General features: G+C 38.1%; 1 long non-coding RNA gene across 1 annotated transcript; it reads right to left on the reverse strand.

Moving 5' to 3' along the window:
* Nucleotides 1-14,183: 14,183 nt before the first annotated feature.
* On the reverse strand, nt 14,184-50,370 carry LOC128854078 (uncharacterized). Its single transcript, XR_008452979.1, has 3 exons — nt 50,110-50,370; nt 17,025-17,124; nt 14,184-14,311 (listed from the first exon to the last, which is right to left on the reverse strand). It is a non-coding gene; the product is annotated as an uncharacterized LOC128854078 (long non-coding RNA).
* Nucleotides 50,371-72,089: the final 21,719 nt, after the last annotated feature.

The following is a 72,089-nucleotide window of genomic DNA, read 5'->3' on the forward strand; positions in this document are numbered from 1 at the left end:
GCCTGGCTCCACTGAATACATCTGAAAGTGTTTAATGCAGATTTAAGGCAGGATATTTTAGAAATCCATCCATCAATTTGAAGAGAAACTGATCCAATTAATTCTCAGCTGTTTTTCCACAAGCGAAAATACAGGGAATAATCTTAGTTCAACTTCATTTATAATTTAAATGATTATTTAACCGCTTAAATAAAGCTTTATTTTATTTTTTAAAGACCTTTATTTTCAAGCTGATTGACGCTTTAGAATCTGCTGCAAATCCCGGGAAAAATCTGTAGAATAAATGCTTTATTAAAATTTAAATAAACCCTAGTTTATAGGAAATTAAACCGGAGTTTTATATACATATATATATATCAGGGGAAAGATTCAAATCCGAATGGTTTCAAGTGTGAAATAAGGGTGGAGCTTTTTAGCCCAACCACAAGGGCTGGCAGGTCTAGAAAAGCTGTTTTCAGAAATCTAGGAAACTACTGAACTTTTGCTGAAACATAGCTGTCTGCATCCATTCAGGCACCTGGAAAACTTGTGAGGTTTATGGCCAGACCTTAGTATCGGCGTTTTTTCTATACAGGAACACAGACATATTGATTGTAGAAAATAGCTGAAGTGAATAGACAGCAGGTGATGGCAAACTTTGTAGTTTGCCTCTGTTCTAGTTTGAACAGGTCATCCCAACATCCTGTTTTCAGTCCTTGTCTCTTGTTTCTTTTACAGGTATGTAGCAGTATATAATGTTCTCTCGGAATGAGAGAGGAGATACTCAAGTTAATGCAGGAGCAACAAGCTTTGCTGTCTGCATTTTTTTCTGGCTTTTCTCACCCTTTAGCCTGGAACAAGATTAGGAATGTATGGACTAGGGAGAAAGGGCAGAAATAGAAGTAGGAGAGTGTGTAGCACCTAGGCTGAAGACTTCAAGGAGGTTCCAAGAAAGAAGTTTGAGGGAGTGGCAGGAAAGTGATAATAGGCAAGTAGATTAGGGGAAAAAAAAAGAGAAAAGGGTGCAGCTGCAGCAAATGTAAGTCATAAACTACATCGTGAGATGCCTATTACTTTACCATCAGCCTAGTTCCCCACTCAATATCCACTTGAAGCTCTCACAAATATTACATATTCATCATTCAGCAGAAAGGCATGGTGCCTGTTTTGTTCATGCAGTAGGTGAAGCACACCAAGATACCGAGATGTTCACGCTAACTCTGCTGATCATGCTTACAGTGTTGTGATATCTCACATTTATGTAGGGGAAGCTGCAAAATACAAGACACACAGTCTTATAGCTGAAAGGCATATAGATTTGCTGTTTACATGCCCCAAAACTGAGAAGGACAATTCCTGCCAGGCCAGGGAATTTCTCCTTCACCAAGTCTTGTGAGAGTTCTTAAATAATTCCAAGGGAGCCTCTGCTTTTATAAATTTAACCTCATGCCTCACCTTACTCTGTTTCAGTATTGAAAAATACCACTGCTTTACTTCTCGTCTGCCCCCTACCCCTTTTGATTAGTGGGTTAATTAGACAGCAATATCTCTCCTACATAATTACTAGAAGTAACCTTATCTGGTTCAAAGCTTCTTCTCTAAGGCACCTATATAAGGAAACATACACTCTCGTACACTGTAGATATCAAAAGGAGGATTGCTAATGATTGTGTACTTCTTGCACATAACTCCTGAAGGAGTAACTGGGAACCGGGTACAGAGACTGCAGCATATTGGTTTTAGTTCCGTTAGTTTCTCCTCACAGATGATATCTTCATTTTAGCTACCCTTCTTTAAAATTGCCTGTCTTTTCAGTACCTAAATGTAGTGTGAAGTGCAGGCACCGGGGAACTGTTTGTTCTGATTAAGTGAGTGATAGGTCTGAGGAAAAGGAAAGACACAAAGAAAGATTATCTACAGCCTTCATTTCCCCATGACTCTTGCTTAGACAGTGTTCAGAAACATCTGTTTTCCTAGATGCTGAAAGCTGTGTTCTGTGTTGCTCTAGGTTAAAGGATGACCCTGCTATCCTACAGAGGAAGTAAAGACTTCTGGCTAAGTCACTAGAAAGCACTTCAGTTGGTATTTTCTTAAAAATCTCAAGATACACAATTGTTCGGATCAAGTGGCTAAATGATTTGTGAATATTACTACACTGAAATTAATAACTTCTGATTTATATGTGTTAGCACGATCTGATATTAGGAAGATTTTTTTTCCTATGAGGGTGACAAAGCACTGGCACAGGTTGCCCAGAGAAGTAATGGATGCCACATCCCTGCAGGTGTTCAAGACTGGGCTGGATGAGGCTGCTAGCAACAAGATCCTGTGGAAGGTGTCTCTACCCATGGGTTTGAACTGGATGATCTTTAAGGTCCCTTCCAACCATTCTACGATTCTATGGATTTAAGGGCAATAAGGAAGTAAGATTGCAGTGCCTCGTCATTTTTTATTGCTTAAGATTGCTTTGAGCTGTGTGCCAGTATGAGGAATATGTACTTAGTCAGAAAAGTTGACAATTTAGGCATCAGTTTATCTAAGTAGCATACTGTAAAGCCCAACGTTGCTTCTTTCTTTGCCTCAAACATTTTGTCTGAGGTCTGGCCATTGATGTGTTTGTTGAACAGCAGGGGTGGTGCAGCAGCAGGTGCACCCCAAGGACAGCGCTTGGGATATGCCTGAGGGCCTGGTCTGTGACATGGGTTCAATGGAGAGGAGATGCAGGACAAGCATTGCTCCACTCGCCAGGCTGGGTTCACAGTCCCAAGTGATTGCTCCAGGGGCAGGTGATGCAGCAGCAGGCGCTGCCCCCTGCCTCCACCCACTGGACCACCCAGAGGATACACGGCAAGACCCTCGCACATGCCAATGGACATGGACTGCCCTTAGCAAAGACCTTGCAAGGAGCCATGCGGGGCTTTCTGACCCATCAGTTCGTTTGGAGCAGCCTGGACCATGTGGCCTGGAAGAAGCTGCTGCGGTGACCACGTGTACCTGAGGAACTGCTGCTGCCCATCAATGTGGTGATTTCTTTTTACCTTCTCTCTCTCTTCCTTTTTCTCTGTCCCTCTCTCTCTCATTACCTTATGGTGTGCATGTCGGATCAGATCCAAGTGACCTTGGCTGGGTTCAGGGATCAGATTGAGATGTAAACAGGTTGGGATCTGTTTCCTGTAACTTTGGGAAGTTGCACCCCCATATCTCAGCTGTGCATCCCAATATTTTGGTCTATTTATGTTTGCTGGAGCCAGAATAAATATTGCTTTTGATTTTTGCCTTGAGAGTGACCTTGTTGGGCTCCGGATCACCGCACACATAAACAAAACCCTCCTCCCTGTAAAGCCTGAACGTGAGCATGTAGCTCGTGGATCCAGGGTGTGACACACATTTATCAAAGTAGAATACAGAGAATCATATAATCATAGAATAGTTAGGGTTGGAAGGGACCTTAAAGATCTTCCAGTTCCAAACCCCCTGCCATGGGCAGGGACATCCCACTAGATCAGGCTGCCCAAGGCCCCATACAACCTGGCCTTGAACACCTCCAGAGATGGGGCATCCACAACTTCCCTGGGCAACCTGTTCCAGTGCCTCACCACTCTCCTAGTGAAGAAATTTCTCCTTATATCTAGTCTAATTCTGCCCCTCTCCAGTTTATACCCATTGCCCCTTGTCCTATCACTACAAACCTTTGTAAACAGTCCCTCCCCAGCTTTCTTGTAAGCTCCCTTCACGAATTAGTTTCTTTCCTTTACAGTAAGATAAAAGCCCCCCTCCTTTAGTTCATTCAAGCTAAGACTCTTCCACTTACTCCCCAGTTCTTTAAATCCACTGTTCGAGAAACTAAGCCACATCCTTGATTTCTATCTGTTTAACACATCTGTCTCACTTTGTCTGGCTGAATTCCTTCAGACAGTCTTGTGGTGCTCCACAAAGAGAAGAAATAAGTTTTTTATTTGAGATAATGACCCACAAATAAGTGAAATTGAAGGAAAAAAATGTGAAAGAAACCTTACAAGACATGAAATCATTGGAATTTTAATATTAAAATAAAAGGACTTTTTTTGTGTGTAGGTTTTCTTTCTTTTTCTCAAGGCAAGCACTAGTAATAACGAAAAATTTTGTAACCTTTCTGGTTTTTAAATTAGATGGCCATTTTCAGAGCTATGGAATTAAGACTGCCATTTCTCTGCAACATACTGAGTTGTTCTCTGCTACATATTCCCATTTTTTTCATTTCTAAGTCATTCAGATAATGGTGTTTCTAATATTTTTCCCAAGGATTCTTTCTTGGAGTATTTCAGGTCTGCATATTATTATTCATATATAACTTTGCTTTGTTTGTTTTTCAATACTTATGTCTAATTGTAACAATCTGAATTGTTTCTCTGAATTGTTTAACTTTACATTTTCCATTTACACCAATAATATACCAAGAGTAAATATTCCAAAGGGCAATACCACAATCAAGGTGAGACCTCAGCTGTTGTATATTTAAACTATATGCACTTACAATCGGATGAGCTCTAACATGAACAAGCAGGATGGGATTAAGAACAAGCACCTAGTTCCCCAGCAGTGGCTAAACAACTTACTCACAGCAGCTGGGATAAAAGGTTACAGACCAGGCAAACTGGGGTGGTTGCCAGAGGGGTTAAGGCTTACCTCAAGGAGATTCTTTAGCTACAGTTTAGTGTACAACTGCTTTAAGAATATAATGTATGAAAAGCCTTAAGTATGCTGGCCGGGAGGAGCCTGAAGAGTATCAGTCATTTTAAGGCTTCTGTTGTGAGTCCCTGAAGGACTTCTGATGTGGGCAGCAGGCTGGGAAGCTAGGATCTTTGCAGGCTAAATATCCTTCCTTACTTCTGGAGTAGGCTTGGGGATATTGAAACATATAGTTGCTGCCTATGTTCCTCTGGGGCTTCTCATGAAAGAAAATGGTGCTTAAAAAGGAAAGTACCAGATAGGTACAATGAAGTTACAAGGGTAGGAGACAAAAATAACGTGAAAGAGGAGCAAAGTATTGTACAAGACTTAGATTGGTGTATCAGGAATGGGTTGTTTTTCTGTATGTTCCAAATGCAATGCTATAGCTGAGGGAACTGGAAAATAAACTAGTGGGACTTCATCACCAGGAGACCAGGGAAGGCAGAAGATTGCTTATATATATGTATAATGTCTCAGTGTTGTGATGAGGTAGCTGAGATACAAAGGTGAAAAAGATATAGAATGCTGGTGAGATCTTTCCAGTAAATGGCATGGAAATGTTCCTGTTGTATAAAAGATGTTAATTAGACCTCACCTTGAATATTGTCTACAGTCCCAATTGCCTAACTTTAAGAGAAGGTAACCCCGTAAAGATATTACTTTACTGATGTTAACCTAATGAAGTTAACCCAGTAAAGGTATTACTTTACTGATTACATTTCCACTGATGGTGGAAATGGAAAGCAATCTTATGAGAGGATGCTAAAAAAAGGTATGTTTAGTTTAGCAAAGCAAGACCGGATTGAGAAGGGAGATGATTGCTCTCTATAAATACACCATGAAGGTTAAAGAACTATTTAAAATGAAGTACAGTTCTGGCACAAGAGCAAACAGATATGAAGTAGCCTTGAATAAATTCAGGTTGAAATTGAACAGTAGTTTAAGCCATCAGAGCAAAGAACTTCTGAAACTGAATTTCTGTAGAGTATTGTGAGTTAAATTTAATTCGTTTTAAAAAGAAACTAGTTCATTTCAAACAGAGATCATACCACATAATGCTTATAATTGCTCAGAACTTCATTCCTTTGATACTCAAGAAAATGTGTTGCCGTATAAAAAGCTCCTCGAGAATCTCTGGCATTTGACTGCATCTGTACACTGTGGTTCTGTCATACCAATAATTCTGGAGGGGAAAGAAAGAAGTAGGGGGAATTACTAATCATCCTAACAGGCCTTTAGTATCTCCAGCCTTAAAACCTGAGTGTCAATAAGTGGTAGCAGATACTGGGTTTTGGGAGGAATCTTGAAATAATTGGTGGTTATCCGGGCTTTGCTGGCACGTGCTAGAACTCTAATTTTAATGATTGATATACCCATCACAATGGCAGTTCCTGATGCTGAGCAGTTCGTTGTCTTGAATCATACTCAGTTCAGGCTGAGTTAAAGTAAACACTTTTAAAAATAACCATAGGATCATATGGTTTGGGTTGGAAGGAGCCTTAAAGATCATCCAGTTCCAACCCCTCTGCCATGGGCAGAGAAAACCTTCCGCTCAATCACATTGCTTAAAACCTCGTCCAGGTTGGCCTTAAACCCCTCCAGGGATGTGGATTCCATAACTTCTCTGGACATCCTGTTCCAGTGCCTGATCAGCCTCACAGTAAAAAATTTCTTCCCAATATCTAATCTAAATTTTCCCTTCTTCAGCTTAAAACCATTACTCCTCATCCTATCACTATGCTAATGTAAAATGCTACTTAAAAACTTAATTTCAGTGATATAAAAGTCTTGAAAAATCTCAAGTAGGCGACACTGTCACCAAAGTTTCTGTACATCTGCCTTACAGTAGAAGTATCAAATACTTGGCTCCAAATTTTCCCTGCTCTCTACAGTGAGAACTATCCACCTGACACAGCTTTAAAAGTTCTGAGTTCAAGTTCCACCTCTCTGGGAAACTGTATTTTCAGTTTTCACTTGTGGAACATAAAGTTTCTTGCTTGCAGCTGACCCATGTTTAGGGCATTTGTGATGAGTTCAGGTTCAGAAGTTTTTCTATTTCACACCCTTTTCAGTAATTTTTCTTAGGGACTTCAGTCAAAGCAGGTTTTTACTTTCATGTCTCTGAAAATGTCATGTTCGTGGTTTGTACTCCTTTTGTTCTGAAAATACTGAATGTCCTGTTGAATAGATAAGTGCAGATATACGCCTACATGGTAAACACTCACTGCTTGGGAATCTCGCAAGTTGAAAGTTATTAAGCTACAGCATGATACAGTGCTGATTACTACCACAGGAGATTACATTCACGCTTCAGCCACATCATGCACAGAACCCCGCTTTTCACATAAAGATGTTTATTGACAAACATTGTTTATATGAGCAATGGAATGAGATTAATACATGCAGAGCACTGCTGTTTTTTATCAAGATGGTACAGTGTTGACCATCCACTTTAAGCTAATAGTGAATTGGGGTGAGTTGACCCCAAACCCTGCCTCTAAGAGTTTTCATTAATATCACTTAATGTGTTTACATACTTCTTTAATATTTTTTAAAATTATGAATAGATGTTAAGATGTATTTGAATATGATAGTATTGTCATATAGGTATGAATATTTCAGATATCATTTGTCTAAAGAAAACTTAATTCTCAGACTCTACAGACATAGAGCAAACACTTTTTATTTCACTGAAGAGGAGGTAAACCACTTTTCGACTGTGTCCTGGTTTAGTGCTACTTTTTCTAATTCTAAAAATATAAGTCAAATATATTCAAAACTGAAAAGAACCATAGCTCTAACAATCAGCTACAACTGCTACTATGGATACGCTTAGGCAAAGCAATATTTTCAGGGCACAGCAAAGTAGAAAATTAAGGAAGGAGGTTGATTTTGTGCTATTTGTAGTCTAACTTAAAATCTGAATAGTCCATCCATCCATCCATCCATCCATCCATCCACCCATCAGCAACTTTCAAACTTCTTTACTCCTGAGAAGCCTGGTTCCATTTTGTATTTGTTTTGCTTTTAAATTTAACTTCTTTGACTCTTGATAAATCACCAAAATGCACTGATTTACAGTTCTTATAATCCTTTTTTAATAAGTATTGCTACAGATTTTGTAAATCAAGAAAGCATAAAGTCATCTTGCCCATCACGGTACATGTGAATTTCTTGTACTCTGTTTGACAAATGTCTGGAATTCATAATACACTTTATTGCTAACAGAAGAGTGTAATTTCTGTTGTTTCTTATGCCATTTGCAGCACCTACTCATGGCCAGGACCGTGTGTACTACAGTGTAGCTACGGACAAAGGAGAAAATCGTGCTGCAACCACCTGCTCCCACATATTTTGTGGAAAATAAAAGTTCATATTGCAGAGTAGCAAAGTCCTATCCTACCAGCAAAAGGTGTTTCTTTTATTGGAAGTAGGGTACCTGGGGCAAACCCTTCCTGAAGGGCTGTCCTTCTGCTTCCCTATTCAAGGACTTGGAGCAAGGTCTTGTAAAACTACACTTTATATATGTTATCCTGAAGATTTCAGCATGGTATATACTAAGATAAGTTGCGTTAAATTACTGTGCAAGCAGTCTACCTATAGTGTCTAGGGTTAACATGATTACTGTACAATTCACATTCACTTTTGTGGTTTAGCTCCCCGGTAAATCACAGACTTAGATTTTTTCTTGGCTATTTCTTCCTCCTCATAACACACTTCTTTCTGAACTCTTTGGGATCATTAACAATGTAGATTGATGCAGACAGCCTACATTGCAAATGGAAAAGGCTGATTAAGTTATCATGATATGTTTCTGTTAAGTAAGGATTATCCTCTTGAGCTACTCTAGAGCAATTTGTAATAACATATTTTTAAAGAGATATGGGCTCAAGTGATAGAATTCAGACAGGGATCCAAATGTATTCTTCCTGAAGTTTGTAGCATTCAGATTCAAGTTTTCTTCAGGGTTACATTAAGGTAACCAAGGACACTCCTCACACATGGGTAGGAGAGTGTCACTGATTCTTTTTATACAACTGTATCCTTGTCCCTGGTTGAAAATGAGGGCTGGTAGGGAGAGAAATGTAGGAGAATGGTGACGGGAGGAAGAAAAGACCTCAGGAAGAAATGTTGTTGAGTCCACTTCTGAGTGGAAGTGCCCAAAAAGATTTTCACCATTTAATTTGAAAAGATGTTGGTTTTAAACCATATATGAATTTTTATGGTTTACATAGTCTAGGTGAGTTTTTCTGTATTTACACTGTTTTATTTGGCACACTATAAGAGCTGTTCTTGTTCATTAACCATTCCCAGCCTGAACTTCTCAAATTCGTCTGAAAACCTGTAAAAGGACTTAAAAATAAAAACATGTTTTCATAACAAAAATTCATAGTATAAGAAAATGTATTCCTTCCATAAATAATTCTGCTATAGGAGGAACAAATTGTAGAGTGTTAACAGAATAAAGAGACATGCTAAACAGCATTGTTAATTAGTTTGCTTAGTCATACTTGTGTATCTTTGGTAATAGTTAATCACATCACATTACTGTAAAGCCATAGCAGTTTTTATAATGTGATTATAGATTTTTATTCCAGAAGGGAGCTTCATGTTTTCCAATTGCCTAATGCAAAATTATTTCTAATTAATAATTCCTTTGGCATAATTATAATTAGCAATATGAATGTGGGGAAACTAATGAATTAAGAAGAAAACTCACATTTTGTGTTCAGATCTCTATGCTAAAATGATTTACAGTTTTTTCTGCTTACTCTGGTAATGGCTATAATTTAATTATGACAACTTCAAGAAACGTTCCCTTTCCACCTCACTGATGCTATTTTTCCTGCAGCTGTCATTGCACTTACTCTTAGAGACTGAGTTAAAAAAAAATAAATAGCTGCAAGAGGTTATAAGAGAAACAGATTTTGTTGTCCCATCTTCTGCAATAAAGCCTGCACTGAAGAGCTGACTTCAGTGGTCTGATCTCTGCAAGATACACTGTGAGTTGCTTGCAATGAGCATTTCCTCCTCTGCCTCTCCTTCCTACTATTTTTTCGTGTAATTCATTCATTGGACTATTGTTTCTCGAAAAGACCTGAAGGACAGACGGTAGAGAGCACCTCCATTTCAAGGATCTGCTTCTCATCACTGGGGTGCAGAGGACAAGTTCTTTTTCAAAGCCAGTGTTCTGGGACACTTTTTCATCCTTCTGCCATTATTTTCCATGCCCTCAGGTGTGCATTAAAAATTCTTTCACTGGAATAGGATAACATGATCCTGAAGACTTTGCACCTTTCTTTTAAGACATGTAGACTTTTGCTTTGAATCTTATTGAAACTGCTGTTGTACAATGATGGTCATACCTATACAATGGCTTGACTTGAAACTGGATTCTTGATTCGGGTAAATTCACACATAAATAATTAACTAGTCAGTACTTGAGATCTATTTCAGGAAACACACAGGCACTGTTCAAAACAGAAACAGAAAGAATAGCCAGGTTCTGAATCCTGGGCAGATCACCCAATCATGCTTTGTTTCTGCGAAAGGCAGACAGGCTAGCTGCCACTGTGCTGCTTTTGGAGCCAGTTTTTTGAAGACAGTAAAACTTCACTTTACCTCAATGCATGTACTGCTAAATGCTGAAATTTTTATTTTTTCAAAGGGTCTATTTTTTAATAGTGTGTGTGTGTGCATGTAGTCTCATCTACTTTGAAAGTCTTCCAGTTTACTTCAGAGACAGAAAAGGTACTGAAAGTGGATGTTTGCGCTATAATACCACCTGTCATCTGGACAGACCAAATACTGAGTAAGATGTAAGGTGCCCATTTTTCTGTGCTTCGTCCTACAGTTGGTATGCATTTGTTGAAAGTACCTGTACAGCAATAGTTAATGTTGTCATCCAGGTGACGTGACCTGCATTAGGAGTACAAAGCTGGTCTTAACTGACTTTAATAATCTTAGCTAAAATGCTCTCTGAGTGATGTTCAGCCCAGGATGGCAGAAGATGTAGGACAGGGTAAAGGGAAACCAAAGGTACTCAGCATGATTATGTTTGTCATCTTGTTCCTGGGTCTACAAGCTGAATTCAGCCCTTTAGGCTGCCTCAGAGTTGCTCTGTATGGCACTTAGATGACCCTGTCTTCAAAGAATCTTACAGCAAACTGCAAGATCATCTTAAAAGGGACAGAGTAGTTGCCATGATCCCTGAATTTAACATGAGTTTAAAGATCACTAGCATTTTTTAGAGCATATTTTAAGGTGGCTAATGCGTTTTACTTTCTGAGTGCTCAAATATCCTATGTTGTCATCGATGGACTTAAAAAAAATGTCTTGTGGTTTGTTTCACTGTTTTTAAAGCATTGTTTCCTTCCAGTAGGGCTATTCTCATCTTTAAATGTACTGGTTTTGCTGAGACATCAGTTTTAATTAGAGTTTGCTTCCTAGCCAAAGGCTCTGAAAAATCAGTCTGAACTTCCATTGAGGCTGCGATCAGATGTTGTTCTGTCCTACTAGCTACCTTACAGTGTGTCTTTCTGTATTTATCAGAAGCTTCTAAATCCCAAAGAAGATGGTTTTCATATATATCTCCTCAGTAAAAGTAGAAATAATATAAGCCTAAAATGTATTCACTTTGGTAATCCTACTATGTTTTCAAACCAGTATTAGAATAGAAAACAGTAGTCATACTGAATTGACAGCAAATTAGCCATTTGTCTTGCTCTCCCCCGCAACCTCCATTTATCTACCCTGAAGCTGACACCAAACAGATCATTAAATCATTTTTAATCCCTAGGAATTCCACGTGTCCCCTCCTTTTTAATATCAGAGTACTGTCTGCTACTTTTTTAGAATACAATAGACTATTTCAATTGGAAGGGGCCTACAATGGTCATCCTGTCCAACTGCCCTACCAGTTCAGGGCTGACCAAAAAATTAAAGCGTATTGTTAAGGGCATTATTCAAATGCTCTTTGAACTCTGACAAGCATGGGATATCAACCATCTTTCTAGGAAGCGTGTTTCCAGAGTTTTACTACACTCTCAGTAAATAAGTTTTTCCTAATACCTAGACTGAACATCCCTTGATGCAGCTATGGTTTGGACCATGCCCACATATCCTAACACTGGATATCAGGGAGAAGAGATCAGCACCTCCTCTCCACTTCCTCTCCTTAAGAAGTAGTAGAGCACAATGAAGTGGTCTCTCAGCCTCCTTTTTTTTCTGAACTAGACAAGCCTGAAGTCCTCAGCCACTCCTAATAGGACATCCCTTCCATCCCTTTCACCAGTTGTTTTTATTCCCTCCTCTAGATACATTCAAGGACCTTCACATCCTTCCTGAATTGTGGGGCCCAGAGCTCCACGCAGTGTTCCAATTGAGGCCGTACCAATGCTAAATACAGTGGGACAATCACCTCTTTTGACCAGCTGGCGATGCTGAGTTTGATACGCCCCAGGATGCCATTTACCCTCTCAGCTGCTAGGGCACTGCTGACTCCTGTTGAGCCTGCTGTTGACAGGCATCCCCAGATCTTTTTCTGCAGGGCTGCTTTCCCAATTTATACATGTGTCTGGCATTACTCTACCTTAGATGCAGAATCCAGCATCTGAACCTATTAAAGTTCATCCTGTTAATCAGAGCCCAGTGCTTCAATCTCTCTAGATCCTTCTGCAAGGTCTTCTGTTCTTCAAGAGAGTCAACAGCACCTCCTAGTTTGATATCATCAGCAAACATGCTAGTAGTGCATTCAACTCCTGCATACGGATTGTTGAGGAGTCTTGTCTTGTCAGCGAGGGAGGTTTCTTCTCCAGTTGTTACAGTAGCACTGGTGGATGCTGGGAACATCTGTGAGGCAGTACTGGGCCTAACTGGCAGGTCTGTTGAGGCAGAAGCTACAGGTTGCCCTGTTTGGAGGAGGCTATATGTTGTCCTGTGATGGTTACAGTGGGTCCACCCAGCTCCAACACTGACCAGCATGAGCACCTCATCATGATTCAAAGCTGCAGCCAAGCAGGGAGGAACCCTGGTTCTCTGGCTCACATGCATTTAAGAGAGTAGAATGTGTGGGAAAGGGACATCTGGAGATGCACTCATGGGAGGATGACACTCACTCAAAGGGAGGGTTGTCCCTCAGCATGTGAAGCTATGGGCTATCTATGACGTCCCTCAGGGACTGCAGCCCATAGAGGAAGCCCAGAGCAAATGAAACCAAATAAACAAGAAGTAGCAGTTGGAAAACTTTGCTCACACAACTCCTTGCATCTACCTTTACCTCACCAAAGGAATTGGGAGGCATAAGTGTATTACACAGCAAAAATAAGGGAAATCGAGGCTAGGAAGTGGAGAGAAGAGGTATTTGACTGTAATGAAGACTATTTTGCTTATAACAGAAGTGAAACCTTTCACAGTCTTATTGGGAAAGAAGAAAATGTTCCCTTCTCTTAGCACTACTTTTATTTTCATTCATTCCCAAGGCCTTTGTGCACCGATAAGGATCTTGCAAGAGCAAACACTAAATTCCATTCTCACCAAGGAAACCCATCAGAGATATTGGCACATCTATGATGAAGATTAACACACCGTTTTCAGGGAATCTAGCTCATGGTACAGAAGAGGGCCACAAGGCACAAAAATCTTGTGGATTTGAGGAAAAGTCTTTTTTAATTAGAAAAACCTGTTGCATTTTTTTTCTGTTCTGTGAAAAATGGATAAGTAATTTCAATGGAAAATTAGATTTTCATCATCTATTAATTTCCAGGTGGAGAATATTGTATCAGTGTTACTTGGAAGTCTCACTCCAGGCCATATAGGTAGAATATTAAATAGAGATTTTCCCCAAAGAATCTCCGTGAGAAACCAGACACGGTCCTCCTAGAAATAAAGATGTGGTAATGAGGAAGGAGAATTAAGTAGTCTATGACAGATTTCCTCCACCCCCTCCAGATGGAAGGATGGAAAGTGTAGAGGGCTTTCATAGAGAGGTTCATTCTGCATTTACACTCAGACCAAGATGAGAGTTTGGATGAGAACCCAAGATATTACTATATCTTAGTACATACAGTATTTGCTACCAGTTTGGACTGAGTAAAACAAGGTTTTCATAAGCAAGTGGAGTCACTCCAGATACTGTTCAGTCTTTATACTGGTCTGCATGGTTTAGGTGGGACAGCCTGAAGATAATATTCTGAAAACAGAGGAGGTAAAAAAGACAAATTAATATGTCACGTATTAGACATGCAAAAATAGTTTCTCGCTACAGTGGTATAAATTCTACCATTTGCTCAAAATTCTGAGTTTATAAGCATATTAGCCACAGAAAAAGCATTTAATTTCTAGTCTGGTTTCTCATGAGGACTCATGGAAAGAGTAACCTTTCAGGAAAGTGTCCACATCTTAAAAATTGCTTGAAACCCAGTAGAACATGTGAAGCCGCTCAAGAGCATCTCAGAGCTTAATGTTTTCCATTTCAAAATATACCTGTGTGGAAGCTTTTGAATATGTAGTTATTATTTAAGGCAACAAATAGGGCAATCCAGTTGTCACATTTCTGAGAACTTGGCTTTCCTGCTATAACTTCTCCAGCTCTCAAACTTGAGTGTTTTTGTAGTGGTATAGTCTGAAAGAGAAACAAAATGTCTGAGCAGACATTTCTTCAGTTTTTTTACAATATTTTGCACCTCTGATATGCTACAATGCAGTGTAAAATATTCCATAATGTTTCATCATAATTCAGTAACTGAAAAATTAACTTAATAACTGGAGTACTTAAAGCCCTTCTGGTCTCATCGTGTTTTCAGAGCCTAAAAATACTGTCACAAGTGAAGTTTACATTGTAATTTGAGAGCTTCTTGTTGAAATCTGACTGTTATATCTAAATCCCTAATTGGAACTGGTTGTGCTTCTCCCAGGAGGGTTGGGAATAGTTCCAGTTATTTTTAGAAGCAAAGAGTATTTAAATATATTTTAGGCTTCTGTTACAAAGCACAAGTACTCCTCACATGATTATGCACCTTCTGCAATGTCAACTTTCTTTTTCTTGGGAGTTTCAACATACTGCCATGAAATAGAAATTCATAAATAGCTGCCAAAAAATCTCCTCCACTGATTTCTTCCAGGTTTTTCTCTCTCATTTCTTCTTGGAAAGGTCAGTCTTTCAAGAGGCCTGTGGGAGCTGATTTTTGCTGGCCAGACAGAAATTTAGGTACTTACATAAGAAAGGGAGCTTTATAAAGACATAGAATAATAATTAAAGGAAGTAGCTGGTATCCAGTTCTGTGTTTTCTTAATGATCTCATGAGATGACATAAAATATTAGTGAAGTAGAATGCATTTTAAATGATGCTTAACTAACCAAAGGAGCTTATCACAGTTGGATGTTATTAAGGTAAAATACTTAGTAGGAATTCTAAAAGACATTAGTTACTTATTTGACTAAACAAGCTATTCAGTTCCACTCTGAGAACTGCAGAGCTGCTATAATAGTGTCAAGCGGGCACATTTGGTTAGTTGGGGTTTTGGAGGTGTCTCTTTTTGCATAGAAGCACCATTAACAGTTCATATAAAAGTTAGGACTGAAAATTGTATTTGTTTCTCTGAGTAAACAAATAAGACAGTTTAAATTAAATAATGTTAGCAATAGAGGTGGAAGAGTATGAGATTAACTTCCACTTACCAAAAAGAAGGGTACTTTTTTTTTTATGGGTAAATATGAGCATATGTCCTCTCTCCACTGTCACAAAGGGTTTTAATGGGACTATAGATTTTTTGAACAGACACAACTGTATCAGGTGCTACTGCCCAGGCACTCACAGCAGGGGCTGCGAGGACTTCTGTGAGAAGAAGCCAGGGCTGCGCTGTGCCAGACACAGCCATCTCCAACTGACCCACCACAGTGCACAGCTGAGCCCTGCAGCCAACGTGGTGGTGTCTCGGGGAAAGTGTGTTTGAGAAGGAGCAAAAAGGAACCCCACATGGGCAGTGGGGAGTGAGGCATAAAAAGTGAGGAACAACCTGCAGACAGCGAGGTGAGGGAAGAAGGAGTGGAGGGGGTGCTTCAGATGCTGGAGCAGAGATTCTCCTACAGCCTATGGAGACCACAGTGGAGCATGTATTTCCCTGCAGCACCCTCTCACTGGAGCAGGAGGATGTGCCCTGAAGGAACTGCAGAATATGGAGAACCTGTGCTGGAGCAGGTTTAGATGGGGACTGCAGCCCATGGAAAGGACCCATGTTGGAGTAGGGGATAAGTGTGTGGAAGAAGAGGTGGCAAAGAGGAGATGTTATGGACCACTGTCCTCACTCCCCATCACCCTGCACCGCTCAGAGAGAAGCAGAGAAGTCAGGGGTAAAGACTGAGGTTGAGCCTGTGAAAGCAAGGAGGAAAGGTGGTATATGGATTCATCTTTGTTTCTCACTACCCAAACCTTCTTTATTTTTCAATAAATTAAACTAATTTTCCCCCAGTCAAGTCTGTTTTGCCCACAATAGTAATTGCTAAGTTATCTCCCTGTCTTTACTTTAACCCATGAGCTTTCTCATCCTATTTTCTCCCTCTCTCCTGGTGAGGAGGGGCATTCCCCTGTCCCCCTGTCCTGCTGAGGAGAAGCTGGGTGGGCATCTGACAACCAGCCAAGGGCAACCCACTCATTCATGTAATAAGTTCCTTAGTGGATCAATTACTGTGGTGGAATTAAAAAAAAATTTACATTCCATGGTCCAGGCTTGCAAGATGCCAATATTTGTGATTTTCTATCTCATCTTCTTAAAAGAAATGCTCAAATTTTTGCTGAGAAGGGATAAACTCTAGCTTGCACTGGCTTTCCCACTACTTAAAAAGTTTAAAAAGCTTATTATTTTAGAATATGAGGCCAAATTCAGTCAGTGTAGGGAAACGGTAATGCCAACTTGGCCTACTAAAATTCTCTTTTAAAAGTTTTGGCATATCTTTAAAATGGTAGTAGTACGCCCCATAATTTAACACAACAGCATCCAGTAAAAGTGCTGGAAAACTGTCTTAGGGAAATAAGAAAATTGTTACTTCAGCATTTGCAATATTTTCTGTTCTATAACGTGTATCTCCTATGAAATGCTGAGTAATACTACTTAATTTAAATCAATTAGCCAAATGGTCTGTATTTCATATTTTTTTAATTTACTTCCCATCACAGAAAAATTTTCTTATTCTTATTATGTTCCTTCCTGTATATTTGATTTCTACAGGATTTTAATTTTCTATTACCCCTATTATCTCAGGCAGAGAACTGAGATCTGCCTTGAGGGAAAAATATATAGGAGCACTTTTGCTTTATACAAGACATAAAAAAAATTACCTTCCACTCAAAAAAATAGGGGAAACATGAGTTCAGCATTCACGGTCTTCATGAAAGACAATCATTGAACGGATCCTCCAGTCACATCCTATAAATGAACCTATAGAGAGAAAGAAAGCATATTAGAGAACATGATGAGATCTGTGTTGGTCTTGGCTAGGATAGGGTTAATTTTCTTCACAGTAGCTAGTATGGGGCTAGGTTTTGGATTTGTGCTGGAAATAGCATTGATGGAACGGGAATGTTATCCTTATGGCTGAACGGGGCTTACATAGAGTCAAGGTCTTTTCTGCTTCTCCCTCCACCCCACACCTGCAAGCAGATTGGGGGTGCACAAGAAGTTCAAAGGGGACACAGCTGGGACAGCTGACCCCAAATGACCAAAGGGATGTTGCCTACCATATGATGTCGTGCTCAGTTTATAAAGGAAGGGGAAAAGGGGACGTTTGGAATGATGGCTTTTGTCTTCCGAAATAACCATTACACGGGATGGAGCCCTGCTTTGTTGGTCATGGCTATATACCTGCCTGACAATGGGAAGCAGTAAACGCATGCCTTGTTTTGCTTTGTTTGTGTGCACAGCTTTTGCTTTATCTATTAAACTGTCTTTACCTCAACTCCTGAGTTTTCCTTACATTTACCCTCAATTCTCTCCTCTGCCCTACTGAGGGATAAGTGAGCGAGTAGCTGTATGGGGTTTTGTTACATTTAATCTAGTTCAAGGTCCGTAATCATGTTCTCTCGTGCTTTTGATTTGTGTTGCACTTACGCCTAAAGTAAGAACATTTTAAATTTTTTACATTAACATTTTCTTTAGTCGGGGCCTAAGGAATAAGGCAGAAAAATGAAACGGTGTCAAGGTGAGCTACTGCCTTTCTAGCTTATGTGTTTGCCATAGGAAGGGCGTACTATCAATCCTAAAGCTAAATGGGAAAGTGAAGGGCTGAAATAAGTGGAGAAAGAGGGGCAGATGAAGCTGTAAGAGGAGACCTTTTATACGAAGCAAGGTAGATGACAACAAAAAATGAGGGTGGCTAAGGGAAATGGCTTCTGTTCACAGACCAGTTAGTCTTGCTGGAAGACCTCTTGATAACTCGCAAAGACCTATCATTCGCTTGGTGCTCCTTGAATTAATCCAGTGGTAAACTAGTGCCGGACAATGAATTACATGCAATCAAGCATTTTGCTTTCAGCATATTAATTTACCAGACGCTGCCTATGAAACTCTGGTATTAAAGGGAAAGCAAGACTAATTGGTGGAGCTGTGTATTTACAGTTTGATAACTAATTTTAAAATGTCTTTTCACTTCAGCAGGTATATTATTTAGAAATGTTGCATGTTAATACAATTTATTAAATAACAAGTATTTATTAACAATTAGTGAATGTGGGATGTTCTTTTTTACAACATCAAAAACTTGTTTAAATGAGTACTTTGTGTCGTGTATCTTGAAGCTTGCCAAATGGAGAAGGGCAGAACAAGAAACAGATTTATAAAAAAAAAAGAAAAGAAGAGTCCTTTAGCCCAATATTTGCTCCCAACTGCACAAGCTACAAAAAATGCATGGAGCATGCTTCCACTAGGTCTCAGTTATGGGTATGCAGAATACAGACCTCCTTGGTAGAGGAGGGAACTAAAACTAGGGTTGGATTCAGCTCACTCTAACTTCTGTGTCTCTGTTTGGACTAGATATCCACACAGCCTTAATAGCGAGTGGATATCAAGGGCTTAAAGCAATAGCCTACCACTGGGCATTTAGGTTTTAAGTAGAAACCCAAGGTTGTATATGAGAGTGTTCAGTCAGAGGAGCAAGGAAAGCATTCCCCTGGTTCATACCAGAGACAATCACATGGCCAGGAAATTCTTCTTAAATAACAACACAAGTAATTGTTATATTTTTTGGCCTATAAATAAATAAATGGCAATGTGAAATTTCCCTTAGCTTCTACTAATCTTCATGCAATCAGCTGAACATATCTAGCCAAAAATAGCTTTCCCATTTTGTCTGTGGCAAAGACTTAACTGACAAAGCACACAGTTTTGAAAACTTGTATAATACATACTTAGAGCAACTACAATTTAAATTGACTCATTTCCCAGTGTTGTTTTATTCAGTGCCTCACATCTCACCTGGTTTCTATACACAGATTTTGTTGTAATATTCTACAGAATGGTGGCATTACAGTTGAATATTGACCTAAATTTAAGCTTCGCACTCACAAAGAGTAGTTCAGGGAACTATGTGTGAGAACCTCCTGATGTTAGACTTCATTTTTCTGTGGATAACTCCATTCTGGTGTTCAACCAGAATTTGAGGATTATGATTCTATTATCTACAAAATTCTACTATCAAAGTGTTGTAGCATAGGACAGGAATTTAATTTACAAAGAGGTCATGTACTGTCATAACAAAAGTGACCAAGGAGGTATTCACATTCCCACAGACACAATGAGAATTCAGAAAACTGGGCCCTAAATGTCATGTCTTCCAAAACAGGAGAAGGTGTTAAAATTATTTTCTATCTTCCCTTTGCTTTCTTAAAGGTACTTGGAGACAAAAGCCATAGAATAGACCATTTTGTTTTGCTGTCTTTTTATTTGACCTAAAAGGACAGGTCATTCCTTTGTTGTCCGCAAAATATAGCTACAATATGTACAGCCCTGCAGGGAAGCATAGCTAAAACCCTCTCCTGCTGTTAATTAGCTTGCCATCAGTTTTCATGTATAGTAGTGACTTATCTTTGGCTTTCCTATAGTGAGATATTTCTCTTAAGTAATACTATCTATATCATTATGTCTAAATAAAGTTGTTCTGTATACTTAAAGTTACCTAGCATAAGCATGTTAAGATTTATACAATCAGCATTTAATTAAATTTAGAGAGACTGAGAATAATGACCGTTTGTTCGTTGTTCAGTCATGTAGACACGAGTTAATTCTTTAACAAAATTTCACAATGGAGATCTATGAACACGGATGATATTGAAGTTTGCCAACAAATCTTCTAATGATTATTTCAGCTGTGCAGTTGCTGACACTATCTTTTCATTCAAGAAAAAAATAAATCCTTTCTTATTTTCACAACCTCTTCGGCTTTTCTTACCTATTCTCCATTTTAAAGCTTGTCTTCTCTCTACCTAAAGTACTTTGATCGCAGTAGAATTGAAGGGCAAAAAATCTGTCTTAAGTACCTCACCTGGGAATCATACTTTCTTTAGCACCTTCCTCATTCCTATTTTCCTTTATCATCCTTTACCCTTTTCCAAATTCAGACTGTGGGATTCACCTCACCTGACTTTGGAGGACTGCAGCCTGATAATCCATATCTGAGATGGTTCTCTTTCTTTCCTTTATAATCTGTGGTGGCTACAGTCAGTGGAGATTCAGCACAGTCCATCTAACCCTAACGTGAACCTCTGACACAGAGAAGAAAGGCTATGATCTAGAAGTGCTTGCTTATCTGTTTTGGCTAGGACAGGAGTTTACATCAATAGTGCAAGTGAAGATTTTTGTACTGCAAATGTCTAAAACAAAGACTTCTTGTGGGGACAAATGTTTGGAGGCTACAGGGCCTAACGTTTCCACACAAAATGATCACTGAGGTTTCTGAAAAAACAATTCCTTTCTGCCTGTGATACGGTAGGTTTCTAGACAGAAATAAATAATTAGGTAATAGTTGGAACTGTGTGACTTCCACACTGGACTGTCTTGGTTTCTTTGATAGCTATTCTCATAGCAATCCTCATCTTCTTTCAGTACCTTCAAGTCCTTACTTTCTTGCTTCACTGGATTTCCTCAATGACATATAATTAGCTGAGTTCTGTTCTCTAATTTTCTAGCATTTAGCAATCTATGAGGAATATTTCAGCTTTTCTGCCGTAGGAAAAATGTCTGATTCATTCAGTGATTCCATATTTACTGCTGACTCTCTCCAAATTCAAGCCAATGTCACATGAAAAACTGCAGTTAAAAAAAAAGAAGACTATAAACATGCAGTGCTGATCCCTGCAATTATCTGTTTGCAAGAAGGTAGTCATTCTGACACTAATTGAGAAAGTTGAGAGAGGGATAGGCTGTCTTGGGTGCTGTTCTCATTAAGAAAACAGCTCTTGTGCAATCCCATTATATTCTTACCTGTCACTCCCACTCATTCATTCATTCATCTATTCATTTCAGATTCCCTTCGTATTTTATTTTGGACTTATATCACCATATCTGGAATGGGATCATCTGATTTCCTTTGCAAATGTCTGTTTTGTGTCCTAGGTAAGAAACTGTAGTGCAAGGTCTATTAGAAGCAGAATTTAAAACTGTTCATGCTTACAATATAGACAGCTTAGGTTGTATTCCCTAGTCTTGGCTCCACTCATGGTAGTGTTGAGAATAGATGGATAAACACTCTAATCAAATTATTTTGGTTTTTTTTCCTTTAATGAAATGATCTTCTGGCACTCACAAGGTATGTAGAGTAGGGCAAGAGGACATAATCTTGTGTGCAATGTTTTAATCATCTGTAATTAAAACAACTCTTGGCATGGTTCACGTCAGTTGTGAGGCCATCACATCATCAAAATCAAGGAAGTCTAAACATGACAGAGCTTTACAATTTTAAGCACAGATTGCAGTAATATAATTGGTTTTGAACTGCTACAACTCAATCACACATAAACATGTAGCAGAGAAATAAGTACTTTTCAATAATCTTCATGACATTATAAAGATCCTGATAGCTAGTGTTAATCTGTTGGTGTCATCACTATAAATCTGATTACATTCATGAACATGTTTCAGTAAAAGAAATGCAAATATTTATTTACCTAACAAGACTATACAACGACACAGCTTGTATCTATGCATAGTATTAAAAATAGGGAATTTTTAAACATTTTAAGAGTACTCTTCTCAGCAGAAATGTTTGCAAACAAATCTGCAAGCTGACATAACAGTTTAGAACCTTAGTAAGTCAGCAGAGACATGCTGTACATCCACTAACATCAAGTTTCCATCTCACTGCCACCATCTAATAAATATCTTATTACGTCTTGTACTTCTGAATCTTAACAGATGACAGGGTTTGGGAGAACGCATGATAGAAGGAGAAAAATGCTGCCCTTTCTATTATCCCCAACTTGATTCTTCATAGTTCTAAATGAGCATCCTGTTGATCTTAGGACATTCAATTTGGGTAGATGTTCAGCCTAATTCAGTACAACAAAATGAAGACATTGAGAAATAAAAAGAAACAGCCTTCAAGGTAAGGACAGACAAGAGACATCCTAACAAATGCTCCACTAGATCAGCCAAAATGCCTCTATTAGCCCTGATAGCAGCCAGCTGAAGTCTTTGTTGTGCTCACATATCATGCAATGACAGGCACTGGCTTTGGGCTGTATAGTCTCAGCATTTTGCAGCTGGACTTTTTGTAAATCCAGCATAAGACCTTTTCAATAAAAATTTTCGAAAGGATTATTTTCTCCATATACTTCACAACAAAAGATACATTACTTTCATGGGCAATTTGAAGAATCAATTAATTAATTTTATTCAAGGGGCAGCTAAGTGTAAAATCAAAGTAAGATGTTGCATATTTTGCTAAAGCTAATATTATTGGAACGGTTGGCTGAATACCAGCACTTTGGTTTGCTTTTGTAAAATCTCACGTGCTTTTATACAACATCATAGTACTTTTTTTTTTATTTTTAATAAAACTTTGTTTAAAATACCAGCATGGAATTAAGACTTCAGGAAGTTGTTTAATATTCATTTAGATTTTGGGGTTTTTTTAAGTTTCTGTGAAAATGAAAATCACAGAGCATCCCTGCTGCCTGGGGCTAGCACTCTACCTCAGTGCCCTGTTTTGGAGGATAGACACTGACACCAACACGTAAGGTTTTCCTGTCCTTCAGATCTGGAACAACCAAACTGGTGTAGTGCAAAGTCCCAGTGCAAAATGCTGGCATTGACATGCCATGCTGGGAATAACCCTGTGTCCCATAACCAGCACACGATGGTCAGCATCTCCAAGCCAATGCCTGAAATGTTAGTTGCTGGCCCTAAAATGCAGTGAGATCCTAATGGTCAGTTAGGAAAGTGGTGTGAAGAAATGAAATGTTTACTCCCAAGCAAAATGCAGAGATTGCATTTCCACCCAGAGCTTTGCTTCGCTGTTTTGCTCCTGGGTCCCCGAGATCACCTTGCTCCTCCAAAGCCTGTCTTTAGACCTTTTCAATAAAAATTTTGGAAAGGATTATTTTCTCCATATACTTCACAACAAAAGATACATTACTTTCATGGGCAATTTGAAGAATCAATTAACTAATTTTATTCAAGGGGCAGCTAAGTGTAAAATCAAAGTAAGATGTTGCATATTTTGCTAAAGCTAATATTATTGGAACAGTCTGTAGACTGGACTGCTGTGTGAAAGAGGGCTACACAACACAAGCTAAAGATAATGTGAGGGAATAAACAAATCTCTCCCTTCTCTGGGAAAGCCAATTAACAACACCCCCTGCTCTGCCTACTATTTGCATGAAGAGTGCACGGTGAACTTTACACTACTTTAACTGTTCCCTTCAAACGTGGGTAAGCGTGAGACCAACAGGGAGAACTGTTTTGCATTAAGCTGCTCTCTAGGGAGATCTGGTCATAGGAAAGTGTGGTTTACTACTGAGACTGCTTTAAACATTGCGAGCCACAAGAAGTTGGACAAATTTTACTGCTCTGGTTGCAGATCTTTCTGCATAAAACATTTCCTTGTATTGTTCGTGGTCAGTGGCTTCACTGCTGTTCTATAGTGAATAAACTGCAGACAGTGTTTCTACAGCTCTTCTAAACCCAAAGGTTATGGGAGAAGGTGTAAGAAATTAAGTTGTAGTTTTGTCCTGATGTCTGGGGATGACATTACACGGTGAAATTACCGACTCCTGACTACTAGTCTCCTGACTACTGTGCAGGAACAGGATTTAAAGTAGTGCACTACATCTTCATAGTATTCACAGAGGAGATGCTAAAAAAAAAAGAGAAACAAAGAGAGCCAGAATAAGCTTTCTGGTAAAGATGGGCATGAATATTCTTGTGTCTTCCCCTCTCCTCAATGTAGTGGAAAAGAAAATGTAGTGAAGGGAAGCCCCTCTGCTACTACATTAATCAAGGGCAGAGGTTGTGGCAGTGTGGAATTGACATAATAGGCAGGTATAAGTGTCTTGATTTGTCTTAGTCCAGCCATAAGATCAATAAATAAAGTGATAAATGTGCACACAGAGCAAACCTGAGACTATCAGTAGAAATACACAAGCCCTGTGGCACATTACCACTCTCAACACAAAATGATTTAATATTTCTCTGCAGTATTCTGTCTCTGTTTATTCTGTCTCTGTTTACCTTACAGCAAATATTACAGCGAGGAAAGTAGAGTACGCATGGGAACAATTCGTAGAGCAATGCCAGCTAGGGATTCCCAGCCCTTTTTCCTGTGCTCGCATGATAACCACCTTCAGAAATTCCAGCCTCTCTTTCTGGTAGCTTATTATCACTTCCGTTAAAACTTCTATGAGGGAATTACTGCTTGTGAAAAGAGGACAAATGATAACATTTCAGATTAAAGCTTCTCATTTTTAACCAAGATAAGATAATACTGAGCATATTTATTTTATTTTGCTGGTTGCATGTTTCTGGACTCCCAAATAGCTGCTGCAGTGTTACAAAATTTCCTTCAATTTTTTTTTTTTTTCTTTTTACAGCACATATTTTTCTAGAATAACTGAATAACTAATAATGAAATGATTTTGATTCCATTATTGTGGAGAAATTTATGATATAAATACTCCATTGCAGTGTAACTGATGCAAAGTTAACAAAAGGCGTTTTAATCACACATTTTAAAAGCTGAAAAAAAGACAAAAAAAACCTGTAAAATTTCACTGGACTGAACAGACTTCCAGAGCATTTTACGTACTCTTCACTTAAAGAAAAATCTGCTACTGCTAAAATATTTACGTACAGTACACAAATATTTTCCTTCGCATTCATATACTCTTTGGTCAATGGGAGCATTCAACTACACATCTATGAATAAGGAACTCAGTCAAGAGCTATCGTATTCAGTACTAATTTCAGAAAGAAAACAACCATAAAATTAAATTAAATATAACTTGCTTGACTAATTTTCACCACTAGATGGAAAATGTTAGAATAAACTCAATGAGAATAATTTCATCAGTATTACTTCCTTCTGTTGCAAGGCATGGGTTTATGTTTTGCTATTTGGAACTAGTTTATAATTTGCATTTCATGCATGACATCCTCATCAAGAAATACTATGACAGTTCATTTCGAGGGATATACTAAGTGTAAATAGAAACAACATGAGTTATTTGCTGTAGTTTTGTGCAGCAGCATACCCACAGATCTATGCATGCTGTGTTTTTATACTGTATTTCTTGTGCTTGCACTGCAACTGTGTTGACTCAATAAAGGACAGAAAGTTCAGGCGGCTTATCTAAGAACACCTTGAGCAAGGTTTTTCTCTGTGTTTGGAAATAATGCTGTTGCTCCAGCCTAACTGGTGGCAATAAAAATGAAAATACTAACTTAAAAAAGGCAGCATCTGATGCAGCTGAAGGTCTTCTTTCACAGGCCAATACCAATGGATCATCTGATCCCCTGTCTTCGCTAGTGGGCTTAGCTTTGATATGTGAATACAACTTGTGAATTTGAAAATATAGTGATAGCAGTAGCAACAATATATTCAAGAGTTATATCACTCTTGTTCCAGAGTGACTTTGTACTCTCAATATTCTTGTCCTACATTAATAGTTATGTTGTCATAACAATATTCCCTGTTTCCTTTTGGAAGTATAACAATATTACTACATAGAATCTCTATTTTTGCTCAATATAAAGATGCAAATATTAATCAGGCTACATTTCTGAGTACCTAATAGACAATGCTTATCAACATCTTAAGCTCTGAACAAATCCATTTCTTTAGAGGAAGAAAAGTTATTAAGAGTAGATTTGAAATAAACATGACAGTTCCCTTTTTCTTATCTTTGCTGCCTCATAATCCCTGCAAAAGACAAGTTGTCTTTTCAGATTATTTTATTTGGACTCTAAACCTTCCACTGAGAGCTGAGTTTTGGTTAGAAAGGAATTCCATTTGTACTCATGCTGACATATTCCTCAAGGAATATGTGGAATATGACATATGAATATGACATATTCCTCAAGGAATATGTGAAAGGATTTCACTGTTTCTTCCATATCTTATTAATGCCTTTACCTGTCACCTCTCTAGATCTTTCATTAGTCTCATTTCATTATATATTTGAATATCTTGATCTATATATGAAGTACCATATGCAAACATAATTAATATATTCATTATTGTCTCTTTTGCACTACTAATGGAGATGTGAGTAGGGGCCAGATGAAGCACTAATCCCCAGAGATCCTGTTTGACTTGTTCTATGTAATGAATTTCTGTTTGTCATTGTCCTTTGTCTGCCATCACTCAGACTTTATTTCAATTTAGAATGTTTATAGCCCAACCAGTTTCAATTATTTTTCACAGGAAAACTCTGGGAGATATGTCATTGAGTGTTTTCCCAAATCTCAAACCCACACACTGTTTAGTCCCTAATGATGATTTTAGCAAAGTAGTGTCATGTCAAACATTTGCAATGAGCAGAGTGTTTGATTCTTTGCATTTTGATTGAGGACAGTGTCTTAGGCTACCACTGCTTTTGTGAAAGGAGTGTTGAGCTGAACAAAACCCAGACAGCACCCGGTGCTGCAGACAGAGTTTGTTCCTTCATTGTCGTTCTGTCACAAGCAGGGTGAGGGAAAAGCACCAGAGATAAGGAAGTGGCAGAGTGCAGGTTTATCCCACCATATTCTCAGCAACTTTGTTGTCCTCTCAATTCTCACCTGGATCTTGCTGACCCATTCCCTGGCACATTTTCTGACCTAGATGATCATTCTATTCCTCCCTCATTCACATCCTAGCTGTCCTGCAATCCCTGTTTAGGGGCTAACCCAGCAATATGAGGCACCATTTTGGTACTTGGTCTCCACAGAATATGTGTCATTTCTTCCTATTGTGTGCAAAGTTTCTTTCCAGTCTAACACAAAATCTGTCCCATCTTAAGAAGAGAAAAATTCTAGTGGCTTCTGGATTCCACTTTCAGGGTGCAGGATCCCTAAGGCATGATTGGGATAGTATATTCCCGTTTGACTAACATGCTGAGGACTGTGGTCCAATCTTGTTCCCTAACTTGGGCATGGGCCCATCCTCTAGCCAAGACTGCTTCTAGCACTCAAGCACAGAGACTAGTCCAAGCTGAAGTAAAGGCAGAATTGTTAACTGCCTGAAAAACAAGGGTGAGGACTTCCAGGCTTTCAGTTCATGTTTAGCCTTCAAAGTCTCCAGCCTAATGCTCAGTTCAGCAAGGAGACAGGAGCCAGTGATGGACACAGACCTGAGATCATAAGCATGTCTTTGAAGTAACTTTCACATTGGTTTATGGGCTTTCAGCTCACTTTTTCAGACACAGGTTTAGAAATTATTACAGGTTATAAACTCAAATCCTTTTTATTTATCATAACCAGTTTGCTTACTGTCTTAAAATTACATTTACGCTACAATCCGAAAAGTAATCCAGAGTTTTTCTTCCTTTTCATGGCTTCTTCTACTATAGCACTGTACTTTCTTTCTGTGGCAGTCCTTTGTTCATGCTCCAATGGGGATATCGTGATAGTCATGACAATTTGTACCATAAAAAAGAATATATATATAGTCAAATTAACTAATAGAGAAATGTGCCTGAAACAGATTAGGTACAAACCTGGCAGTGTTGCGGTCTATAGTGTCTGTACCCATAATTGTCTTTGATCCAGCAAAGTTTATTAGCAATAGTTTACTGCGAGTCCCGTCAAGCTAAATAGATACAGAGCCATTTGGGGGTCAAAGCTGTCATTGCACCAGTTTCAAACAAAATATTTTACTGTGAGTGTTCGTGTATTCATGACTTTAGAAGGTCTACGGGAACCTGAGCAACATGCAGAAACACCTGATTCTTCATTCATGGAAACTCCTCTTGTGTGGCAGAGGCATATTAGACCCTAATGGGCTGTGAGTAGTTCTCACATTTCTGCACTTTGCAGCCTGTTGTGGGAATGTTGTAAAGAGACACAGAGCTTGTGAAGCAGGTAATAGGTTCTCTTAGGCCTGTATGGATCTAGCACAGTTTTTCTGTTCTAGTGCACAATGTAACCTGCAGCTCACAGATATGCCTGAAGGGAAACACAGAGCTCACTGTGTTTGTAGTGGCCACAAGTCTAAACATTCTTATTTGTCTGATTACTTTTTTAAAAGGCTACCTCAGGTTCCAAATCTTGAAGATAAAAAATATTTACTGAATGCAGGACATCTGTATTTTACAGCTTTGTGTACCTTTCTCAATTTATGTATGTCCATCATCAAGACACTTCAAATGTATTGCACACCATATGTTTCTTTAACACCACAATCATCTTACAATATTATTAGAATCTAATATAAGACTTTTTCAGCTAAAAGGAGTACTCTGGAACTGCTGAAATCTAAAAAGAATCATTGTTAAAATAAAAATCTGCATTGAAATGTTTTTCTACATTTTTTTTTTACTTACAAGCATCTGAAAGGAGGAAATGATTTATCAGTAAAATGAAGAAGTTAAGTTCCTCTTGTAGGTGAGAAAACAGATGAGTGAGAAAAAAAATAGAAGCATACAAAACAATAACATATTCAGTCTTTATAAAAAAAAGAGCAGACCATTCAACATAATTAAAGAAGAGAGGAAAAAAGCTGGTAATTTTTTTTCCACAAAGTTTGTTTTTTACCCAAACACAACTTCTGACTTGCTGTGTACTTCTTTAGATCACTCTTCCCTCTTGCTTCCCATCTAAATGAAAGAGGTAATACGCCTAACAACAAACGCAACTGCCAGTTATGTAAATTTAACTTCTGATGTTTGAATTGAAAAGCAGTAGGTGGTAGCAGTACACCTACACAGCATAACATTGTATATCACAGAAACACCTGAACTAGCATCGACCACATGACATAGGCCTAGCCCAAGTGTAGTAGAAGCAGTGTATTGGCTTAGTGCAAGATTTGTCGGAATAGAACTATAAAACTCTCTTCACTTATGTCCCTTTGAGATGACCAGTCTCATTTGATCTCAATGAGATCAATTTGAGATGTTAAATTATCCATAGATTTCTCTGTTCTGGAAATGTCTTTGATTGTTCAGGTTCATGATGTCCATGGTGTATCTTTTGTGAGTTTACTGTAGAGAGACATAACTGATATTTCGCAGTATTTGGGGGAAGAGGAGTGGATGATCATCTTCAGACATATGGATGTCTGCACCCATATACGGGAATTCTCCCCTTACCGGCACGAAGTGTCTCTGCATACCCTTATGTCCAAGCTAGCAGTGATTATCACCATCAGTAAGTAATACAGAATACACTGGCGTACAAGTAGCCGAATGAAAAGAAATGCAATGTCAACTGTGCAAAGCTATGTGTAGTTTGTGTAGCAAATAAAAATCAATTAAGTCTTTGGAAAAAAACTAGGTGTTTTTAATGTCTTTAATAGACATAATTTTTTTGAACATTAGACATAAAAGTAGGATAAGTATAAAGTATCTTATCTTAATATGAAAAGGATACATGGTTCCATAAAAGCAGTAATAAGAGCAATTATCTTTGCAGTGAATTTATATGTTCTACTTAAATGTTTGCAGTCCAAGTAATAAGACCAGATTTAAGTCAACCACTTTTAGATGTTAATAAGCCCAACAGTATTTTACATGTTTGTGGAGTTAATGTAGGAAAATATTCCGTATCTGGTGGTGCCAGAACACAGCTGTGAGTGATGTAAGTGAATCATCTACTCACTATACCTAGAATGATGTAACATATATAATTCATGAGTACAGTTTATGAATACAGATATGAATTAAAGAGCTTAGTGATAAAAGACATGCTTAGGAATTTAAATTGATTTCCTGAAAAGGAATCTCTAATATCTGTTATTTGTTTTGTCTGCTTCGAACCAAAAGGATTACGAGTATGACAACAAACTGCTGGGTTTGTGTGATAGAAAGCTTATTTGCTTTATTTCAGTTGAGCCAAACTAAAACAAAAGAGCTACTTAATTATATTTTGCTGCTGTTACTGAATGAGCAAATACTGCTCATTAATATTTTTCATCTGACTGTTCACATGGGCAGACCATTTTAAAGCAATTCTCAGGCTTATCCTTAAGGGATGGATTCTGTTTCTTAAAAGAATGTGTCTGGTACACCATGAGATGCTCCATAGTTTCTGAGACATGCACACAAAGGTGCAATATGCAGTAAGAGCCCACATTGTAAGAGCCCAGCATCTTTTTAGACCAATAGCTGGATGTGAGAAAACCCAGGGAGGTAACAACTGACAGGGGCGAGTATTTCCCTTCATTGCCAGCCAGACAACTACCAAAGACAGGGGCCCTGGCATTGTCAGCCTTGGCAGGGATCAGCCTGAGAGCTGGGTGTGGGGAGCAGAAGCACCTGGCCGGGGCTCCCCAACTGGCCATCCCAGGTGCCTGGAAAGCTGCAAGCCAGCTCTGGGGATGGATGGATAGAAGGATGGTGGGAAGGGATGGAGAGATGGAAGGGGGACATGCAGGGAGGCTGGCTGGTGTGGTGGCTTAGCTAAAGGAGGACTGCTTGAGTCTCACAAATCACCAAATCATTGAATCATTAAGATTGGAAAAGATCTCCAAAATCATTCAGTCCATCTGTCAGCTCAACACCACTGTGCCTACTAAACCATGTCCCAGACTGCCATGCCTACATGCTTTTTGAAGACCTCCAGGGATGGAGACTGCTCCAATTCTCTGGGCAGCCCCTTCCAATGCTGCACCATTCTTTTAGTAAAGAATTTTTTCCTAATATGCAGTCTAAACCTCCCCTGGTGCAACTTGAGCCATTTCTTCTTTTCCTATGACTTGATAGTTGGGAGAAGAGATCGGCACCCACTTCACCACAATCTCCTTTAAGGTAGTTGTAGAGAGTGATAAAGTTTCACCTCAGCCTCCTTTTCTCCACACTAAACAATCCTAGTTCCCTCAACCACTCCTCATAAGATTTGCCCTCCAAACCCTATACAACACTGTAAGCAAAAGTGCAAATCTTGCTTTTGATACCCCAGCCTTCATAAAAGAGCAGTTCTGGGGCTATGACAAGGTTGTACCAATTTCAGAGGAGTGCAGGCCTGGCAAACACTTACTCTCAAAACAACTGCGAGCTCTTGTAACTTGGTCTTCTGCCAAGCTTTGGCCCAAAGCATCTTTGTCTTGACGTAGCATGGAGGCTTAAATCATGAGTGTAATCAAAATTAGTTAGGAAATTAGTTGAGGGACACTGGTAACATGTGCCAGGGCTGCTTTCATCAGCAGGGGGACTTCTGTGCCTCCTTCTTTCTCTGTGTTTGCTCTATCCGCACCTCACTGAGCAGGAGGAAGCAAAAGGAAAACTCCCCTTGTAACATGATGCACATGTCCTGGGGTAATTCTTGTTTCAGGTCACAACAGTCCTATTGTTAGCAAACAAGATTTCTATACAGATCACCCTGGGCATACACTTATTAGCTACAATTTGTCAGGCCCTGCTCAAACAAAAGCTTGCTCTGGGTATACAGGAGGTCAGGTTTCAGCTGTTTTACCTTTGGTCTTCCCAGGGCTGCAGTATAAACTTTCTTGTTCAAATCATTCTACAAGAAAATTGTCCCATTATTCCTCTTTCCAGTCCTTTTTTTCCTGGGCAAAGAGTATTTTCATTTGATTGCTAGTTCTATCCTTCTAAATATATCTTTTTTTATTTGAAATCTGAATTTATTTGAAATTGGTGGAAAACTGGTTGGATGGCTGGGCAAAGAGTGGTGGTAAATTGAGTTAACTGGAGACCGGTCACAAGTGGTGTCCCTCAGGGCTCAGTAATGGGTCCAGTCCTGTTCAATGTCTTCATCAATGATCTGGATGAAGGCATTGAGTGCACCCTTAGCAAGTTTGCGGATGACACTAAGCTGGGTAAAGGCGTGGATCTGCTGGAGGGTAGGGAGGCTCTGCAAAGGGACCTGAACAGGCTGGACCAGTGGGCTGAGACCAATGAATGAGGTTTAACAAGGCCAAATGCCGGGTCCTGCACTTGGGGCACAACAACCCTATGCGGTGCTACAGACTAGGAGAAGCCTGGCTAGAAAGCTGCCTGGAGGAGAAGGACCTGGGGGTGTTTGTTGACAGCCGACTGAACATGACCCAGCAATGTGCCCAGGTGGCCAAGAAGGCCAACGGTATCTTGGCTTGTATCAGAAACGGTGTGGCCAGCAGCTCCAAGGAGGTTATTCTGCCCCTGTATTCAGCAGTGGTGAGACCACACCACAAATACTCTGTTCAGTTCTGGGCTTCTCGCTCCAAGAAGGATGTTGAGGCTCTGGAGCGTGTCCAGAGAAGACCAATGAAGCTGGTGAAGGGGCTGGAGAACAAGTCTTATGAGGAGCGGCTGAGGGAACCGGGGTTGTTTAGCTTTTGAGAAGGAGGCTGAGGGGAGACCTTATTGCTCTCTACAACTACCTGAAAGGAGGTTGTAGAGAGGTGGGTGCTGGCCTTTTCTCCCAAGTGGTAGGTGATAGGAGAAGGGGGAATGGCCTCAAGCTGCGCCAGGGGATGTTCTGACTGGATACCAGAAAAAAAAATTTCACAGAAAGGGTTATCAGGCACTGGCAGAGGCTGCCCAGGGAGGTGTTTGAATCGCAATCCCTGAAGGTGTTTAAAAGGCAGGTAGACAAAGTGCTCAGGGACATGGTTTAGTGGCAGATAGGAATGGTTGGACTCGATGAACCAAGAGGTCTTTTCCAACCTGGTGATTCTATGATTCTATGAATTTAAAAAGCGTGGCTGGCCATGGTTTACCTTTCTCATAACTCCACTATATTTCCTGAATATGATTGTAGTAATGCAGAAGTTGGTATGAGATGAGCATCTGCCATGGCAAACTTAATTCATTAGTTGTTTTTCCTGCGGGTTTAATAGCAGGTGACATTGCTGTATGTGCATGTCCCCTTTTGGAATAAAAACGTATACTGCCTATCTCCCTGCATACTTCTGGGTAGGTGCTTCAAGTAGTAATTGCAGATGGTGCTATAAGCTTCATATAAAACCAATTATGAGCTATATTATATGTTATAAGTGACCTTACTTGGTCACTCTAAAAGGCTGAACAGACAGCAGAGGACATTGAATGTGTGTTTTGCTGACTCATTTGCCAAAACACTTACTATGTAAAATAAAGGATGAGTCAATGGATTACATCTTTTTCCCATAATGAGAAATATATGTGGAAGGATAAGGGAATGTGAAAGGTCTCAAACAACTTGCATTATAATTTTTCTGAATTTGTTGAGATTTGGTGGTAAAGTTTTGGTGGACTTTTTTTTTTCAGGTGGCACAAATAAACCCAACAGAGCTCAAATTTGAAGAACCAAATCTGCATTAAATGCAGCACTTTCATAAATAATAGTACTATTCTCAAACTTCTAAGATTTAGGAGAACAAGAACACCAAATGCCAAGTAGCAAATAAATGTCCATAGTAAAAAAGTTATCATACTTACTTTTTTTTGTTATTAATAGCTAAGCTATGGAGACAAATAGCAGAACTGCAATAAGATATACAGCCTGAAGGATGTAATCCTATAATCTTAAATGGACTATGAGCATGCTTATACTATCCTCATTCATCTTTGTTTGTTTTTCAGGCATTCACAGAGGAGACTTTGCTGCCTTCTTTAAGGACAATTTATTTAGTCACTGAAGACATCTGACAAAGTTAGTGAGTTCAGGAGACCCCAGCCGATGAGAACAATAATTAAGACAGTTAACACCCCTTGGGAAAGTTCTACAGATTAAGGTTCAACACATGCACCAAAGGCCTGCACTTGACGTATTTCTGAGACACTGAAAAATTCCACTTGCAGACCAAAGTAACATTTTGAGTTTTCTTGACATTCAGGGTGTCTCAACTCACTTTAATCATTCCTTGCTATTTTCCATGACTGAAATGAAAGTGAGAGGAGCTAAACATGATTTTACAGAAGCATTAATAATTACTAGACAATTGTAGTGTACAGCCTACACAAGCATTACAACGCAGTTGGATGGAGCTGAAAAAGAACAAAATATCTGTACTTAAAGTCACACATATCTGCATCTTCATAGAATCATTGAATAGTTTGAGTTGGAAGGGGCTTGTAAAGATCATTCTGTTCCAGTTCCCTTGCTATGGGCGGGGACTTCTTCCACTAGATCAAGTTGCTTAAAGTCCCATCCAGCTTGGCCTTGAACACCTCCAGGGATGGGACATCTACAACTTCTCTGGGCAAACCATGCCTTTGCCTCAGTCACCCTCCCAGTAAAAAATTTCTTCCTTATATCTAATTTAAATGTCCCCTCTTTCAGCTTAAAACCATTCCCCTCATCCTGTCACTAGACTCCCTGATAAAGAACCCCCTCCTCCTCTTTCCTGTATGCTCCCTTTAAGTACTGTAAGGCTGCTATAAGGTCTCACCACTCTTCGAGCTTGTTTTATACTATGCATATTGCTCCTCACCCCTTAAAAGCAGTGTTGAGACAAAAACTGATCTGAGGAAAGATTTTTCTTGGTGGCATAAAGCTACCCATTCAGCTTCTTACTGGGCTTGTGTGCACCCTTCATAGCAGCACAGAACCAGAAGGAGCCATTCTTTCACTGGCAGGTCAGGAATGATATGTTTTGGCTAATAAAGCATGGCAACAAAGGACAGTCACTTTCTCCTGTTCTGACCCACATGTTGCAAAGTCAGAAACCCCCTCAGAGACAGACTCAAAATGCTTTTTCTATGTGAAAGGTTCCATGATACCAGAGTAGTGGATACATACAGGAGATAGAGGAAGCATGTCATTCAGCATGCTGGTGCTGGCTTGGCTGGGATAGTTAATTTTATTCATTGCAGCTAGTATGGGGCTATGGTTTGGATTTGTGCTGGAAACAGTGTTCATAATATAGAAATACTTTTATTATTGCTGAGCAGGGCTTACACAGAGTCAAGGCCATATCAGCTTTTCAGCAAGCAAAGCAGGCTGGGATTGCACAATTAGTTGGGACAGGACTCAGCTAGGAGAGCTGATCTTAGCTGACCAAAGAGATATTCCATACCATGTAACATCATACTCAGCATTTAAAGCTGGGGTAAGAAGGAAGGCAGGACGTTCGGAGTTATGGCTTTTGTCTTCCCCAGTAACTGTTACGTGATGGAGCACTGCTTTCCTGGAGATGGTTGAATGCCCACCAACCACTAGGAAGTAACAAATTAATCCCTTGGTTTGCTTGTGTGCAAAGCTTTTGCTTTACCTATTAAATGGTTTTTATCTCAACTCATGAGTTTTCCTTACTTTTACCCCCTTCAATTCACTCTTCCACCCTGCTGGGTACTTATTTGCCAGCTGGGGTTGAATCGTGACAACACATTCGCAAGCGTTGAAGTGTCCTGAAGCTAGGGTAGAGAGTGAGGAGGCAAGTTTGCTGACTGTGCTAAATTATTTAAAGAAATAAAAGAGAACAATTGCTCTGAAAATGCGCAGAGACATATTACATGACACGTAGCAAATGAATGTTACAATGATGAAAATCAATGTAAACAAAGGCAAATTAACATACATAGGGGGAAAAATTATCTGAACTTTGCATATGTAGCAATAGATTGTTACCATTTAGGAGTGAGATTTATAACAGATTATTCAGTTCTCATCAGTGGGCAAAAAGGCAGGAACCCCACCAGTTCTAGTTCAAAAGGCATTTAAATTACTAAGAAAGAAAGGGCCAAAAATGTCGATGTATCTAGGGGGCTTCAACACAGAAAAACAATGGCTAAGGTTAAAAATAGTACAGGCCTTCATTATCATATATACTATAGAAAAAGGGATTAAAACTTGATTGTTCACTGTTGTTTTCCACCAACTGCAGGAGTACTAATTGAAGACAGGAGGCAGCAAATTCAAGGCAAACAGAACAAAACAGTTATTCACATAGTTTTAGCTCTCTGTGGAACCCTTGAAATGCCAATATGAAATTAATGCAGATGCTAATATTAAATAAGAATTGGTTTTGCCATTATACCAACTAGTCATGAGAGCATAACTGACCTTGAAACCTTAAATTTGGTATTATGTATTTAGATCAGCTTCATGTACTAGCATCCTTTTAGTCAGCCCGACATGTAAATAAGAGCAGAAGCAGTATCTTAGTGACTACAGTAAAGATATGTACAGTAAATATAAGAAAAAATAAATTATTCTTAATCCTCAAAACTGGACGAGGACTCAATCTGATGTTGATGTCATTATGGAGACTGACCAAGTTTATTATTTATTTATTTCCCCTTCATCTTAGAGATATATGCATTAGATATGAGCACATCATAAAAATGGTGTGAAAACCAGTCTGTGCTTTGGAATAACAATAGCTGGCAAGTTTAATTCTCTTTTGTCCTTGTCAGTGGTGCTATATTAGCCCCCAGTTTTTGCCACAACTTGGAGCTCCATGTCACGTCATACATATATGAGTACAATCTTTCCCAACAAGAATACAGACATTCTTAATCTATAAAGTGAACTCAGTAAGAATATATCCCAGTAAGAATACCTTACCCATTTATTACCTGATAGATTTGGTGTATTAATAAAAAAAAATAAATAGATGGAATCATTATATCTTAAAGGGATTGGTGTTTTTTTCTCATTATAGCTAAAAAGTGCAGAAAGTACGTTAAGTGTAAATTTATAGGTGTTTCCACCTATTTTTTCCTCTCTTTTCTATTCTCTTTTTTTTCACCTGTTTTGGTTTTTTTTAAAATTAGAAAACATTTTAAAAAAAAAAATGCAAAACAAAAATTAAAATTCTGAAATCTTGAAAGAAGAGCGACTGAAATAAGTATAAATTTTCTCCAGGGTGTTTCTTAAACTTTAGAAGCAACATGGCTTGTATTTTGGGAAAGCTGGGTTATCTTTAATGATAACAGAACCAACTTAGGAGTTTGAGGAACACATTTCTTAAGCTGCGTTTTTACTGAATATAAGGAAACACAAAAGCAGTATTTAAGCCCAAGTTTTTTCTAGAAAGTAGTAGGCTTACTTTCCAAAGATTGTCTTTTTTCCTGAAAGAGAAAGAATTACATTCTCGCCTCTTAAATATGGGTATTTATCCTAGTCTGCATTCTGATGAATTAGAAAATGTACGTTGTTCAACCTGGCAATGTTTTAATGTATCAGACAGCATGACTCCTCTTCTTCTTTGTGCAGCGAACAATTGTCATGAAAGTCAAAATACAATGTTCTGTTGTAAAGGATATAGACCTTATCTCAGGATTAAGAAAGAAAACATAAAGAGGTCTTTTACTTCCATAGCATAGAATATCTTATTCCAAGTCTAAGACAGAAGAAACATTATCTTCCACGTTGCACTCAGTTGTCACAACTGCACTGTAAAATTGTGCATGTTAGGAGACGTATTCATCTTTTCTGAAGTTACACATTATCAAAGTGATTTTGGTGATCTGGGAAAACCTGCTTCTCATAGAATAAGAATTTTTGCATTATGAAGGACAGATTCTCTGTGTTTGGTATGTGTATGGCAAACATCCACTGTCCAGACCTGCATGTGCAAAAATAAATTACAGCCCCAGAAAATCCTCCTTTTTATAACAGACATTAAAACTGGCTACTATGTTTAGAAACTGTGGCTCATGCTTGGAAATACAGGTAAGCAGCCCTTCAACTGCTGGAGGCTGGTGTGTCTGCAGCACATTTCTTCAGATTGCCAAGGACTTGCAGTCTCTCCAGTCTGTTTTATCAACCCCCACTGCCAACTTCTCCCATTATATATCTTTTCATGGAGCATATGGTAGGTGGCATTACTCAGCTAACAGATGTGCCTTTATGATGCCTACAATTTGTACTGTGCATGCAGGGACTTGTAGTATATAAACAGAGGTTGGCAACACATGATAAGGTCATTATACTGGCTAGTTCTGTTATATGTGTGAGCAAACTCCAGGACTAAGAGAGCCCAGAGCAATATATCTGACAAAGACCACATTTTTACACATTTCTTATTGTAGATGGGCTGTTAAGATTACTTGATATATTAGATTTTTATGGACCCTCTGCTCTGCTAGTATGATTGGTACCTTGGCAGTCCCTTTCATTAATATACCATAATAGATTATTTACAATATCACCATTGACTTGTGGAGACATATTTTACATCTCTGTATAGTAAGTTAAAAAGCTGGATAGACATGAGTGTAGTATCAGAGAGTAATAAAAAGGACTGATTACAGTTAAAAGAGTGTGACTGTTGACTCTGCTAGTAAAACTGAGGGTCCACATTAAAACTCAAGAAAAATGCAAGGTTACTGGTCTCCATTAGAAACCAAATATGGTGAATATTGTGTCAATGGAGAATGCTGAAAATGGACATGCAGACACTGCAAACCGCATGGCATAATGTACCCCCTTAAGGTATTATCTTATGTTCTTCTGAACTGTGTGCTTGAGGGGGCTCTCACTGACACATCTTGATTAGTCCCAGCAGACTCAGTTCTCTTTCCTGCAAGTGACAGTAAAAGCAAGTGAGGCCAATCAACTGCTAGGTCTGAAAAAATCCCCTTTCTGTGCTTTTGAATACAAAGGCACATAACATGCAGTGGCTGAAACCTGCATTCTTTCTGGGTGTGCCAAGATGAGATATTTTGATCTGTTACTGGGAGAAAAATAAGGAAGCTCTTTAACAGGGAGAAAAATGTTACTGGGCAATATTGAGTCAGATTTTGTTGTGCTTTACCTCTGAAATCATTGGAGTGGTGCAGGGTAAGCTATGGCACAATGGCTTTTGTCTTCATATATTCTAATAATTGCTTCCTGAGCTGTGACTGAGGATATCAACCTGTCTGGTGGTTTTATTTTCTTCCCCCCAAAGGCACCTGCCATTCCCTCCTTTCCCCACATTCATCTTTGCGTAATGCAGCCTGGGATGGACACCATTGCCTGGGATAGGATTAGCTTTCATTGCAGCATGGGCAGGGGTACCGGCTCATGTTCAGCTTGGTGTCCCCAGGACCTCCTGGTCCTTTTCTGCAAATCTGCTTTCCAGCTGATCAGTCTCCGGCACGTACAGGTGCATAGGGCTATTTCTCCAAAGGTGCAGGATTTTATACTTCCCCTTGTTGAACTTCATGAAGCTTCTGTAAGCCCAATTCATCCTGCCAAGGCCACCCTGAGTGGTGGCATAACTCTGGTGTATCAACAGCTCCTCCCAGTTTGTTGCCATCAGCAAACTCACTGGAGGGTACACTCTGCTCCACCACCCAGGTCATTAACGAAGGTATTGAACAGGACTGGATGTGTTATTGACCCCTGGGGTCCACCACCAGTTTGTGGCCTCCAACTAGGTTTTGCACTGCTGGTCACCACTTTCTGGGTCCATGGGTACAGACAGTTTTAAATTCACCTCATCCAGACCACACCTTATCAGCTTCTCTACAAGGATCTTGCCGGAGACAGTGTCAAAAGTCTTAATGAAGTCTAGTTAGACAATGAATGGTTCTTTCCTCATCTGTAAAGCAAATAATTTCATCATAGAAGGTTATGAGGTTGATCTAGCCTGTTTGTGGTTGAAAGCTGGTCTTCTTTCAGATAAAGCCCAGGAAAATAATTTCCTTTTTGTTTTATAATGCATTTGGTACGGAAATAAATTGTTCTTTAGAGAGTGTTTCTCCATTATTATTCTATACATTAAGATGATTGAGATCTCCAGTTATAGATATTTCTATTTCATAGCCAGTATCTAACAAATTTTTGGCAAAAATCTTTATAACTTCGAACATATGCTTCCAAGATTTCCATCTTCTGTATGTAGCTTATGGTTTTATAACTGTAGTCCCTTCTGTTGTCCATTATATTGCAAGAGATTTTATTTCTGCCAGGAATTGTGATGACAATGGGCATTATGTTCCCCTTACCACCAGCTTTGTGTAATCTGTTGACCCTTTTCGTAGCTTAGCTGCAAAGTAAGCAGAAATATATGCCTGTTAAAATCTAGATTGGGCAGAAAATATGATAATGATATACTGGTCTATAAGTTTTTTCATGCGTTTTCAATGTATCAGTATTTATTCAGTCATGTGTAGAGACAGAAATAAAACTTAGGTTATGAATGGAAAATCACTTTCTATTACAAGAAAGAAACCTAAATAATTTAAAATACCTGTTGGAATAAGTTATCAAAATTGAAGAAATAAACAAGTTGACACCTGTGAGAACAAAACCCATTAATGCTAACAATAGTATGATTTTGCATCATTTAGGTAGATTAGAATTGAGAAATCCATAAAAAGATAACTTCTAAGGAAAGAATCTAATAGCAGGTAAAGTGTTGATAAAAAGATTGTACATGAAGTATAGACTATATTAACATGTAATAAACTATTAAAATTTGGCATTCCATTGCAGGATGGATTTTTTTCTCAATATTTTTTCTCAGGTGGCATCAAATGCCGAAGTCTAGTTGAACCTAAAAAGCCAGCTTAAAAAAATTCACTCTAATTATATATACAACTTATGTTATTGGATTTAGCTTGGTTTTTAGACAAACAAGGGATATATGATCTTTATGTTTGTCAGTAGACTCCGCTAACATTGAATCAACTATCCAATCTGAACTGAACTTGACAAACTTGATACGTATTCTGATTTAGTATTCTGATTTAGTATTCTGCCATAGCCACCTCCAGTGAGAGTTCTCACCAGCAAGTACTTCCCTCTTTCCTCCTAGCTCTCCATTTGATCCCAGGACGCTTGCAGTCCAGTGTACAGTAACCCAGCTTAAGGTATAAAAGAGATATCATTGAGGGTGGTCAGTCACTGGGACAGGTTCCCCAGGGAAGTGGTCATTGTGCCTGTCAGAATTCAAGGAACATCTGGATGACACTCTTAGTCATAAAGTTTAATGTTTGGTAGTCCTGCAAGGAGCAGGGAGTTGGACTCCATGGTCCTTACGAGTCCTTTCCAATTTGAGATATTCTGTGATTCTCTGACAAATACCTTTCAGCCTTGTAACTATGTTGTTTTCTAGGCATAAGACTGGATGCTTTTGAACTGGGGAGTCTCCCATATTCAGGGTGAAAGCTCTGCATAAAGATAATGTACAAAAGACAAGTGTCTGTTTGTTCTTCTTCTAATTTCTTTTTACAGGGAAAAAGCACCTCCAGCTGCACTGTGTCATGGCACAAAGGCTCTCTGAGTAAGAAACTTTGAACCCATATCCAAGCATGTCACTTTGGAAACATTGCTACTTCTTTCTCTGGTTCCTTTGCAGGGTAGGTGGCAAGGAGACTTCAGCTTTCCAGGCCTGTTAGCATGAGAAACGTTTGGGCCAGGTAGGGCAGCATCCAGGACTCGATGACCGCTAAATTAGTTGCTTTCGAGATTGTGTGTTTGGACTTGTGTGCTTTTGTGCATTTGTAGAGTATTCTTTTATGGATGTGAAGACTAAATCAGTTACCTTTTTAACTAGTAGTCATGGTTTAGCCCCAGCATGGCCAATTTTGGCAGCTAAAATCAAGCAGTTAGTCTCCCAATTCCCTTCTCTCCCCACCAGCAGGGAAAGGGGAATGAGAGGAGAAGACCTGAGGGCTGGGAACTAAAACATCTTTAATAAGATAATGATGATAATAATAACAATAACAGTAATAATAAATTAATAAGAAAATAATAATATACAATTAATAAGAAAATAATAATAAAATATGTACAGAAATACAAAATTGCACCCTCACGCCTCGATAAATATATGTCACCACAAATGCTGCAGATCAAGCACAGGGAAGAAAGTGAGTGGCAGGAAGGATCTGGGCTCAGGAGCCGGATTCAGGAACACACAGATCTGGGATAAGGAGCAAACAGACAGACAAGGTTCTCACTGGACATGGGCCATCAAAGAAGAATGAGAGGCTCTGTCAGTTTTATATCGAATAAGATGTATATGGGATGGAATATCTCTTGGTCAGTTTGGGGTTACCCGTCTTGTTCGCCCCTCCCTGCAGGTATGACCCTTTTTCATATTTGGCATCCCATTTGCAGCATTCTTTCAGCTCAATGATGGCCTTGGTTACTATGGGAATAAGTATAGCCAATGGCCTTTCTGCATACCAATGCCCCGTGTTATCACTTCTAGACAGAAACATGTTCTGAAAACAGTGCAGTTAACTTTCAGAAAATGAAGTTACTTAATTGAGACTTAGCAGAAGTTAGAAAACTGATTCTACTTCAGCTAAAACCAGAACACTAGTATCTAAAAAAAATTCCTAAATAACAGCATTCATCAACTACAGCCACCTACCAGGTCCTGAAAACCTTATTCACTCTATTATGCAGGATAAACACAAATACTGAATAAGTTAAAGGGTCTTGAAGCCCCTGTGATTGAAAATATGTTGACATTGGACAAGGATCTGTAACTTTTATGTTCTGTGTGCAATAAATGACATTTACTTCTTTAGAGGAAAGTGTTTTTATGAAAGAGTAACCAGATTTGAATAACTTGTTAGTGACGCAAAGTGATTAAACTGGATCATATTTCAAATGTTTCTAAAGGAGTATTTCTCAGAAGAGTCTGGTCTTCCAGCTTATTTTAAGCTTGCCATTGAAAAATTGCCATTTTTCAATTTGCTGTGACAAATTATCAGTGAGTCCCTGTACACCTAGTTTTACAATGCTCACAGTGGTGAGAGTAGTAAGACTGAACCAGCTAAGCCCTCGGGTTTCAAAGTACAAGTAAAAGTATCCCTTTAAGGTATACCTTTGTCAGGCATCTCTTCATCACATGTCACAGGCGAGGGATTCTGGTCTCAAGAGAACAGCTGAAGCAGAAAGATGAATTTAACTTACTGGGGAAACACAATGATCAGGTTCAGACATCATTATTACCACACCACAGTAGGATATGAACAAAGCTATAAATTAATTGCATTGAATCAAAGACTGGAGTTTTTTAAATGTTTCTGTTTTTCAGTTCAGGGCTTGGTTGTTAAGCAAGTTAATAAAATACCTAAATATTAATTATATAATTTTATAGCATTTTATATCTAAGTGTCACACAGAAATTAACTAAAATAAAGTAATTTAGGAAATATTCTTACTTTACCAGCTATAACACATGTCAAGTTTTATTCAAAGGGATAGGAAGAGACTGCAGCTTGAAAACACTGTTAAACATTAACACAGCATAAAATATTAAGGCTGTATATTTAAAACCCCATGTAGTAATACAGTACTTTCTAAAGATGAATTTTAAGCCAGCGTGTGTCACTTCATTTCTCTTTTATTCTTTGTGGTATACTAAATATTGAGTTTGCAATAGATGTAATGATAGTACAGTTTGCCAAGGCTTTCAACGTTTACATAAAGGACAAAAAACGAAAACTAGCTATCTACTGCGCTTAATACAAGTGTCTATGGTTATCATACTGTGAAGTCACAGAGAACAGAGGAAGATACTTTCCTAATACTATGCTTATCAAAACTGGATTTATGGTAATCATTAGTAGTGATGTCTATATACAAACTCAGAGCACTTTATAAATTTATGTCCCAGCATCTTCCCCATTTAATAGATGAGGGTATTGCAGTCTTTAATAAGAGTATGTTCTAAATATTGTAAAAGACCTATGGTTTAATCTCAGAGGTTGCTTAACTTTACATAATGAAGTCTTATGGTACTCATGATTCAAAACATGAACATTGTTAGTAAAATCAAGTGTGTATGTATTAATATGTAACTACTGCACAGTGATCATTTTCTTTATAAAACCTTGTATGCGAAGATCAACCAGTGATGAGACACCAGCACTGGGAATACAATACAAGTTTTCTGAACGCCAATGGTATGCACAAAGATTGTGCTGCACTGGCTTAAAATTGCAAGCAGACCTTTCTCTGTGGAACTCTTTTACATATACTGCTTCAGAGGAAGAGAACTACTGTGCCTTGCAGATGAATAATATATATATATTTTTTAAAACATCTGTTTTCCCCAAGAAATATTAAAATTATGTTAAACTGGCAAAGTTACAGAATGTCTCTGACCGTTAGTTTTATGCGTATAACATCTTGTTTCAGCCTATAGAGTTATGCAATTAATATAGTTTATATACAGACGTTTTGTAATAAAATCCCTTTCTTGATGCCACTGACTGGAGTGGAGAGATTCTGTTGTCAATTTCTGAGAAAGATGAAAAAAATACCACAGTACAGGGGAGAAAAGCAATAAATTGAACTTTCTTCCAGGCATTCTGGCTATTGATAATTGAAAACCCTTACAATGATCTCGGCTAGATTACTAGGACAGGTTTTGGAAAATAACCTGTTGTGTTACTTCCCTGCGAACCGTCCCTGCACCCTTAGTGAATGGCTGACAGCGGTCCTGTGCTATCTTGTCTCCATGAAGAAATTTTTGTATCTATCTTGGGAAAGAAAGATGGCTTGATTTGAAGTACCACTCAACAGATCTTAGCATCCGATTGAAATCATATAGCTTTGTATTAAAGTGATTTTCAAAAATAGTAAAAGCATGGTTACGGTGTAATTACAGCCAAGTCTGTCCGTGTTCTGATGCTGAAAACTCGGTAAAGCAATTGTCACCTAAGAATAGTCTGAATGGAGATTTGTCATACTTTGGACACTTGCAGAGTTATTTCCTACATTTTGCGAGACAGGCTTTTTACTATGTTCCAAATCTCCCTTCTGCCCTGATGCTTTCACTTTTAGTCTAGAATGATGCTGAGTATCCTTTTCATTTGCCCTCTGTTTTGTGTCAGAGAGACTTTTTCACCAGTTGTAACTGAACAAGGAAAGCATGCACCCTTTTCCCTTGTATCCTGCAAGGGTAGAGAATTAATACAATTGAGATTCTCCCTCCTTAGTCTCTTTTTTTTCCCCCAGGCTGACAGTCCTTCCTTTCAGGTGGATACACCTGTCTCCTTTCTTCTGGCACCCAGCCCTTAATTAGCTAATTTAATTAGACATGTTTAATATTTTAGTAATCTAGTCACTTTTTCACATTCCCTTTCCATTCCATGGAGCAAACAGGATCTTCAGAACATAGTCAAGGTCATAGCTGAACTTTCTATCCTAGCAATACAAAACTTTACCGATACCTTATTTATAAGCTAAATGGTCTCTCTTCACTGACTTTTAGGCTGGGTGATACCCAGCCCTCAGTTTTGTTGACCAGATTAACAGTACACTTTGTATAATATATGTGACTTAACTTTTTTCCCCAAAACTTTACATATGTGACTTGATGGGCGAAATTGGAACACCACACGTTCCTGCAATCTGTCCACCTCCAACAGCTTCATGTCTTTATTCAGCGGTTGCTCTGGTGCTATTGGAGGTGTCAGAGGGTATTGGCTATATCATGCATGTGGATTTGTCACTCATACGAACCAGTTTTATCACAGCTCCAGAGCATCCAGAGATGGTATTAACTATTTCATTTTTAATTACAAAGTCAGTCTTTTTTTCTTGTGTTTTTTTTTCCACAGGGACAGCTGTGTAGCCATTCAGAATCATCTTGCTCAAAATTTAGAATACAAATCTTAAAATTTATCCTTTTTTTCTCTGAATTTAGTTATTAATGTTTTTGAAAAGGTCTCAGTAGCATTCGTCCCAATTACCATTCATTTGTTTCTAAGGGTCTCTCCCAGAGACAGTCCGTATTTCAGCACAACTTGTTCCAAAGCATGGTCTCTTAACCAAAATGTCCAATAAAAATTAAAGATTTAAAGCAGAATTGTGGATTAGTTCAAAGCCAGAGTTAGAGATATATATTTTTTCCATTTATTCTTTATTGCATGTCAAACAGAAACAAAGTCAAGTCATTTCTTTGGGAGCACAAGACAACCCAAGAAACTGAATTCAAGCCCTGAGGTAAGCATAAAGCCTTGTTGAGGTATCTTAATGTTTTCGTGTTGTGGTTTGGTTTGGCTTTTTTAAATAAGCTGTTTAACAAGTGTGATGGAACAGTCATGACATTTTAGTCTCTCTTGACGCTTGCAGTTAACCGGTAAATGGGTCCTTCAAAATATTTCTAAACTAAGGAGAAATTTGGTGATGTAGTCAAATATTTCTTTGATACAGTCCTGTTTATTTACAATGAATGCACAAAAAATTCTATTTTCTTAGATGCATTTACAGTTAAAAAATAACAGGCTATTTCTTTGCCCAGAGTTTCAAGTTTCATTCTACATAGAATTCTCTCACCTGTTAAATTTATGCTTCTTACCTCTACTTGTTGGCCTTTGGCTCCCTTTTTTTTCCATGCTTTTGAAAGTTTTTGAAAACCACATCCATTGAATGGTACCTAGTTGGTTTCTAATACCGATTTCCTCTTTAGTCTTCCACTTAGACTGTGTTTTGAGTAGAGGAACCATTTCAGGTAAAAGGAAATATATCTTTTATGCCTCGTCTTAAACCTGTTGTGAATGATTGATACATTTGTCCAAGCAACCACAAAGTTTCATCTAAATTCTATTGCATGTATTTTATAGTCTCAATCTTGTTTAAAATAATGTAGTTCCAATCCGCTTTACTTTTTCAGCTGAGGCAACAATTCAGGATATAATCTTCATGTTCTAAATGCATTCTTTCTTGTGTTTCTATATCATTTGAAAAGTATCTGTAGTAGATGTTGTATATAATATGATATGGAACGGCATGGGTCGCACTGCAACTAACTTTGGTGCTAATTTTCATCCAGCTATAAAGTGACTTAGTGAATAAGATGTCCTTTAGTAAGTGCCTACAGCCCCTGTGTGGAAGAAATTAAGAGAGGCTTGAGATTAATGCCTGAAGTTGAATATAACATGAACTCACATAATTTAGATTCAATTCTATGGCTATATGTGCCCTCCTCATGGCCTGGGATGGGTCAAGACGCATGCTGTCATGGCCAGCATTTTTAAAGGTTGTTCTGACAGACGTCATTTAATTTGCTACGGAAGGGCACTGACAGGTTTTTTTTAGCCAAGTCAATGCACGAAACTTATGCTCAAATTGCCACAATACCTAAAATATTTTACTATCCTCCACCACACTCCCTCTTAAGCTCTCTAAAAATAATCCTTAATTGCTCCAGCTGCAAATGGCATCAACATGATGATTCTGATCAGATCATTCAAATGCAGTTCATATGTTTATGCAAAACTTTCTTGGCTTTCATAAGCTGGCTTTTGTAATTCCATGATGTTTGAGTAGAAAAACATCATAGAAGCTGTATAAACTTTATGTAGGACAAAAATTACGTACATGCAAGTCCTCACAGCAGTCTTTCATCCAATGATCTTAATGTGACAAACTTTTCTGCTTAGGTTCTCTAAAGTTTCGTATTGTCAGGGACAGCAATTAATACCTCAGAACATTAGGAATTTAGACTGTAAATCAAGGCCCATGACTGAGAAATATTCACTGTAAAGTATTTTATTGGAGCAATAGCAACATAATAACTAGTATCAACCAATGTTCATGAAGTGTTAGTCCTGGCTAGCACTACTACAACCACCTGGCTGATGTTCATTGTTCTCCACCTCATTCTTGCCCTTTTATTGTCCTCCACCTTTTAAACTCTAGCCAACAAGTCCACTAATACAGCTATAAATTTACTGGCAAGCTGTGCAGCAGCTGAGCCCATCCCAGTTTCTTTGTGCCAATCAGCCAGCTGGTAAGCTGGGAATGATCTGAGAACTGGCTGTAATGCTGTTTCACTGACCAAAAAGAGTCTGCAGAATTTGCCTCAGTGAGTTTTTTAACTTTGCTATGGCATTGTTTTCTGCTCATAGTTATTGGCATAAAAATGTTCATATGTAGAACAGGAAAGAGAAACTAAGGGAGTCGGTAAGGAAACTGCACTTGGAGCGCAGGGAAGTATTTCCTAAAAGTGAGTGAAGAAATCTGCAAAATGCAAAATTGAAAATCAACATGGACAGTCAAAACATCACAGTCATTTCCATAGTTACTGTAATACTAATGACAGCATTCAATTTAAATTAACAGCATGCACAAGTAAATTGCAAGTCATGGAGCTATTGAGTATTTTGAGTTTATTATACATACACTGTTTCCTTTTGCTCTCTCCCACCGCTTGTCTTAAAACTTCTGTTTTCTTACTCTTCTGCTACTTTTCTATTTTTCTACATTTGTTCTAGTACAGATTTAGGAAAAGATTAAGTTATGGAGCAAGCTCGTTTAACTGAATTGTACTTTTCCAATGTCCTGGAAGTACTTGTCTCTCCTCAGATCTGTTGGCACAGACCATAGTGACATAAAAATTATGTTCTTAAGAGTTGAGTTACATCAGTGCTTTAATTTTTATAGTTCCAACACACTGAGTAATGCCCACACTAATAAATTATGAAGTCATTTGAACCTGGTCTTCCCGAGCAAGGTGATTGCCCAGCCATTAAGTTAGGTTCATCTCTTCCAATAAGCGTATAATTTTTATCTATATAGAATGGATTAGCTCTACCAGTGTTGCATTCGTTGATGATTATTTATGAGATATTGGAAGACAAGAGCATTTAGGTACCAATGAGTTTTTAATGATAAAGCAGGTAGGTTAATGTAATGCTGAAGGAAGTCCTTTCTAAAGGATGAGGAAAGAGAAACTTATGCCTGATCCAAACTGCAAACAGTAATTGTTAACTGCATAGTCCTATATCACGCACTCCAGTAAGTTCTTGATTTCATCACCAGCCTCTTTATGGAATTTTTATCTTTACTAACAGAACAAACTGAGTAAATGAGGTAGAGGTTGAGCATGAGGTGGGATATGTCCCTTGCTAAGAGAGGAAATGCAGATCTAAATTTAAAAAAAAAATGAAATCCACAAAAGAAACAATCAGACTTGACTTCCATGGTTTAAATTCATTGAAGCCAACATTGTGAATATGCAGTTCTCAAGGACTTTGACAGTTCTAGAACATGTTTCTCCAGTTCTCAAATACTTGTTATATCCTGATGGGGGATCTTAAAGATTTTAAAATCTGATGAACTTCACAGAGGATAAGTACTTCCCACCCAGCTGATGGGAAACAAAACCTTTGCCAAATATGTTCAAATTCAAGAAGGAAATTGTTCCAGTATGTCTTGTACAAAATGTGACATAAGTCATAGAGCAATGCAATTGCTACTGAAAGCATTGTAGCAGCCTGTCCCCTCTTGCAAGTCGTCAAGTCCCCATGGGAGCTCAGAGTAGGCTCCTCACGCATAGGCATGACTCTGTGTCTCAGGACTGGTGGGGTGTAACTTGCATGCTTAGGGCATAATTGCCTTTAGAAACTACTTACAAATTCTGTAGAGTATATGAATTTTCTCCAATAAATTAGTGAAGTCATTTGTATCTACCACAGTCCAGTATGATAATCAATGAATTGACTTTCACCTTGGCAGTACACTTGATGTTTAAACAGCAGCTAAATTTTCTAAACTCCAGAGAAGAGAAGAGAAAAATCCACATTTTTGACCATCAACCTGCTACTGTAATCACTATAAAAATGTGAGTTTCTGTCTGAAAGAAAGAAAGAGAATCTGATTTTAGTTCCTCTGTAACCAGTATATGAAAATGAGGAAACAGTAGCATTTTTCACAGCAAGGGACTGTATAAAATATTGCATCTGCAGCCCAAGTGCCACTGCTTTGTCCTGGGATTTCTGCCAAACCAGGAGGCTGTTCAGCTGTAATTAACATTTCTCATCCCAATATCACTGTTGATGAGTCCCCACACAGTTTAAAGTACAGCTGCCTGCTACAGTAGCTCATTATGAATACAGGACCTCTGCTGACTCTCTTCCCTTCTGCTTTACTTACCATGGGCACTTTTCACTGCTTCAAAAGAATCACAGTTACCTTTTTGCCAGACTTTGTGAGGTAGCTCCATCATCTCTCGTCTGAAGATCTGCATACTCGTTTTGGCTTGATCCATTCGAGCTTTGTTGCCTTTAGGAAGACTTTCATCTTTTGTTTGGATCTGCTGGACTTCATTTCTTACTGGACTGATTCCACCTTGAGCTAGACATCCCTCACCTCTTGTTAAATTATTTGTCCGTTCAGTTTGGTGCTCAGATTAGCCAGATTGTATCATGACGCATTTCAGCTTGGCTCTGCTGCAAATCCTTGGCATTGCTTCTCTGCAGTCTCTTGGAAGCTTTGCTAAAACTAAATGGAAGGCTAAGCAATTGCAAGTGATGTAGTGATGCAGGCAACTGTTCTTGAGGATATGTTATATAACTAGTCGGTATGAAACACAGTGGTAACCAGCCAGTATGAGAAAATTGCTTAGGGAAACAATTTCAGTTATTTTCCTCTGCAACTGTTAATAGCTAAATCAAAACTGGAAAAGGACTTATTTTAAAATAAAATTAGTACCTTTTACTACATTTTATCTATGCTATATTATTGAAATATTTCTCCTGCTGGCGTTATTGTTACTTACTGATTGGTCTAGCCAGGGACTCTGCTGCAGCAACATCCTTGTTTCAAACACCTCATCATCTAAGCATAAATAAAACATCAACATACAAAGAGTTTAAGAAACCAAAGAAACAAATGTGGCCAGTTTTACCGATCACCTTCTTAACATGATTGAAGTCTTGGTAGGGAGGGCTTTCCTAGAGTGTTTTAGGAAAAGAGAACAACCAAAAAATGAAGTCTAGCAAACCTGGTGGATTAGCAGGGGTAGATGATCTCACAGCACCAGAGACAGGAGCAGCAGGATGTTTGGAGCAAGGTCATGTACGCTCTTTAAAGCAGAGACAAGTTATTTTATTTTTGCTTCAGTATAAACCAGGAAGCCATGAAGGCAGGAAAATGAAGGAATGATCTTACTAGTGACCTGGGAAAATGATCTTTGCATCACTTCTGTGAAAGGAACAGGAAAAGATCTGGCCAAAGAAGGATCCTCACATTTCTGGCTGGCAGCAGCATTCTCCTTTGTTATTAGGAAATGTTACACCCAGTAATAGAAAAAACTACAGAATTGGCAACAAATGAATAGTAATCCAAGTTGCAAAGTGACACATTGTCCCAATGAACAATCCTGAGAAACAGATAATTGACCATTTTTTAAACATATTGAGAGGAAGAGGTAAAGAACTCTAACATTAAGGAAAAGCACAAAAATTAATGAGGAAACTTCCTTGATATAGATGACAGAAATCCAGATTCTATTCCCAGCTGACTTAAACAGACTTGCTCTAATTTAGCATGGGTATAATTAAGAATAAAATGCAATCCATTAAGGCCACATGGGGTTTAAGCTGTCCCAGAGACTTAAATGTGGATATATGATTTATTGTCTTAAGCTGTTATAGATTCTACTGCAGAATCTATAATGTTTAAAAAAAAATCAACCTTAAAGTGCAATAATGTGTATTAAATATTTATTTCTCCTTAAGTAATACATATCTCTCTAAAAAAATTTCCAGACATGAAGGAAGTAAGGGGAGTATGTCAAAGATCTGGCACCAAAGAGAGCTAGATAGATGATTTTGTTATAATTGCTATTAACTTCTCAAGCTCTGGAATTGTAAGTGAAAGAGGGCTCATTTTTAATATACAAATGATGAGACCAGTTCAGAGTTGCTTAATAAGGATTTCACACAAAGCAATTAAATGCAGTCATTTAAAAACCATTCAATATCCTCAAGTTCTGGATAACTTTGGAAAAGAAAATAATTTCCAAGACTTTCTGATTCAAAGATACAAGGAAAAAAAATTAAAAATCGTTGTCAAAGAGCCAAAGTGTTATGAGGACTTCCTGATCAAAGACGTGATTCTTAATGCAACTGTCAGCCACAAAATTCTGAATGAAATGATGTGCATCCAATGTATATCCAAAGTGCAACCATTAGAATAACTTTTAAAATTAATGTAGTGGATGATTCCATGGTGCTGAAGGAGATGGACAGAGGGGAAAAAGAGATCTTGTGAAAATCTCAGAGCAAGGTGTGGTATACAAGGTCTATACAGGACTCAAAAAATCCTTCCCAAGTAAATGACACACCTTTAATGACATTAGTGGAAATTAAGGATTTACTAAAACTCTTTAGATCTTATTTATGGAAACACGGAATCGTAGAATCATTAAGGCTGGAAAAGACCTCTAAGGTCATCAAGTCCAAATGTCAGGCCAACGCAACCATGCCTACTAAACTATGTCCTGAAGCATCACATCTATATGTCTTTTGAACACCTCCAGAGATGGCGACTCCACCACTTCTCTGGGTAGCTTCTTCCAATGCTTCATCACTCTTTCAATAAAGAATTTTTTCATGGTATCCAATCTAAATGTCCCCTGGTACAACTCTTGTCCTATCACTTGTTATTTGGGAATTCTGCAACATAGTCCCTGTGCAGAGCCCTGATGTCATCAGTGAATGATTTGCAGAAACTTGCCTACAACTCCACAGATCTCCTGGAAAATTTTTGTACTTACACAAAAATTATTTCAAGAATGAGTGATGCCACTCAAGAGTCAAGAGGAAAAGCAGATATTTTTTTTCCCCGTGTTATCATTTTCTTGAAATGATTCAGTGCTGCTAAAAGCAATGAATATGAATCAGACATATTTATGAGGTAAGGTCCCTACAGTGTCTAGAGTAATTAAGATCTTTCATTCTTCTTGTTCAAATCAAAGTACCTGTCATTCTCCCCTGAAGATCCTGCTGCTTCTTGGAGCAACCACTAGTCTCAGAGAAAAGCTTCTTTTCATAAAGAGCAATACAAATTTGTCATTTTACATCTGGGGTGACTTTTTGACAAGATAAATTCTTGTTTAGAGCCCTAATTACTTTCAGGCATCTGCAATTTTTTGTTGACAGAAAAAGAGAAGTATTGTGTCTTACTTTTGATAACATGCTTGCATGAAACACCTGTCTTGAAACTGGTTAAAGCCTGAACAAACTACTAGCATCTGACTGAGAGGAGGCTCTGTAACAGTCTGATGGAATTTCCTCTCAGGTCAGAAAATATCTCTAAAATCAGCATATTATTTCACAGATTCTTATATGGACCCTCCTCACTCCCTGAAATGCTATTTGCAGTTCTTAAAAACAGTGTAATATATTAATGTTGATCATTAAAACTTTCTTTAGGGCCAGAAAGAGGGAAAAGTAGGCTTGTTCTGGTATGTGCTTCAGTCTTTACTATGAACAAAAATGAAAGTGGTATAATGTGCTATGTTGCTTGACTTTATCAATAAATGCTTTCTCCTAAGATGAAAACATGCAGAAGCCCTGAGACTGAGGAGAAAATATTCACAGGCTTTTAATAGAGCCTTCCTTCTATGAGAATTTGAGAGATATATTTATCTTCAGCAAATCGGAAGATAAATATTTTGTGCCGCTATCCCCTCAAGTGAGATGAAGAAGGATCTTTTCTGTGTCAGGAGGCTACTGCAGAAGCAAGGTGGGTAACAAAGCTCCAGATAAGTTTTCATCCCCCAGAAAGGAGCCTGATGGAGCAAAAAGCCTGTCTTAATAGGCCAAAGTCTGCTTCTGCATCATGGAAAAGCTTAGCACACAAGACTTTACAAGTAGCAAGTGTGCACAGAACTTGAAAAGTTGTCTTTACTGTTATCTAGTAGATGTTTAAATTTTTTTGCCATTAAAGTTACCTTGCAACAAGGCTTAATGGGAATTTTATTATATCTCTTAAAATATACTGATAAAGTAGTTAAAGCAGTACAATGTCCCTAATAGAGACACAGTTGGATCAGTATATCTTTTCCTCTCAATATACAAGACTATCTCTGCTGATATTGAGTAGTTTTGTAGTACTATTACTGCACCCAGATAGGCATGTCTCTTTAACATAAGTAAGAACTTTTCAGGGAAGGAGTCTGAAATCCACATTAAACTGGATTTTTTGTGCCTGGTAAATAAAATAGGGCCTCTAACTAAGCAGTCTTCTGCTAATTATCTGCAGCGCTCGACTGCTAGCATGCATGGTTTTAGTACAAGCTGAATAATCTTTCTTTCCTCTAAGGATTTTTCTCCTGTGAGGGGTGCAACATGCTGGGGCTACTCTGTGTCAGGATAGGACTGAACCAGGTTCCATTCCCTCCTTCTCAGATAATTTTCCCAAGCTACTCCGGAAGAATGTACATCCTCAAATTTCTGTTGATACCTTCACATAACAGACCAGGATATGCAACACGTGTCCTCAGTTTCGTGATATTTAAATACTGTTCTAATCAGCCACAACACAGCCCTTATATTACTCTAGCCTCTTATATTATTTGAACTGAAAAAAATACAAAAATATATGAAAAAATGAAAGCAAATAGTTATGTGCTGGATCCGGACGCACACCACCTGGGGCCTAGGGGAGACCAAGTCTGTATAGCCAGGCAGTGCTTCTTGTCTTCAGAACATAAAAGTGTTCACTTGCCTTGTTTTAGTTAACAGTACAGACGTAGCCTAACACTCACAGACAAGTATTCCAAGTGCTAGATGCTAATTTAAACCCTCGGCTATTCGGGATCTCCGCAACAGGAGGAGGCAACCTGAATGCACCTCTTCACGCCCACCAAAATTGTCTTTAAATGATTCTACACAGTGAACTGTGAAAATAAAATAACTTTCCCCATCTCTTCCCAAGATGATACAAATGTTTTAAAGTCATGCTTTACATTCATTTAAGATACAAAAACAAATCAGTATTTTTATTCTCCAGAGTTTATTTTGTGTCTGACAAATATAACGTATTTTTAATGTGCAATTAAAAGTTTTGATAAAAAATAGTAAGTGTAATGTCACATCATTCAAAACTTTTTCAATGCACAGTCAATTCTGACTTTATTTGAAATACAAGTTGTGTTAATTACAGTGAAATCTTTAATGAAACTAATTAAAATTGCTAAGCTTCATCTCTGTCCAATGAAAAAACACCCGTGTGCAAAATAAACCATTACATGGGTTTTTTCCTTTTAAATTTTGTATTTTAAAAGGAGGGGGAGGGCAAAGGATTTCACTGTAATGGATGTTGCATCTTGCATGGACAAGCAACTCGTCCCATAAGAAATCAGGAACTCATTCTGGTCTGATACATGAGCAGACAGACTGGTTGAGCTTTCCCTGCTTCTGAGAAATTCCCTGTTAGGATCAAGAAAAATCATTACCTTCTTACAGAAAAGAGAAAGTAATAGTCCCCAGTTGCCAGGGGAAGATGATGGAGCAAATGGGACTTTATGACTATTTAATCCACCTCAGGAGCAGCCTCTGTTGGGAAGAGGGTCTTTGCACACCATTTTGTTGGGGTGTGTCCCCGAGGTTCTATTGAATGAGATAAGCAAAACTTTGGGTAACGTGATGGCAACACAAGAGCTGAGACCTTATTCTTCTTTAGCAATCTCAAAGATCCTGCACTTCCATAACATCTGTTACAGGCAGCTATTGCCATGTACAATCTCATCATTATGCCCCATTAATCCTCTTTTTGTGAGGAACAAATTGAGGCATAGAGAGGTTTTAGTTTTAAATCATACAGCCAGTCCATATCAGAAACACTAATAGGATCCAGAACTCAAGACTACTGATTTATATACAAACAAGGGAAACCAACTTAACTAAATAGAAGATATTTAGTTTCTTTTCAACTAATTAGCAGTCTCAGGTTGATTGTTTGTAGATAACTGACTTTTTATGTTAAGAATATTAGGAATGATACAGGCAAAACAGAGTCTCTTGGATTTGGAACAGAGCAGACCGGTAGTCACTGCAGTTAAACACTGTTTAATTGGAGGGAGACTTGCTCCTCTTCCTCATATTCCCTGATTACAAGCTAGTTCTAATTATTTAAGAAATCACATTCTTGAGAATATTCAATTATTTGTGAGAAATAGATTCAAAATATGAATACATATCCCTCCCTGAAATGGTGAGCAAAGTTCATTTTTTGTCTGGATAGAGAAAGAACTATTCTGCTGTATTAGGAAAAAAAAGGGAAATTAATGATACTTAATCCTAGAAAGACAGGTAGAGTTTCCTTTTTTCCTTGCCATGACCTCATGACAATGATGACAGTTCAAGAAATGCTACAAAGCCAGAAGCTGCTTCTAGGGACAGAGGAAGAAAAAAATGTTCTACTTAACATTTCAAAACAGAGGATACAAGCTTGTTAATACTGTTCCACTACATTGTTCAATTGCTGTAAACAATTTTCCAAGACTGAATTCAGATATTACAAGTTCAGAAACAGATAACAGACAAGATGGGATTAATGAGATTCACCTAATTGAGGGACATAACATACTGAATAGCCAGATATTTTATGATAGTGCTGATAAACAAGATCAATAGTACAGCCAGAAAAGTGGAAAACTGGCATCATCATCATTTATCTGCCGTGTAATGTAAGTACCTGTCAACATGTTATATCTACAGAAGGGTAGTGTTAATCCATTCCCTACACCAAAATCCAGAAAATGCTCTTCTCTGTAAAATATAAATACTCTTTGTTTACTCACAGAAGTGCTTTACTTAATCTTAACATCCAGAAGTGACAGAAACTAATGCAGTTAAAATAAAGATGTAAAGAGAACAGCAGCAAGTGTAAACACAAAGCATTTGCGATAACTAGAGAGTGTGAACAGCAGAAAATTCAATGGATTGAAGAAAGCAAGCACTGTAGCAAGTAAAAAATTAATTAGTGGACCAAGGAAGAATAATAACAGCTTCTTGAAGAAAGTAAGCAATTGGCAGAGGAGGAAGAAGCATTTTATCCTCTTAAGCATGATAGTGGGAAATTGGAGCAAATGAATTAAAAAGAATAGCATTAGGCATTAAATAAACACTTTGGATTCATTAAAGTAATAGAGATGGAGATTCACTTAGGTCAGGAATCAAAATCAGAGGGCTACTAGACAAGGCCTAAACAAGGAATTAGAAAACATAGATAATGCTGGAACTGTTAACAAGTAGATCAGGAAAACTTAGACACAGAAAAGAACACATCCAATCAATGCTCTGTACACTGAAGTACATAGAGGAAATAACATTAATAAAAAGCTGTTTGGTAGCAGTTTCAGAAACTTGATAGCAGAGAGGAACTAGAATCTGGAAACTAAAACTGCATTTTATTGCGGACAACACATTGAAGACCTCTGCACAGCCTGTGCTGGTCAACTAAACAAATGGCATGATCTTAGAGAACAATGTTACAATATTTTAACATCATCATAGAGAGTAGAGATCATGCCCTCCAATGGCACATTTTATTCAGCAGATATCACCTCAGCTTTGGAAGGATAATAGAGAAAGAGGTGGGGTTCAAAGATGTGAGTGAGAATGATGAGAACCTGTGAAATAGTCTCATTTGAAACTCAAAGGAAAAATGGGCTATTTTTAGAACACACAGTTTGACCAGGAAACTTAATCCCTTAAGAGATGACATCCAAAACAGACTATTGTCACAAAAAGTGTCAAATACATTGATAACAACTGTGTGACTAATAAAAATATACAGAAAGACGAGGTTTTGAAAAGAATCTAAATTTCTGTATTTCAGGACATAAATAAATTTCTACTTGTGGGGTTGGAAAGAAATTTTCTAGTTCACAATGATATATCCTTTTTTGTACCTTACTCTGAGTCACATGACATATGAAGTATGGAATGTATACCGATTATAGGAAGCTCATTAGTCTGGTCTACTCTGGTCTGGTTGGGCCTTGTTATTTCTTCATTCTTGTGTCTGTCCTGTCTATAATGTGATGATATTTAATGAAAACCAAGGTCACCGACAAATCACAGGTCAGCATTCTTAACACACTATTCAAACATCATATGTTTTCTACATTCATATTCTAACATGAACTTTTAAAATATATTCTATGAACCTCAGTTCTGAAAAGCACATAATAAAGGGTAGGCTTTATCTATTACATGAACTGCTATGCTAAGAATAATTTCTCTGCAGCAGCTTAAAATTGTGGTATGCCTTATAAAGCCCAACAGCTGGAGTGTCACATAACTATCAAAGCAACCTGTAATTTAGAAGATATACCCTGCTAAGGGTGATCATAAGGAGGCTTAAGGCATCCTTTTATCTCATGGATGTGTATCCCCAAGGACTACTTTGGTAAAACATGCAATACCACTGCTCTAACATGTTGTTAAAATTATGTCTAAGGCCAAATCCTTATACAGTGGATCATTGTACTGACTAGCTGCTGTGCTGAGTTCCTTTGTTCCATGGCTAGGTCTTTCTTTAGGTAACCTTGTACTTAGTTTGTGACTATTGCAACACTTGTGACAAAAAAACCCCACATGAATTTCCTGTTCTAGTCCTTCAGTCCTAGCTAGATCCTTCACCAGTAGTTATGAGTTGGGTAAGAACTGAGAAAGCTGATTTTGTGGCCTTCTTTAAAGGAGGCCATACCAATGTGATTTCTGATAATACACATGCTCATGTACTTTCATCTCTTGTGGTGTCAGTCCAGATCATCACCTTTTCACTGTTGTGTTGCTTTAGCTGCAGTTCTGTACAACTTGTCAAAATGTAGCTGAGCTACGTATTTTACTTTGTAATGCTGACTGATTTCACATTTATTATCTCTCATTCATGCATGTCAGTAATAACTTGTATTTGAATTGTTGCTGTCACAACCTGTTTACAGTTTATCCAGTATCAGAACTTGTTTCACAGCTGCTGTCCTTCTTGGCAAAAGCTGAGATAGAGGGGAGATGGATGAAGCTGTTCATCTTCTCAGATGGTCTCTTGCTGGAAGCCTTAGAATCAGTGGCATGCACAGCCTGTCTTGCACACTCCAACCAATGTAATCAGCTGCAAAATGTACTGCAAAATTTAGCCACATTTGAAGAATAGGCTATGAGAATCCTTACCAACGCTTTTTATCACTGTTAAGGAGGTTTCTGAAACACTAGACTGTGCTGACTTGATCACATACTTTCTTTCTCCTATGTTCTGGCTCATGCGGTTCTTTAAATACTATCCTTGACTTCAACTTTAAGAGCAGCCACTATGTATAAGAGGGGCATGGAAGTTATTGCTATTGTTTGTAGTCTACTTCTCCCAATCCAGATTCTGTTGTCTTCAAATCACTTTTCCTACTCCTTTACTTCTCTGGTGATGGTCCAAAGGAAACAGTATAAATGTCTCTTTTACAAGATAGTCTCTTTTGCTATACATTCCCCATTGTACTCACTTAGATAAGCCACAAATTGCAGTGTTACTTCAGTTGGGTTGTAAAACAATGGCTTAAAGTCACAGAATCACAGAATGTTTGCAGTTAGAAAGGACCTCTGGAGGTCATCTGCTTAAACAAGGACACCTAAGGCCAGTTGCTTGGGAACATGTTCAGGCAGCTTTTAAATATCTCCAAAGACAGAGGCTCCACAGGCTTTCCAGGCAATATGTGCGAAGGCTCAGGCACTCTCACAGTGAAGAAGTGTTTCCTTGTGTTCAGCTAATTTTCCTATTCTCTCAATATGGAAATAGGGCTGAAAGTAAGATGTTAAAGTAGAAATGTCTGAATATGATTTCTTACACTTTTTTTTAATTCTTTCATTTCCTATCTTTGTCATTTTCCCTTTTAAGAATATACAAATGTGCCTTTCTTTTTAAAAAACCGCCTTTGAATAGGAGCGTGATCACAACACTGCCAATAAATACTGAAACATATAACGACTGTTCCTGAAATTACTTGTTTAATGGTTTGACTTGATGATTTATTTAAATTCAAGTACAGCAGAGATTAGAGCTTGATATTAAAAAATTGACTCATTATTACAAAAGAGTCAAATAATTTAGGTTTGTCAATTTAGATTTAAAATTGGCAGACAAAATTCAATACAAATAGACATAGTTTAATAGACACTATAAAGAAAACAGAAGGGAGTGATTTGAAGCAAAATGTGAGATGAAGATTATTTGAGGTAAGACCGAAAGGAGGGTGAATTCTTCTTTTTTATAAAAGAAGAAAATTGGCAGTGCAGGCTGCTAGGAAAAAAAAAAAAAAAACCAAAAGAAACGTAGATAAAATATTTTCCTGTTGCAACCATGCTGCATTTTGTTTGCCCAGAGGATAGGAGGGAGAGTAAACACTCACAAATTTGAAACATTTGTTTCTGAGGTGATAGGATACTTTACTACCTAACACATATTTCCTTCCTCTTTGTATAAGTAAACTCGTAGTGCAGGGAAAATAAAAGCTGCAGGGTTTGTAGGGTCGTGGTATTCCCCCAGCCACAACAGTTCTGCAAATGGTGAAATTTCCCTGTATGTATGTCTGCAGATATTTCATACTCAGTGAAATAACTCGCATGCTTTAGGACATGCTTTAGGACAGAGGGTAGCTTTTCAAACACCTGAGCAGAATGAACTATATTATTCCAAAAATAATATATACCCAAATGGTACACAACTGGCTATAATGAAGGATATTTAGTGCTGAGCAGCGATAGACAAAGTATAAGCACCTTTCAGTGCACCTAGCAAATGCTTCTGAATAATGAATGCCACCAAGGGAGACCCAAAAGCAGAAACACTGTGGTGTCTGATTCCTTTTTTTTCTTTAATACTTTGCCAACAGACTACTCACTCTTCCATAGTAGCATGCATACATATACGATCTTATCATATATATCAGCTTTTACAGCATTTGAATCATAGAATCGTAGAATCACCAGGTTGGAAAGGACCCACCGGATCATTGAGTTCAACCATTCCTAACACTCCCTAAACCATACCCCTCAGCACCTTGTCCACCTGTTCCTTAAACACCTCCAGGGAAGGTGACTCAACCATCTCCCTGGGCAGCCTGTTCCAGTGCCCAGTAACCCTTTCCGTGAAAAATTTTTTTCTGATCAAGCCTGAACCTTCCCTGGCGCAGCTTGAGGCCATTCCCCCTTGTCCTGCCCTCTGTCACTTGGGAGAAAAGGCCAGCTCCTTCCTCTCCACAACCTCCTTTCAGGTAGTTGTAGAGAGTATTAAGGTCTCCCCTCAGCCTCCTCTTCTCCAGGCTAAACAACCCCAGCTCTCTCAGCTGCTCCTTGTAAGACTTGTTCTCCAGCCCCCTCACGAACTTTGTTGCTCTTCTCTGGAGAACAAGGCAGGGCAAAGACCACATAAATTTAGGTTATAAGGAAAGTAATGAAATTCGAGAGTCATGTATAGCTTGTCTGACTGTAAATGATGGCAGCCATCTACTTGTAGAGTAAGACTGCAAAGATTTCTTGTGAGCAAATCAATTCTAATTAAAGCATCCACAGGCAGCTTATATTTAAAATAAAAAAAAAAACCAATTATACTGCACAGCACTAATAGTCCTAGTGAAAAAAACCAAACCCAACAAACTCAACAAAGCTTCGCAATATTACTGAGTCATACAATAGTGATTTACTGAATACCCAGGTTCTAGTACTTAAAAGAAATTATTTATGCCAATATATTTTCTTTCAAAACATGATAATCTGCTGTTGGTCCACAAGTTTTTTCTTAGAAAGAGGTTCCATAAATGAACAAAAAATTGCAGATGACCTGTGCATGCATTCAGAGTATTTAAATAATTTTGTGGTTTAATTTATATAATTATTTTGAAAGCTATAATTATTTTGAAAGATCACAGTAGCATAAAAAGATAAGTTCAAACCTCTTGGCATTAAAGAAAACAAAAGTTTTGTTTACAGTTCTGGGTTTTACAACAGTTTTATAGCTTATCTTTTCGTATATTTTCTTCAGGAAAGGGGGAAGATATACCAGTGTTTTAGATAGCAGTGCATGGGTCCTCATTTGGGCTTTTTTTGTCTTCAGTAGCAATAACTAGAAGCAAAAGATACCCAGATGTGCTGGGTTTTAAGTGCACAACGATGCATTTTCTTCCCATCAGGTAACTGTCAACATATACTGTACAAAGTGGAGCTGGTGTGAGATGAAACTATGGAGGGTCCTATAGCCCTTTTCATCTTTGCATGTTTAGGAGGACCTAGCTCATATAAATCTGCAGTCTTGCCACCAAGTGAAATGAAGATTTAGAGCCATGCGCATTCACATACACTGAAGCCACGGGAGCTGCCTTGTGGCATCCTTTTTCTGTTACAATAATTAGGTTATGCACTGTTGTAGAACTTCCACGGAAAAAAATTAATTTCTGTAGCTAAAAAACAAAACCAGGGATCAATTAAGCAAACTGAAATTTGTGAAAGAAAATGTGGGACTGCTAGAAAAATTGCCCTACAATTATTTTCACTGCTGAAAAAGCCGTACATTTGTACATCGTGCTTGCCAGAGGCAGCTGAATGTTTCTAGAGCATTGGTTTTTGATTTACATAGAGGCTCACAGGTAGACACAATGTGATTGTTTGATGGTGACCTCTGATGTGAATGCAGCTTTTCCAGGAGACAAAGCATTTGGCAGAAGCTCGAAACTCATGAGACTTGCATGAGACTTGGACATCTGTACCTCCGACCTCTCTTGTAAAATTGAAAGAACTGCCACTGTTCTCGCTTGAATGGCTGCTAAAAATCTTAACTGATCACCATTAATAAAGCATACTGAGACTCAGAGCATGAGCATTTTATGAGAAAAATATGAAAAAAATGAGAAATCTTAATGTAAAGTCTGAATCCCATCTTAGAAAATGAGGTTTTATTTTAGGACTACTAAGACAATCAGAACAGCACCTTTACAGAAGTTTGCTGAACTAACTGGATGTATCTCTCTAAAAGATATTGTCAGTTTTTAAGAAGCATCATTTTTAAAACATTTGAGATCTGAGTATTACACAGGAGTTCTTCAGTTTGGCCCAGATTCAGAACAGCCTGTTCAGGGAGTGTAACAAAGTCCTTCTTAAATAAATATATATTATACTTGGTGCTAGGCACCTATTTTTGTGCCTTCCAGAAGAAGAGTGACATCAGTGTTGTTTAAGGGCTTTCTCGCTCAGATTCTGGTTGTGGAAATCATCAGATAAGTAGAATCATTTCTGAAGCTTCAAATCAGAACTTCATATCCTTTGCATGTAGTGAAACAATATCTATACAACGTTCATTTCATGGAGCGCAAGCTTTCTAAACTATTTTTGCAACTGTTTTTTTCACAGCATCCATTTCCCTGACATCTTGGAGCACTTAAAGTACGCTGCTCATTTGCAGAAAAAAACAGTAATATTTCTGCTAGTATCTAAGAATGAAAGCTGAAACAGCATTCAAACTATATCTTGGATAGATGTTCAAAAACATATCCTTAGCGTAGTTTCCCATGTTACTGGCAATTCTAGTTTGCGTGCACCTGATAAAATGGTTTGAACCATGAAAGCTTAATACTGCAAAGAATGCTTGATGATGCTAGAATATGCCATATGACAAATTCAGAGCAACTCATGCTGTTGCTGGTTTATCAGTTCTTGCCATTGAGAAAGCCTAGTCAAATATATCAGGCTGGTGAAGGGTCTGGAGCACAAGTGTTATGAGGAGATGCTGATGGAACTAGAGCTGTTTAGTATGGAGAAGAGGAGGCCGAGGGAAGACCTTATTGCTCTCTACAACTACCTGAAAGGAGGTTGTAGCAAGGTGAGTACTAGTCTCTTCTCCCAAGCAATGAGTGATAGGACAAGGGGAAATGGCCTCAAGTTTCACCAGGGGATGTTTAGATTGGATATTGGGAAAAAAAATCTCTACTGAAAGAGTGGTGAAGCACAGGAAGAGGCTGCCAAGGGAAGTGGGGAAGCCTCCATCCCTGGAGGCATTCAAAAAATGTATAGAAGTGGCAGTTTGGGACATGGTTTAGAAGGCATAGTGGGTTGGGCTGATGGTTGGACTTGATGATCTTACGGGTCTTTTCCAACCTCAATGATTCCATGATTCTATTATTCTAAGCAGACATCTATTTTCCTCACCTTTCTGGTGACTGGCACTTGCAGTCAACTTCCAAACTTCTGCTTCCTGTCTTTCTTGGAAAGTTTGAGGATTTTTATTTATTTACCTGTATTACTAACATGAGATATAAAATTCCCTGGACTTTTTATCCTAAATAATCAAGATGATGGTCAATAACTTTTACGTTACCGAACGGAGAAGCAGGGAATATATTTTTATCTGCAAGGAGGGCTATTTGCAAAAGAGAACTTTATCAGGGAAGTATTGTTATCTCTCTCTCTCCCCTGAGCACTTCAAATCATGACTAGATAACTCTCCAGAAATCCAACTAAACACAGAGGTCAACGGTGAGGTGACTGAGTAAACTTGTAGGAAATAGGGCAGATCTTAATCAGCATGAAGTCATGAATGCAAACCAATCCAAATCAAGTGAAGACAAATGAACAAAACTAGTGTAGCAACAAAACAATGAAGAAATTAATACAAGGGTTTAAGACTGCTAATTTTTGCTTCCATGTTCTTCCCTCTGGTCCCTGACTCAGAACTAATGCTTCAAGGCCAGTTCTGCAAGTAACAATGCACTAAACAAGAGAAAACAGAATGGCAGTTTTGTTTACAGTCATTGGAAGACCACACAAAAAAATGCAGAAATGTTTGATAAGTGAAGGAAGGGAAAGTGTATGCATAACCACCATCAGAATGTTAAGTGTCCTAGCTTAGATGCTCTGGGTTACTATTACCACTTGTAAATCACCTTAACATAATGTAATATTTTTTACAGTGAGGGTAGAGAGACACTGGAACAGGTTGTCCAGACAAGTTGTGGATGCCCTATCCCTGGGGAGGTTCGAGGTTTTGAGGAGCCTGATCCAGTGGAAGGTGTCCCTGCCCATGGCAGGGGGGGTTGGAACTAGATGATCTTTAAGGCCCCTTGCAACTCAAGTCGTTCTATGATTCTATGAATATATTGTAATAATAAATACAGGTGTATTACAATTCTCTTAGTTTTCTATCATCCTTTCTCCTCCCCTCAGTCAACAGCTGGATTAGCAGTTGGCACACATAGAAGTGGATTCTATAGGACACTAATTTTTTCTCACTTTAGATAAAAATATTCTGCTATCTAGATTCTGATCATGCCTATATCACCTTGTCTCTGAAACTTCCCAGTAAAGTCCGTTGTCTTTCAATATAAGAGTCAGTATGCGTGCGATAATGGTGAGATATATAGCACTATTTATAGTGTTTTCAAGGTCTCCAGAGATCTTTTTAGATAGGTCTCTGTTTACAGCTCAAAGGAAGAAGCATAAGGCAAATAAACAGGCTCACAGTTGTTGTTTTTTTGATTAAAGCATAAAGGACCTGAAATGGGGAGAAAACAAACAGAGGAGTTGCAGTAAATGCCTTTTCTTGTGCTAGGATTTGAAGCTGGTGAGAAAAACACTGACTGTGCATGTGACAGATCAGTACCTGCTATGCGAGCCTCCTTGTCTTCAAATGAGTACTATTGCTATCAATTAGCTTTATTTCTGATTCCCTTTCTTCTCTTTCTTTCCACTCGTGTTAGTCCTATTTTGCTCCATGACATGAAGTTATGAAACCTTCGTCACTACAGAATAAAGAATGAAAGTTGAGAAGATGTACATGGATACCTAAAGTCTGCACAGAGACTCTGCTCATTAACTACAAGCATCAATAACACAAAATAATCCCATCCCTACAGCACCTATTCACACAGGAATATATTTTCTAATTTTAATTAGAAAGTTCTGGTATTCCATTGTTTTTCTACATTGCTAAATACATACCTGTGTTCAATAGCATCAGAAATTATTTGTTTCACTGTAGTTTGTTCCACTGTATCAAATTGGTGTCCATTTACATTGCTAAGAGTTCTCAATCTTGTTGAGACAAGCGTCTACTTTTATAGTAGCTTACTACGGCTTTTGGTCCTCCCAATCCATACTTTGTTGTATACATTTATAGTTTTCCCATATTCATTGGGAAAAATTTTGGACTATGGACACTTGGGACATTTTCACCCTTGTGATATAATGTATTTTTCTGCAGTACATAAGTTAGGGGCTTAGTCAACATATGAAACCACTAAAGAGAGATGGCACCTCTATGACACACAGAGAAGATCTGACTTTTTTATTTAAGTTTTATAATCCATGCTGCATATGTGTTCTGTTGAACGCTAATTTATGGAAAAGATTTTACAGAAGACAAGCATGAAATTGAAAAGTGTAAAATGAGCTAAGGTTGCTGCTTCATCACTTTAAATAATACTGTAGATCTCCAATAATCCAATAGGAGAGAAATAATAAAGGCTGTATATAATGCAGTAATAGATTTTACACAGATAAGGCAACATTTTAACTCGAAGGATAAATCATTTAAGTTCTTCCTGGCCACCAGAACAAATTTTGTGTTAATCCAGTGAGGTTTATCACAAACCAAAATGATATGAATAATATATATTACTTGTTTCATTAAAATCTGATTATATTATAGCGTAGAAATTTAATTTCTGTAAGTATGTCATTATGCCTTATTTCATCTGCCATGTGCAAGTACAATTTTATTGTGAGGGTGAATTAAGCCAAGACATAATAAGCAGATGGATATCCCGAACACAATTCACACTAAGATGTAAGTTTCATTCTCAAGAAATATACAGATGGCTGTGTTAAATGATCCACAATAAGTGTACATTTTTCTGTGGGTCACATGGTTGTGTTAGAAATAAAAACAATGTAGATAAAATTATGAACCTTATCTATCTACTTAATTTTACACTGAAGTAACAAAAATGACTTTATTAGATTTTTTTACCGGTTGATATTCTAAGCAAATAAAATAACAACACAGCTCATCTCTGAGCAATTTAGCACACTGAAAACTTGCTGTGGCATTAAAAAAAATGGATTTTATTATCAGTGATATTTTTCCTTTGTTCACAAGGCTCAAGTCCTGTTGTGCAAATACCCATTCTCTCTGAAACTTATGTATCATCTCCAGCAGTAGTTTTTCAACTGCCAAGAATTCCATGAAAAAGGGGATTAAAATCACTACACAGCTAGAACACAGTGGTGTTTAATATCTTCTATGATTGTACTAATTTTTGACAACTAAAAATTAAGTTATCTATTCAAATGAAGAGCTACTAATATTCAATATTTTTCTCCAGTTCCCGTGATGCACCGGTGATTCAGTGTTTCATGATATAATTTGTGCACTGCTGTGCTTCCTCTAAGTCCTCTACATTCTTTTGGATCATAAGGGCCGTATTTAGGAAGGTAAATGTTTTCATCTACGGATCATTAGCTCAATCCGCTCACTTGTCTTCAGGTCTTTTTTGCCTCCTTCTGTCTGAACACTGACCGTTTCAAAGAACTAGTCAGCTATAAAGAAACAGAGTTACTCACATGCACCATTGAAGCAGATCTTTCCCTCATATGATCATTTTATGCAGCCAGGAGATATATTTGAAGGGCAAATCTCTCCAGCTATTAAGTGTATTTAACTATGCATTCCTCTCTGCTGCACCTTCAAAGAAAAGATGTTACAACGTTGATTACTTGGACCAACAACCAAAAAATTCTGCTACAAGGAATGCCCTTTCAAAAAACAGTGCTGCATTTTAAGTCATAGCATGCATTTTGCATAAAAAAATTACCTTTTTAATGTTTTGCTTTAAAAGATAACACATTTTGATTGAATCAAGCTTCCACTGAGAGCACGAGCTTCTTACTAAATTGGAGGGCCTTTAAAATGATAAGGTAATAAAACTGTTCAGTCTTGTTAGATACTTAAAATATTAACCAAGAACAAGCTTCTAGTAAAATATGCACATTGGAAAGGGAGAAAGGAGAAGTAGGGAGATAAAGATCTTTGGCTGACTTGCATAGATACAGCTTCATGGATATGACTTAAGGATACATTACTTCAGCTGAGGTTCTGTCTTAATTTTATTGTAAAATACAATGGGATAAGAGAGGATGGACATGTGTAATCAATGTTTTGCTTGTAACAAAGTTAGAAGCAAAGACAGAGGAGCCCTTAGTGATAATTTTGTTGCTATGCTGGTATGTCTTATTAAAATGCCAGATTATTACAAACTCAGGGAATTGTCCCAGCTACCTTTGATTAATTTTATGAACTTCTATGCTTGTATCTAACTGGTTAAATAGACATCCCCAGCTCTTAGTAGAAACCATAAAACGTTCCAATCAATAATAATAAAGCCTCAATCCGACAAAATATCTTTTAATTCTATGACTTTGTTATGACTGCCCTTGGTCTTTATCTGGACTAAAATTTCTTGAAGTCCTAAAGTATAAGAGAGTTCTCTGGTGCTGAATTCTGTCAGCAACTATATTCAGCATAAATTAAAACATATTTTTATATATGTGCATGTCCATATTCAGTCTTACATGCAATTAATACCAAATATATGGAAAACATACAAATGTACTCAAAAATATATATAATATCAGTTGCTTCAAAGTAACAGGCTGTGAAGATACGGTTACTTTTTGATTATTCTTTCAGTAAGAACTGCCTGGAATTACTTCCAGCTGACCTATCTGTGGTGTTTAATAAATATGGGTGGAAGCATTGCACATAATATTAAGAATGTGATCACCTCAGTCTTATTGGCTGCCTAATCACTGGTCCTGGAAACCCTAAGGGCTGGGGTAGGATGTTGCAGCAGAAGAGGTACAGTAAGGCTGCTGTCCTCACTGCAGGGGCAAGGCACACATTCTGTACCCACCAAGTATCCACTGGAGGCTCTTGTTTCTACTCTGGGTGCTTTTACTTGGTGTAAACATCAGAGCTGAGGTGAAGGTTCCAACTACTACCTCCATAATGTGGGCCATTATTATCCACCTTATCTGTAAATTGTTGCCCAAAATAACCCCATTGAGTTTATAAAATGGGGGAAAGGAGAAACTCCAGTCTTTCTATTCTTTATAAAAGAACAGTGGACTTGGGGGTTAATAGAAAATTTCAAAACTGCATAAAGGTTTTGGCTGTTAAATTCTTTGTGGTATGCTAAGACATTCCTTATTTCACTTTAGCCTGTTTTATGATGGGATAAAAGATGTTCAAGACAATAATAAAAAAAAAGAGAGACTGCATCAATCTGTGTATCCCTCCCTGCTAAAAGAAAATTAACTTGGAGCTAGTCAGCCTGATCTTCAACTGCTATAAAATCTCCCTGTAAATTCACCACTGAAGACTTAAATTTATGCTCTCAGGCATGTTTTCTTTTAAAAGGAATACTTTTAGGATGGCCTGGCTGCTCCACCCATGCTCCATTTTTCCATTTCCAAGGCCTGAATGGCATGTTGTAACTGATAGCACTTTATTCTGTTGAACCGTTGCTCCTTTAGCAGTAGATGCTGAGCTCTCATAAAGTTTGTTTAAATATTTATCCTGTGACCTACTCTTTGCTCTAGGTCATTAACTATAGGGCAGCTCCTGATGTGGTCTTTCCATCTTTCCCATGAGAATGTCCTTGCTTGAGTTGATTGATTACATATTTTACTTCATTGGAAGTAATTCTTTCCAATCGATGTCAGGAAACTAATTTCTTCAATTATTTCTTTATCAGTGTCATTCTTTTCTTGTATAACCATCACTAACTACAATAAAACTTCCTCATATTGCTTATTATTAATCCCAAGCATAGTAAACCTGATTGTTTCTCCAATTCAATGAAAATTATATTGGGTTCTATTGACTGACTTTTTTCAGCTTTCTGTGAAACATTGTTTTGGATAATTTCCTTGTGATTAATTTCAATTTTTTTGTTAGCCATCCTTTCACCACTAGTTTGCTGTATGTAGGGTTTATGTAGTAAATGTGTGCAATGACTTGCACAGTGTCCATTGATTTGAATTAGTGCTTCCTCCAAAATTCTGTTGTCTTTTCATGTATAATGGGCTTTTCCTGGGAAGGAGCCAGCAATTTAAAGCTGTAATTTTAAATGTTTGCCTGCTTGCTTTCTGACAGTTCTACTCTGACAATACCTTCAGAGTCTCATATGTAAAGCGTATGGGAAGCAACCCGTCGATCAGCAGTATCATTGCAATCTGTTTGAAATTGAAACTAATATTTAAGCTGTTATCAAAACTAGCCAGGTCTTCTATTGCAATTAGTGCTCATTTTAAAGGTCCTTCTTTCTTTGTTTAGCTAATAGCTCTCAAGTAACACTGTGTTTTGCGGGTGACTTCATTACATATAACTGCTAAACTAACAGTTTCTGTAAAAGATATTTTTGACAGCAATTTGTCTCTTCTACTTTCTCAGTATTCCTGGTATGTGAGTAGTTTCCAGCCATGATATACTTAACTCCTGAAGTGGAGGGCTGAATTTTTAAACTAGCTTGTAGTGGTAATTCATTTCTGATGTGACATTCCGAGCAAATAATAGAAACCTGCTAAAGTGAGCAAAACTCCTGGAATCTGCAAATAGATACGCTGGATGATAATGAGTGTCTGGTTTGTGATCCCCAAAATTGCTAATAGTCAGTCTCATACCTTTTATGCACAGTTTCACTTGACACTATTATTCATGCCTCTGTGTAAGTACCAAGAATCTACCCTGAATATATATGTCATACAGACACGCATGTCTTCAAAGGCATGGGTTTTATCTTTTCTATATCTTGTTTTGTATGCTGTTTGTATTCTTGAGACAACGTCTTTCAGCATCTGCAGAGCTTTGTAGAGAGAATCAGAAATCTAGGTTCTGTTGCTTGTTTCTGTGACTTTTTGAAACACTGGATGTCCCCAGATCATTTTTCTTCTCCTTTCCTCCATCCATTCTTGTCTTTGCCAGCTCATTCTGCAAACTTCTTAAGACCAGTGGGTTTCTCTTTGTAACAAAGATACTGACATGGACCTTGACAGAGTGAGATGTTTGTCATGATTTTTCCATCCTTGTATGCTTAATAGAGGGTAAACACTTGTAGTGCTGATTACAGGCACTAGGCACTTAAGAAAACTGTATTTTTAATTACAGTAAGGATAATGTCCCAGATAAGCCCAGAATGCAAGACATTCTTAACCTGAATTTGTCCTGAAAATATGTGTTCAGCACGTAAGACTGTGATTTCAAAATGTTGAGTTTTCAGCAGAAGTGGCCGATGATGATTGGACCTCACTGTGGTAGGCACAATACCTTTGTCACTGATTTAAGAAGGAGCTAGGTGAAGTGTTCAGCTTGGATAGTCTTGGGGAGGATGAAAGAAGACTTTTTAAAGACTTTTTGCAGGCTTTGCAGAAATGAAATATTAATAAATAAGACAGAGATGGTTTATTTGTACATTCCTCCAGAAGAAGCTGGGTTACAATTTAGGATTTTCTATCACTGACACACATTTCAATTACCAAAAGCTGGCTATACAGTGAGAAACAATGAAGAAGGGACGAGAAAGAGTAATGAACCTCTTTTCCAAGGGAACATAAATAATAGTATTATTGGTTTTGCATTTAGTTTTAGTTTTCTTGAATTTCTAGCAATAAATAGTTTAATCCTATAAAGCTATCATTGGAGTAACTGACACTATAAATCACTGCTTTTACAATGGACATCTAAGCGAGCTGTTTCTACTGCCTCAATATTGTGAATTAACTGAATTAAAGTTAAAAGTATTTCCCCTAGAGATTTACAACAGTATTTGATTTGGCCATTGTAAACAAAATCAGATATTGTTATAAAAAAATATACTTCCAGCTGCTTTATAGAAATTACAACACATATGAATCTCAGAGGATTTCTCTTAAACTATAAACTTGTGGCCTTCCCAGCAGGGAAAGAATGAGACAAAGGGAATCAGGCCAGGGTTACTTGCCTTTTCACAGGCATCACAAAAAAAAAAAAAAGCTTTTTGAAGAGGAACAAAGAGAAGAGAGATGAGTGACTACCAAAATAAAGGTGTAGTTAATAAAGGTGTTATTAATAAAAGCGCCTTATTA

This window comes from Cuculus canorus, chromosome 1, assembly GCF_017976375.1.
Source record: "Cuculus canorus isolate bCucCan1 chromosome 1, bCucCan1.pri, whole genome shotgun sequence".
In the NCBI taxonomy this organism is placed as follows: Eukaryota; Metazoa; Chordata; class Aves; order Cuculiformes; family Cuculidae; genus Cuculus; species Cuculus canorus.